The 72,089-nt window shown below is 36.2% G+C and overlaps 3 protein-coding genes across 7 annotated transcripts; 2 read left to right on the top strand and 1 right to left on the bottom strand.

Moving 5' to 3' along the window:
• Positions 1-10,186: 10,186 nt before the first annotated feature.
• On the bottom strand, positions 10,187-14,388 carry LOC138330957 (uncharacterized). Its single transcript, XM_069278427.1, has 2 exons — positions 14,307-14,388; positions 10,187-13,979 (listed from the first exon to the last, which is right to left on the bottom strand). The coding sequence occupies exon 2, from the start codon at positions 12,860-12,862 to the stop codon at positions 11,387-11,389; it is 1,476 nt and encodes a 491-aa protein (XP_069134528.1). The 5' UTR covers positions 12,863-13,979; positions 14,307-14,388; the 3' UTR covers positions 10,187-11,386.
• Positions 14,389-17,091: 2,703 nt separating this feature from the next.
• Positions 17,092-30,884, top strand: LOC138332146 (uncharacterized). Of its 3 annotated transcripts, none has more exons than XM_069280131.1 (3): positions 17,092-17,229; positions 29,050-29,535; positions 30,730-30,884. In XM_069280131.1, the coding sequence occupies exons 2-3, from the start codon at positions 29,058-29,060 to the stop codon at positions 30,867-30,869; spliced, it is 618 nt and encodes a 205-aa protein (XP_069136232.1). In that variant the 5' UTR covers positions 17,092-17,229; positions 29,050-29,057; the 3' UTR covers positions 30,870-30,884. The 3 variants fall into 3 exon arrangements, with proteins under 3 accessions (XP_069136232.1, XP_069136230.1, XP_069136231.1); XM_069280129.1 differs by having other exon boundaries at positions 29,045-29,535; XM_069280130.1 differs by lacking the exon at positions 17,092-17,229 and adding an exon at positions 25,859-25,988 and having other exon boundaries at positions 29,045-29,535.
• A 14,037-nt stretch (positions 30,885-44,921) lies between these two features.
• LOC138332145 (uncharacterized) lies at positions 44,922-69,708 on the top strand. 3 transcript variants are annotated; one of them, XM_069280127.1, is made up of 4 exons: positions 44,922-45,100; positions 62,804-63,289; positions 64,489-64,614; positions 67,425-69,708. In XM_069280127.1, the coding sequence occupies exons 2-4, from the start codon at positions 62,812-62,814 to the stop codon at positions 68,093-68,095; spliced, it is 1,275 nt and encodes a 424-aa protein (XP_069136228.1). In that variant the 5' UTR covers positions 44,922-45,100; positions 62,804-62,811; the 3' UTR covers positions 68,096-69,708. The 3 variants fall into 3 exon arrangements, with proteins under 3 accessions (XP_069136228.1, XP_069136227.1, XP_069136229.1); XM_069280126.1 differs by having other exon boundaries at positions 44,923-45,100; positions 62,799-63,289; XM_069280128.1 differs by lacking the exon at positions 44,922-45,100 and adding an exon at positions 59,666-59,767 and having other exon boundaries at positions 62,799-63,289.
• Positions 69,709-72,089: the final 2,381 nt, after the last annotated feature.

Below are 72,089 nucleotides of genomic sequence, written 5' to 3'. Positions count from 1 at the left end.
TGAAACGGGATGTGGCTGATTTTTGTAGGTCTTGTCATACTTGTCAGATGGTAGGGAAACTAATCAGAAAATCCCTGTTGCACCTTTGCATCCCATTCCAGCATTTGAGGAACCATTTAGTAGAGTCATTATAGACTGTGTAGGTCCTCTACCCAAAACTAAGTCTGGGAATGAGTATCTTTTAACTATTATGTGTGCTTCCACACGCTTTCCTGAAGCCATTCCACTCAGAAATATTAAGGCCCCTAACATAGTCAAGGCTTTGGTTAAATTATTTACATTAGTTGGTCTTCCAAAAGCTGTCCAATCGGACCAAGGTTCGAATTTCATGTTCGGTATTTTTCAACAAGTCATGTACCAGCTCCAGATCAAGCAGTATAAGTCTAGTGCTTATCACCCAGAGTCTCAGGGTGCGTTAGAACATTTTCATCAGACATTGAAGAATATGATGAGATCTTATTGTTTTGAAAACAAAAGAGATTGGGACGAAGGCATACACATGTTGTTGTTTGGCGTTAGAGAATCTGTACAAGAATCTCTTGGTTTCAGTCCCTTTGAACTTGTGTTAGGACACACTGTACGTGGTCCTGTGAAAATTTTGAAAGACAAAACGAAGATTCTAAAGTGAATCTCTTAGAGTATGTGTCTAATTTTAAGCAAAGGTTGACAAGGGCATGTGAATTGGCAAAAGAAAATTTGGCCGTTGCTCAAACCAAAATGAAAACATGGTATGATAAAGATGCCCGTACAAGAAGTTTTGATCCAGGTGACAAAATTTTGGCTCTATTACCAATACCGGGTCAGCCTTTGCAAGCTAGATATTTTGGACCTTATATTGTTGAGAAAAAGGTCGATAATGTTAACTACATTGTACAAACTCCAGGGAGGCGCAAGAAAACTCAATTATGTCATGTTAATATGCTTAAGAAATATGTAGATAGAGAAGAGAGCAAGATCTCTCAACCTATTGCTTCTTTGGCCTCTGTACCATCACAAAGTGAAAGTACAGCTGATATTTGTAAATTAGACTTAGATGGTGGTGTACAAGATGTAGGTTTAGACTGTGGTGTTAAGTTACGGAACTCAGATGTGCTCGCGAACTTTGACAAGAAACTGTGTCATCTATCAGAAAAGGAACTCAATGAACTGAAAGATTTGATACTTGAGTTTAAACATTTGTTTCCGGATACACCAGGCAAAACAAATGCTATCTATCATGACGTGGATGTAGGCGATGCGCCACCTGTCAAGCAACATCCTTACCGTGTCAATCCTTTGAAAGAAGAACATTTAAAGAAAGAAATTCAATATATGTTGGACAATGATATTATTGAACCAAGCAAAAGTGAATGGAGCTATCCATGTGTTCTGGTGCCAAAACCAGACAAGACATACCGATTCTGTACTGACTTCAGAAAAGTAAACTCTGTCAGTAAAACAGACTCTTATCCAATTCCAAGGATTGACTCATGTATTGACAAAGTTGGCAAAGCCAAGTACGTAAGCAAGTTTGACCTGTTGAAAGGATATTGGCAGGTGCCATTAACAGAAAGAGCTAAAGAAGTGTCGGCATTTGTAACCTCACAAGTTTTGTACCAGTACACAGTTATGCCGTTTGGTATGAAGAATGCCCCGGCAACATTTCAACGTCTTCTTAACAGCGTGAAATCAGACCTGGAAGGCTGTGATGGATACATTGATGACGTCGTCAACTACCACGACACGTGGGAAGACCATCTACGCGGGATTCGCGAATTCTTCGAGAGACTCACTACCATGAAATTGACTGTAAACTTATTGAAATGTGAATTTTGTTATGCAACTGTTGAATTTTTAGGCCATATTGTAGGACAGGGGCAGATTAAACCTGTTCAGGCCAAAGTAGAATCAATTATAGATTTTTCAACTCCTGGAAGCAAGAGAGAGCTGATGAGATTTCTTGGTATGGCTGGATACTACAGAAAATTTTGTCAAAATTTCTCTGTTATAGCAGCTCCACTTACTGCTTTGTTAAAGAAAAATGTCAAATTTGTCTGGTCAGACGAATGTAAGTCTGCCTTTGAGAAATTGAAAGCCATACTATCAAACTCACCAGTTCTGACTGCTCCAGATTTTAATAAACAGTTTAAACTGTTTGTTGACTCCAGCGATGTAGGTGTTGGTGCTGTTTTGATGCAAGAAAGTTCTGAACAAATTGACCATCCAATTTGTTATTTCTCGAAAAAGTTTGACAAACACCAGAGAAATTATTCCACCATTGAGAAAGAATGTTTAGTGTTGATTTTGGCCTTGAACCAATTTGATGTATATCTCTGCACTACAGTTGTGCCTGTGTTGGTCTTCACCGACCATAACCCTTTGACTTTCATTGGGAAAATGAAAAACAAAAACCAAAGAATTCTCAGTTGGAGTTTGACTTTGCAAGAGTACAATCTTGACATCAAACATATCAAAGGGAAAGACAATATTCTGGCTGATGCTTTATCAAGGATTTAACGTTACTTGATATTTCAAGAAAGCTTCCTTTTCAAGAAAACTTTCTTTTCTTTGATCATTGATTTAGGCTATAGAACTTTCTAGAATATTATCATGTATAAACAAATATGTTTGTAAACATGTTGATTATAAGTAGAGATCTAGAATGATCTATTTCCAGAAAGTTCTGTGTGTTTATTTGTTTACTGTTTTTAGTTAGATATTTCTAGAAGTAGAAGGTTCTCCAATATTCTTGAATTAGGGTTTAGCTATATATACTCCAGCTGTCCAAGGCTAATCAGAACTGTAATGAGACCTGTAATTAGACGTATCAAGAATTGTACAGCGCCATATTAGATTCTATTTGGAGAGCTATTGTGACTTTATCTGTGGATTATTACAACACTTTGTGTGGATTTATTCATATTGCCTGGAACTTTAAAAATCATCTGTGGACATTCATTTTCCTCCTGGATTTGTGATTATTGTTAATTTGAACATTGGAAGGATCAAGGATTATACCAGGACATTCGCATACAGATAAGTAACACTTTAAATCATTGTATTACTCTTGTACCACCACCATTACTTTAGATATTGTAAACTATCTCTGTATAATATTGTGTATATAATTAAATTGTGTTTTGAATTTAGCTGCTGGTTTCTCATTTCTGTTATTCGTTCATGTAACAACCTGTAAACAAACATACATATGGAGGATGTTTATTGAAGACCAACTACCTTTCCAAAACAAAAAAATACAAGTTTCGTCAAAACAATACTTACACAACGTATCATTCACCTAGGATGAGGTTGCAACATCAAACAAATACAAGATTATCTGTGTAATATAAGTTTCATAAAAAAATACTTACATAATTAAATATATATCGATGACCTAAGATGAGGTTACAACATCAAACAAGATTCACTGTGAAATCTATGACATAAATAAACATCCATTTCGCTGTTTTGCCATCTGGCAAACATACTCAATACTCCAGTGGTTCCGATCACATACGATCTCTACACCCTTGGATTATCTCATGAGGCAACATAACAGGCATTTTAATCCGTTGATGTACATCAAAAGAGTATTAAAAGTATTACGGTACTTTGTGGTTGACTGTGCTGCTTTGAAGATGGGCGTCGCTCTCTCAATCTGTAGTTTTCAAATTTTTTGTTTACCTGTAATTGGTTCAGATATGTCCCCTTGGCTGCCTTCAGTTTTACTATGACATAGTTCAGGGATGTAGCGATCGTAAGTGATCGGAACCCCTGGAGTATCGAGGATGTCCGGCACAGTGATAGCCAGCTAACGCGCGGTCATTAGTTCAGAAGGTGAAGATAAGCGTTGTATTAACGGTATGATGATAACTTTTAATAAAATTGTCCATTTTTAAAAAAAAGAAAAACCGTTTCGGAAAAGTAGTGGTCCTTAACAATGGGAAATAGTTCACATGCCACATGATATCTGGTGACGTTTGTGAGGGACTATTGTTTCTATATCTCCCGCTAATGTCATCAGCGGTAAAATTACAGAGATGTTCCATTACCACTGAAGATACTAGTCCCACACAAACGTTATCGTAACGACGTGGTACCTGAAGTAGCCTCTTTAAAACGTATCATAAAGAGCGAATATGCATAAATACAGTTAAACTTGTCTATAAATACCACCAAATAGAGAGAGGAAATGGTCTTTATTCTTAGGTGGTTTTTATACACAGGTTCAAGGTTGTTGATATTGATAATTTGGAACCTTACAAAGTACCATATTATAGATGCTACACTGCTGATGGCATTTCACATATATTTCTATAAAATACAAGAAAAAACATGAACCAGGCGAATAAGTATCTTCCTTCATTTACAAAAGTTACTTACAATACACCTGTCCATTACCAACATTGAAAGGCTTAATTTACTTAAAGATAAAAAAAAATTAATTGCGTCCTTTATGGAATAGAGTACGGAGTGTGGAATTCACCAAAAAGTAATGAATTACAGTGTATTTTTATATTTATAACGTTAATTTAACAAATATAAACACGATTAAACATAAGTTATTATTCAAATGATAAGTATCGTTTACGCTCTGTCGGCGGTGGATACAGATGCTGTTTATGAAATAATCGTATTTAGTAGTTAGGACGCCCATCGATTTAAATAACGAAACACTATGTAATTCAACATTCAGAAAGAAATAAGAAATGAAAAATGTTTTAGAGAAATTAATGACAATGGTTTAGAGAAAATAGAAAGTGTTTAAGAGAAAAAATCGAATGTTTCAAAAATATTTGTAACCTATTTAGATGTACATTTCGATGATACCCTAAGGAGAAAAAGAAACTTACCCCTCCGCTGTATGTGAAGTGTGGCAGCTACAATTATAATACGTAAATATTCTCTGTCGTCTTGACTCAGGTTACAAAAACATTTTAGATATTAAAGTCACGTTCTCACTTGACTTTGACATATAATAGTTGGTTTTATCGGTAAACACGGTATTTATATAAGTTCCATTAACCTCGACAGACTTCACAGTCTAGTTACTAGTGTACAATCGGCGTGTCATGCAGGCAAATAGGTCATTTCATTATATATAAAGCATAAAAATCCGATATCAACCTAATTCTAATTCATAAAAATCTCATAAAACACTATACCATAAGAAAATAAACGCAAACATTTCGTTATTTCAAATAGAAACACAAAACTTCGCCCCTCATTTAGTAATATCAGCCAACTTTATATAAATTGTTGATGTATACACTATGTATATACAAATAGATATGGATTACAACAGTTACAATCCTAACTAAATACTAACTTGATATGAGAATATAACTGAACTTATATGCACAACCTTCTGAAACTCGATATTGTATTAAATAATTATATACACGCAATATATAAGTATGAATAATTACAATTTTGTTTGTTTGATTTATTAACGTCCTATTAACAGCTATGGTCATGTAAGGACGGCCTCCCATGTATGCGGTGTGTTGCGTGTATGTTGTGCGAGGTGAGTGTACTGGGAGACTGCGGTATGTTTGTGTTGTGACTTCTTGTATAGTGGAACTGTTGCCCTTTTTATAGTGCTATATCACTGAAGCATGCCGCCGAAGACACCAAGCAACACACCCCACCCGGTCACATTATACTGACAACGGGCGAACCAGTCGTCCCACTCCCTGTATGCTGAACGCTAAGCAGGAGCAGAAACTACCACTTTTATAGACTTTGGTGTGTCTCGGCCAGGGGACAGAACCCAGAGCCTTCCTCACAGGTGCGAACGCTCAACTCAAGGCCAAAAGTGAGGCGGTGCCAAGGGAGGCATTAGGAAAGATAAAGTCAGTTAGGAAGAAGAGAAAAGATAAGATCCTAAATTTAGTCGCCTTTTACGATCATGCAATAGGGGCAGCAGGTACAATTCTAACGCCCTACCTGCAGGGCCAGTGTAATGAAATGCCAAATAGTCAGTATACGTGTTTCAAATTAGTCCTAGTTGTGTTCATTTTTACAGTGCAATAACACTCAATCAGGGTGTCAGATTGATTCTTGATACGATACCCTACAACTAAGATGGGTAGTCGAAATGTTAGACAAACTAAAATATGTCTATTAGGCGTGAATTACTCGCGAACTACATATGCACTTTCTAAAACCCCAATTTTTTACACTGAGCTTCTATTATGACCTATGTTGCACATAACAAATAAATAGATAGTTAGACATCTTTCTCGATAATCCAGGGGTTACTATAACTGATATATATATATATATCCCTGGAATATCTCATAGTAATACTGAAGGCACCATAAGACACAGGTAATTTAGTCCTTTTATATACATCTAAACAGCGCTAACACAGTAAACTATGGTTGCCTTCGGGACTTTGACGTTACACGTCGCTCTCTCTTTAGTCTTCAATATTTTTTTTTGCAGGAGTGAGATTGGTTCTGATTTTTTTCTCCTGATCTGCTTCCAGTTTTACTATGAGGGGTGGATATAACGTCAGTGATAGTAAACCCTATGGAGTATGGTTACACATGAACAGGAACGTACGTAACTGCTGGTAAAAATCCTAATACGTAATATGATTCATAGCGATAAGAACTTTCTAGTGGGCTACGTAGAAACGTTCGTGGCTGATAAATATCACACACATTTGCGTACGTTATGTCTTATTGGGGAAAAAGTACTATTTGTCAGCAGTGGATGGAGCATATTTAAATTGTAATATTATTTTAATTATTTTGCTGTGGTATTACAAATTTATAGGTTCATAAAGCTAAAACCTTAAACGTTAAACAAAAAGCGCTATACTGCATAACAGTAATTACATCGAATATGGCATAAATTCGTACATCTGTTGAAAAACGGAATAAAAAAAACCACACTATTGTTTGTCTAAGTGCAAGTGTCTGAATTTTATAAAGAAAAAAAGATGAGGTTTGATTCGTACATGTAACAGAACACCGACCAAACGTCTGATTCAAGCGTTCTTCCTACATGACTATCTTGCGCGAACTACAGGATGGAGAGATTTTTTGCCTGCGGTGTACGTCCAACTGTCGCTAGCTAGTCTACTCGTTATGGTAGTCTTAAAAAGCAAATCTATTTCGGGTATTTTTCTTTCTATTCTTCACAAATAGACTAACTTTCTCCATTTCATTTGGCACCAACTAACTAATTCAGCGTTTACAGGATGTTCTCGGTTTTATCCACTGGAGGTGCTACAATCTACACGATGTACTTAACTTTGTCCACTGGTGGTGCTACAATCTACAAGATGTACTTAGTTTTGTCCACTAGGGATGCTTACAATCTACAAGATGTACTTGGTTTTGTCCACTGGAGGTGCTACAATTTAAGAGATGATTTAATAACCATAATATTATAAGAATTGGACCACCATCACCAACGTATATTATGACATCCTTGTGGTTTTGTCCTTTCGGAGAGACACGCCATACTGCTTTTTACCGTTTCTTAGTAAATTGCATATTGCATTAACGAATGGATGGATGATTAAGTACTTTTTTCATCTTTCATGACGGCATCATGACTTGTTATATTGATGACACATGCTTGAAAGCTTTAGTACATATGCTCTTTCGGGGAAATGTAATATGAATAGTATGATAGACGCACACAAAACTGCATCTGTATCTAAATCTAAATTATACGGGATTATCTTTTTCGTAAATTAGTTATATTTTCTACTACATGTAACCCCTGTAATAGGTCTGGTTGGGTAACAAACATAGGTATGTATCTTGGCAGATCTAGCAGATAACGGATTAGTGACGTACAGCGTCAAAAACATATTACCCACGGATTAGTGACGCACAGCGTCAAAAACATATTACCCACAGACAGTACGCATGCTACATTCGAACGAGAAAAATATCTTCTATTTGAGTATGTTGTTGTTTACTAGACTTATGTGTAAGGTTGCTGCCTAAACTTCAGATCAGACAGGCTCGCAGGTTTTTAAGTTCATGTAATTTCAAATATGATAAAGTTGTGAGCGTAAACCCATCCTATGATAAATTTCATATCCAACGGAAACTTATATGAAATAAGTGTTTTTATATCAACGGTAGTATTTTTTCAGCTGTTAACCGAGTTGACCAAACCTTTACTACTAATCCCGCATTCCTCGCTATTCTTTAAAGGGATGTGAATAATGCCCACGAATCCCAGGGCATTCCATTCGACTATATCGTCACAATTGTAGGAGGAGACTTCAACAACCATGGAACCGGGGTATTCCGCTATTCAGTCGCAGGAACATATGTTTTCCATTTGACAATATGCGTCAAATAACACCAAATGGCATTTTGTGCACATGCAAAGAATGGTCAATTAATAAGATTACTACAAGTGGAAGAGAATATGAATTGGAATACTCTACAGGTTCGGGATCAGCCGTTTTCGAGCTCAACATCGGGATTATATTCTTTGACGAGTCAGATATCCCAGGAATTCAGCCGATATTTGTTATGATTTCACAACATTTTCTGGTTTTCTGTTGAACTAATTAAAACACAATGATATCTGTCTTTCTTTTATCAAACTTTTACCGAAAATAATAGAATTAAAAGAATATGCATTATTGAAATGTTCTTTTTTGTTGGTATTTAAGACATCTTAAGGGTCATAAAGTCAGTTATGGTTTTAATAAATCGACTACTAAGCAAGCAAGAGAGACGTGAATACAACATATTTATTTTCAATTTTTATAATCACATGAGCAATATATTTCCGCTGAATATGGAATCGCCTGGATCATTCGGACAGTGATTTGCCAAACGACGATATACAGGAGATTAATTTCGACTAGTTAACGCATGGAAAACATAATATGCGTACGACCCGCGTTATGAAAACTTCATTTTATTTAAGGAATTATTTTCAATTTTTGTTATTTACTAGTGTGTATCGCGCGTCATTTAAGTATCTGTCGGCATGCTTCAGTGATATAGCACTATAAAAAGGGCAATAGTTCCACTATACAAGAAGACACAACATAAAAATATCGCAGTCTCCAAACACGCAGTATCTGTCCAAAAATGCAGTTTACACATCAGTAAACAAAAAAATTAAAATTAAAATAATTCCTAATATTTACATTTCGATCGACTCCCAAAAACACGCACCTCGCACAACATACACACAACACACCGCATACATGGGAGGCCGTCCTTACATGACCATAGCTGTTAATAGGACGTTGATTAATCAAACAAACAGTATCTGTCCAAAAATGCAGTTTACACATCAGTAAACAAAAAAATTAAAATTAAAATAATTCCTAATATTTACATTTCGATCGACCGTTTCTTTTAAATCGAATGTTCCGATAAAATAAAACTTCGTTTTCTTAACGTTACACGATTGTTCATACAGCCGGTCATCCTAGAATTTAGGATTACCATTGCATTCAAACATTCATTATATTGAATATTTGTCAATACAGATACAATAGGCTTAATCGGATGTTGATTCACACTACTTGCGGAAGTAAGTGTTTCGGTGTGTTTATTCTTGCGCGACAATCTCTGCGTTTACTCAAGTGTAAACAGTTTCCCGTCTTGTAAGGTTATATAGAAAATAGAAAACAAAAATGTAAATATTTTATTTTAATCATTTGTTCACAAGGTGATGATAAGTGTATTAGTCTTTCAGACTTGTTTAACATTCTCTTTTCGAAATTATAAAGCCGTTTCGGAAAGGTAGCGGGTCCTCAATGTCCAGTCCCGTCTCTTTATGTTTGAATTAAATATGATAAAATTACAAACGGCAGAAAATGTTCATTGCCAGAACGACATTTTTTTCAATTTCGTCAAAGTTCTTCTCTGATATTTTAGGCAGGTTTATTAAATGTTGAAAAATTTAAAATACAGTCGAGACTGTCTTATGTGACTTTCCAAGGGACCATTACAAAAAAGTCACATAAGACAGGGAGTAACTTAAGACAGTCCAAGTTCATCCGCATCATCACTGTACAGAATGCGTCTTTAATTGTATTTAATTTATTCTTCATCATTAATAAATCAATAAACCGTATTTTTGTAAAAAGGCAGGTTTATTAAATGTTGATGAAATCAAAATACATGTATTCAGTATTTTTTGTTTATAAAAATTGTTACCAACGTTTGTGCTGATGAATACGATGTGAAGTAAACATGCAGAACTTATATCAACCGAGGCCGAGAGATTTAAATACATTTTACATATATTATTGTTACCTATTTAATCAGTATTCATATCTAGAGTAGCTAGCTACACTGCCTTGTAGCATACCTGTGTTTCATTGTATGATATAACATATCTATCCTATAGTATTTTATACAACTTTTTAAGTATTTATGTGCTTCTTGATATATCATTTTAACTACAAACGCATGCTATTTATGGCCCTACCTGGCCTAAATAGCATTATATCCCACATGAATACCAACTACTATCAAACCATTTTACATTCGTATTCTGATCAACGTTTGCATTGACCATCTTGTTATAGATAGATCCGTGGCATTTTCCCGGTTACTCCGATATTCATATATCATTAATTCTGGCACGACCCTTGCTATTGATAGGACGTAAAACTAAATAAACCAAAGTATGTTCTGTGCCGGAGAGGCTTAGATGTCTACCAAAAGTCATCCAAGGTATTCTTTTCACTTTTTTTATAATTAAAATGTGTAACCAATAAAGCACTTCCGTTTGTGTGACATATTTGTTTGACTGTAACAGTGTAAATTATGTTAGTGTGTTCGTTCTAAGAGAATTATTTTTGAGTTTATAATGAATAACAAAGGATCCGGAAATTAAATTCATAAAACAAGTACTTCGTTATAAAGAAAGCGCCAGTTGTAATACTTTTATTACATTCCAAAATGTCCTCGACAGAAGAGCAACGGTTTATTATCTTGTTAGAAACCTGTCCGTATTAGGATAATATTGTGTTTAATTTTGTTTTCATTTTATGTGTCTTTCATTTGCGAACGATTGCAAGACAGAGTTCATTATGAACGATTGCAAGACAGAGTTCATTATGAACACCATTTTTTTCAAATAACATTTTTCTTGCATAATGAATGCATCGCTTTTATCCGGAATCGTTGTAATCGAGTTTAAAAATAATCTCGTAACGTTCTTGCATAAATATGTAGTCCAGTCAGAATACCCAAAATATTTATTGCATTTTTGTTTTCTTTTCAAAAGTTTTCGCTATTTAAAAGTTACATCAGACATCAGCACACACATCATTCATCATCTTCATTCACTCATTCATCATCATCATCTTCATTCACTCATTCATCATCATCATCATCATTCACTCATTCATCATCATCATCATCATACATATACCTACTCAATATATCATATTTCAAATTGATCCGAATGAGTTATTTTTGTAATATTTTACTTGAGTTGTGCACAAACCACATAACAAACATACGGAATACAAAGTAGAGAGGGGGGCGGGGTTTAGGAAAGTTTTAGATGCCTTATGGTTTTCTTCATCACCATTCTTTATGGCCTTTGCTAACTTAATGTTGCCGACCCTCTTGAGGTCGTATGCAAGCTTTATTGCATTTGATGGGGCTTCAAGATTTTCTTCGTCGTCATCGTCCTGTCTTGCAACTTTCAGGGCTGCTTGCGCCACATGAGTAAAGAAATTTGGATCCAAATAATGTTCCAGGGTATTTCCTGTGCTTGGAGTTGCTAGGATCCGAAGTTGAACCAAAAGCCTACTCGCTAGACGCATCACTGCGGAAACATAGTGTTTTCTCATTAGTTTATTTCCTACGTTTCTGGTGAGCCACTGATTTCCAAGGGCAATTATCAAACTGTCAGATTTCGCAATCCTCCCAACCTTATCATCGTTCATTATAGCAAATACTTCCTTTATCAATGCTCGACTCGCTTCCTTTGTCACCCTTCCTGCTAGAACAGCACTTTGCATAAGCAGGCTCCCTTTTGAAACGTGTACAGATGATTTCACAGGACAGTGTGCTTGATGCCTGTCCAACACACTCAGTCTAAGCCATCCAAAACAGTTGGGACATGGCCCGTATTTTGTTACATCAAATTGTTCTTTTCCACTTCGTCGTGCTAAAAGAATCTCTCCTTTCTTCTGTTTGATGACATTTTCGTTGTGAATGTTACTTCCTTTACTACGCAATATTGCTAACATGGTTTTACGTTGTTTGCCTTTTAGGGACAGGACCTTTTTCACCTCTGGCTCGTCACAATGTCTTTTGGAGAAGATATGCTGGGCAAAACTGGAACACTTCTTTTTACAAAATGGGCAGCAACATTTTGAATTATACACACGATCAGACCGTTTAGCCTTTCCTCTCTTTGTGGTTGCTGAATGCATGATTCTTCTGACAAATATGGATTTGTTTGAAACATCACGATTTATTTCCTCATCATCATAATCACTGTCATCACTTTCATCATCCGAACTTAAACTCATTGATGAAATTGGTCCAGAGGAAGGGATTTGGATTGGAATTACTTCAGACATGTCCGAGTCACTATCTTGAACCATTTCCTTATCAGTATCTTCCTTTGTCATAACCTTTTTTCTTGGTTTTATTTCTTCTTCACTTTCTCTTTCAGAAAATAACCTCGGCCTTTTTTGTTGGCACACTCCACTTTCCATCTGCATTTCAGAGTTGCTTTCAGACTCTTCAAAACTACTTGGATGGTAATCATGATCTTCATTTTCTGAAGATTGTTGATAATCTGATGTTCCATAATCGGATTCATCGGAATGTTGCAAAGCAAATGGTTCAATAATTGCAGTTGGTACAAATGTCATTTTCCCATCGGATTCTCCATATTCACCTTCCATAAATATTCTATTATCAGAGTTTTGAACACATACAACAGGCTTGCTTTTTCTGTTCCTCTCCTTAGGAATATTTGTGAAAGGCTCATGATTTGTTCTGGGTAAAGAGTGCACTGGTTCTGCTGTGAAAGAAAGGTTTGGAATCTCTTTCTTGGAGGAAGAGTTAAGTACCTGTACCTCTGTAATGAAGGATGAGCCCTGTGACTCCTAACATCGAAGGTTCTAGCGGCTCTGTTACAGATGGAGGACCCTGTGGCTCCGTCATGGAAAGATCTGGCAGCTCTGTTACAGAGGGAGGACCCTGTGGCTCCGTCATGGAAAGATCTGGCGGCTCTGTTACAGAGGGAGGACCCTGTGGCTCTGTCATGGAAGGATCTGGCGGCTCTGTTATGGAGGGAGGACCCTGTGGCTGTGTCGTGGAAAAATCTGGCGGCTCTGTTACAGAGGGAGGACCCTGTGGCTCTGTCATCGAAGGATCTGGCGGCTCTGTTACAGAGGGAGGACCCTGTGGCTCTGTCATCGAAGGATCTGGCGGCGCTCTGTTATGGAGGGAGGACCCTGTGTCTGTGTCGTGGAAGGATCTGGCGGCTCTGTTACAGAGGGAGGACCCTGTGGCTGTGTTGTGAAAGGATCTGGCGGCTCTGTTACAGAGGGAGGACCCTGTGGCTGTGTTGTGGAATTATCTCGCGGCTCTCTGTTACAGAGGGAGGACCCTGTGGCTCTGTCATCGAAGGATCTGGCGGCTATGTTACAGAGGGAGGACCCTGTGGCTGTCTTGTGGAATTATCTTGCGGCTCTGTTACAGAGGGAGGACCCTGTGGCTGTGTTGTGGAAGGATCTGGCGGCTCTATGTTATGGAGGGAGGACCCTGTGGCTCTGTCATCGAAGGATCTGGCGGCTCTGTTACAGAGGGAGGACCCTGTGGCTGTGTTGTGGAAGGATCTGGCGGCTCTATTATGGAGGGAGGACCCTGTGGCTCTGTCATCGAAGGATCTGGCGGCTCTGTTACAGAGGGAGGACCCTGTGGCTCTTTCATCGAAGGATCTGGCGGCTCTGTTACAGAGGGAGGAGCTTGTGGTTCCGTCGTGGAGTATGAAGTGTGTGTAGCAGAGTTGTGGTCCTGAAAGTAAATTTGAGTTTCGATTTTGTGACTGTTTCTTGAGTACTCAGATCACAAATTATTGGGATCTTCAGGCATTGTTTAGGTTAACTTTGATGCTGATAAGACTTAGAAATGCTAAAAATAAGCATTGATTCTGAAAAAAAATACTCTAAAAGTGGTCTTGATAGCAAAATGTTGAACCTTGGATAATTAAAGACCTCTTCTTGAAATTCATAGATGATACTAGCTAAATGATATGGTAGAATATCAAGAGCCAGCTCAAATTTCTGTAGTATTTAATTTTCAACTTGGTATTTTCTAGACAATAAGACTTTAAATTCTTACCTGTGTTGATTTCTCAAAGTGGATAGACAAATCTGATTTGTATTTACTTAGTAGATCTTTGTGTTTTTTTCAACTTTTCTGAAAAAAAATGAATAAAAGTGCAATTATTGTCTTTGTCCTAAAGTTAAGAGGTTCATTATAATGATGTTATGTTGTAGGATTTGTACATGAGTTTCAGTGATCGAGTTGAACATCTTGACTTCATTTAATGTGAATGTTATGTTGTAGGATTTGTACATGAGTTTCAGTGATCGAGTTGAACATCTTGACTTCATTTAATGTGAATGTTATGTTGTAGGATTTGTACATGAGTTTCAGTGATCGAGTTGAACATCTTGACTTCATTTAATGTGAATGTTATGTTGTAGGATTTGTACATGAGTTTCAGTGATCGAGTTGAACATCTTGACTTCATTTAATGTGAATGTTATGTTGTAGGATTTGTACATGAGTTTCAGTGATCGAGTTGAACATCTTGACTTCATTTAATGTGAATGTTATGTTGTAGGATTTGTACATGAGTTTCAGTGATCGAGTTGAACATCTTGACTTCATTTAATGTGAATGTTATGTTGTAGGATTTGTACATGAGTTTCAGTGATCGAGTTGAACATCTTGACTTCATTTAATGTGAATGTTATGTTGTAGGATTTGTACATGAGTTTCAGTGATCGAGTTGAACATCTTGACTTCATTTAATGTGAATGTTATGTTGTAGGATTTGTACATGAGTTTCAGTGATCGAGTTGAACATCTTGACTTCATTTAATGTGAATGTTATGTTGTAGGATTTGTACATGAGTTTCAGTGATCGAGTTGAACATCTTGACTTCATTTAATGTGAATGTTATGTTGTAGGATTTGTACATGAGTTTCAGTGATCGAGTTGAACATCTTGACTTCATTTAATGTGAATGTTATGTTGTAAGGAATTACATAATAGGCCCGTACAAAGTAGAACAACCATTTTGACGATGATCAGTTATCGTTTCCATGTCGGCGTTGGTGACGTCATAGTTGACACGTTTTGGTTGTCGAATGTATCCAGATATATTTCAATTTTGTTTGATTAATTTATATAGTAGAAGTTACAACCGAAGATTAATATTACGACTGTGACAGTATCAAATGAGATCGAAAATTCTTTGTCCCTAATGACGTTTAACTATATCATATTTTTACTTTTGGTAAACTAATACAGAACAGTTGTATGTTTAATGTTATTGATAAAGCAAAAACAAAACTACGTTTAACCTTCTAAAGTTTTTGGAGTTGTCTTTCCATTACCTTTATATAATCAATCGATAGATATAATCTGTTGATATGCGAACAGTGGGATTAAATGAAAACTAATATTGTTTCCCGTTTGTAAGTGCCTATAGAATCAGCGAAGAAAATATACCACAATTTAAGTTTAGTAGACTAAAGGAATGTAGAATTGATGATTCGATTGTCGTTTTACACAATGATTTTTTTATACTTTTATTGGTTATTTTTAACATTGTTACATCATAAATGTAAGACAACTAAAGCTTAGAAAATGTGTCGCGATTAACCAGTAAAATAAAAATTATTCAGAAATAAAATTACATTACAATGTATCAAATCATTGACTTTATGAGATGTATTATAAAGTATCTTAGATACCGTATAGCCGGCTATTTTCGCAATAAATATCGCGATTCATACAAATAAATGGCAAAATCAAATTTTAAGATAATCATATTTTGCGATATGGCAATGACATTACCTATTGTTATATATTTAAACATCAAACTTATAAAATGTATACTGTATGCAGTAGCCAGAGCTTTTCTGACAGTCTTGATATTGCGCGCTATGATATAATTGTCTACAAAGCTCTGGCATCTACATAGACGATATATTCCATACGAAGATAGCTTAATGCTTATTATTACATTACCACGCCAATAACCCTTGAAAACGCGTATATTTCATCCACGCGGAAAGTATTTGGTATACGGTAACATGATAATCGGTTTATGTATTTGTGCACTTCATTCTCAGTTGTAGTTTTCGTCCTTTGAATTTGAGGCGGACGGCGATATGTCTAAACTGTAAATAAAATATTGTCGGTGATTACTGAAGTTTAACAGAATTGACAGTAAAAGGAATAATTTGAATGCTAGTTTAAATCCCCTTACACTTATTATTGAAATTCGGTCGAGTCCCGTGCACTTTTATTATCACTTAATGCATGTTTGTACGTCTCTATTTGCAATGTTTTTGATATCTAGGATATTTTGGTGACGACGTGTTGTCTTGCAATGTTTATTTTGTGTTAGTTAAATACTAAAGTGGTATTCATAGTATTGCTGACGACGACATTTTCGACAGTCTGTGGGATAAATAGAAGACAAATCATGTCTGATATTCCTATTAAATGCTGCATTACGTTTTGTGCCTTTACTCTCAAATATACCATACCTCAACTCTGAGAGGACACGGATGCACAACTGTAGATTTTCATTTGTACGAACCGAGACCCTCATACGTGTAAACAAACATGAGTTTAGCCAGGTATCCGTGATAATCAGGTGAACTTTGTAAGTTTACATGATGTACATAAAAATGACACTGCGTCAGAGTACACCATGTTACAGTATCCTGTAACCCGGTTGTGGAGTAAAGCACTTAAAACTTTTAGTTGTTATGGAAATAGCAGTAGATCACGTACGTAAACAAGGTCAAAGTTCAAATTCATATAAAGCAGTATTGGCTCTTTCCTCATCAACATTGACCAATTATTTTCATTTAGGTAATTATTTGTGCATGTCAGCAATATTTTACGTAGTTCCTCCAACATGTATACAAATTCACATATTATATAAAAGATTGGACAGACAGAGTGGTTTTATTTAGATCCTCATTTCGTCACAAGAAGCACAAACAGCGTCGAACTGTGAGTATATTTTTTTCATATCTAGATCTTTCTGCGATACTCTAGAAGACACTACGGTAACCAGCTTATGTTTCCTTGCGATATCATTTTGCATAATTCCCGAGAGATAAGATAATGTAAAGATGTTCCGATCATAGGTACAGTCAGACCTTCGACCATCTGCAACTCATTTCAATACTCTCCCAAGTTAAAGTTATACTAAGAAAGTTTTATATCCCACAAAGAATGTGCGTCTCAGATATCAACAAATAACGCCGACAATTCAAGTTCATCGTTGAACAGACCCAATTGACTGTAATTAAGACATAAAACACAAAGTTACACATATGAATCTAACAAGCGCGGCATCACAATGTAAACAAACTAATGCGCACACATATGACTCAATATATCACGATAAAAATAGTAATTACATTCAACTATACATCAGAATCAATCATTAACTCTTCTATGATATAATTAAAGTCTTGACAAATTATAATTGTATGTACAGTGATCTCCTACCGTATCGTTTCCGCTCTTGATTTTAATCGCACCATGCTTAGCTAGCGTTCCTGATATCCCATAATAGGTGGCGTGACTAGTATTCTAACCAAATCCAGAATTACTAAAGTTGGTACCGGAACATACCTGGATCAGGAATTACTTAAATAGGCCCGTACAAAGTAGAACAACCATTTTGACGTTGATCAGTTATCGTTTCCATGTCGGCGTTGGTACGTTATAGTTGACACATTTTGGTTGTCGAATGTATCCAGATATATTTCGGTTTTGTTTGATTAATTTATATAGTAGAAGTTACAACCAAAGGTTAATATTACGACTGTGATAGTATCAAGTGAGATCGAGCATTCTTTGTCCCTAATGACGTTTAACTATATCATATTTTTACTTTTGGTAAACTAATACAGAACAGTTGTATGTTAAATGTCATTGATAAAGCAAAAACAAAACTACGTTTAACCTTCTAAAGTTTTAGGGGTTGTTTTTCCATCACCTTTTTATAATCAATCGACAGATATAATCTGTTGATATGTGAACAGTTGGATTAAATGTAAACTAGCATTGTTTCCCGTTTTTCAGTGCCTATAAAATCAGCGAAAAAATATAACACAATACAATTAAAGTTTAAACATATTTTGACACCCGTGCAGTTTTTTGGTTAATATATTTTATTATTGTTTGGGTTTAGTGGACTTAAGGAATGTAGAATTGGTGATTCGATTGTCATTTTACACAATGATTTTTTTTATACTTTTGTTGGTTATTTTCAATATTGTTACATCATAGATGTAAGACAACTAAAGCTTAGAAAGTGTGTCGCGATTTGCCAGTAAAATAAATAATATTCATCAATGAAATTACATTAAAATGTATCAAATCAATGATATTATGAGATGTATTATATTGTATGGAGTAGTCAGAGCTTTGCAGATAATCTTCATAACGCGCGCTATAATATAATTGTCTATAAAGCTCTGGCATCTACATAGACGATATATTCAATACGAAGATAGCTTAATATTACATTACCACGCCAATAACCCCTGAAAACGCGTATATTTCATCCACGCGAAAAATATTTGGTATACGATAACTTGATAATCGGTTTATGTATTTGTGCGGTTCATCCTCACTTGTAATTTTCGTCCTTTGATCTTGAGGCGGACGGCGGTATGTCTAGACTGTAAATAAAATATTGTCGGTGATTACTGAAGTATAACAGAATTGACAGTAAAAAGGAATAATTTGAATGCTAGTTTAAATCAACTTAAACTTATTGTAGAAATTCGGTCGAGTCTACCGACAATGCACCGTGCACTTTTATTATCACATAATGCATGTTTGTACATCTGTATTTGCAATGTTTTTGATATCTTAGATATTTTGGTGACGACGTGTTGTCTTGCAATGTTTATTTTGTGTTAGTTAAATACTAAAATGGTATTCATAGTATTGCTGACGACGACATTTTCGACAATCTGTGGGATAAATAGAAGACAAATCATCTCTGATATTCCTATAAAATGCTGCATTACGTTTTGAGCCTTTACTCTCAAATATACCATACCTCAACCATGAGAGGACACGGATGCACAACTGTAGATTTTCATTTGTAACAAACCGAGACCCTAATACGTGAGAGATGTAACATAGAAATATGAAATTCCCTTTTAAGGAAATAGAAAATCTGTTTCAAATTGATTTCAAATTTCTTATTAAGTCTTTGCATATAACTGAGATGTCTACTCGTGTGGGTAGATATCGATGGTGACGTCATTATTTTGTCAGTGAAACGTGTATTTCATTTTCTGTATGTTAGATCTGGGTTGTTTGTAAGGGCAGATAATTACGTGTTACATAATGATAGCAAATCAAACAAAATAAATGACTCTGATGTTGTCACTTAGAACTTCTCTTCGCTGTTAAAGGGACATGAACCTAAATAAACCATGTAAATTTGAGTAAAATACATATTTAAGGCGTGTCAGATACCTTACTAAGTAATATATATCAATTATTGTGCAAACGTGTCAAATAAAATAATTAAAATGGAATTTTCATCTTTCTGTATTTTGAACCGGCCCGGTCGAATTTTGTAACGATAGTATATAGTAGTGTTGAATTTTAGTGACCTCCCACAATGCACTGCATATGTAAACAAAATGGCGGGTCAAAAACTAATTCCGATAGAAAACAGTACGTCAAGAGTCAGTAACTTGTGCGATTGGGAAAGTAGGTAAATATAAATGGATCACTGAAATGCATGAGAGCGAGCAACTCCCCACTTTATACTTGCGTGATGAACATATGTGCAATAAGTCAGGAACCTCCCTTCGTGGTGCACTGTCATGATCGAATAAAAAGTCTCGTTTGACTTATCATTCCTACGCTAAATACAAATTGTTTTATAACCAATATGGCTTAAAATTCATTTGTCAACCATCGTAAATTCCTTGCCATGTCAGCAAATTTTGTTTTTCATTATAACCTCGCTTTCGGCCAGCTTTCGTTTTGTGTTCCAAAAATAGAAAATGAGTGTCTATTTTTAATCATTTTTGAGGTAGGTATTCCCCACGTTTTCCTGTCGTTTTAGATAACCAATCACTGTAATAAAATATTCAATAAACATCTGAAAACCATATCTAAGCATACAGAACAAACTATTTAAGGTTCATGTCCCTTTAACGGCCCAATATACGTAACTTTTTAGTTTTCAGATTCTTTTTCACAAACAGTAACAGTTAAGAAAATTACCACGTTCTCACTGAATAAAAAGTTGACTAAAGTTAATACTGTGACCAACTGTGAAGTCTAAAATAAATATGTAGAAAAATAAAATAATTAATATGGCCCACAGTTAATACAAACCAATACGTTACGAAGAAAAGTTCACGAAAAGTCTCCATTTCCATATTAATTTTATTGGTTCACATACAGAAGAAAATACGAGGCATCCCGTGTATGGTAATATTAACTGGTCATTGCGGACAAGCTATAGATGCATAACATAGCCTGAAAGGAGACGTCCTAGGCCTACCTTACCTCTAACGTTACTCGTGATGCACTCGGTCGTTGTCATATATCACCTAACATTGCATCTGATACTATATCTAGATAAATATTTTTATTTTCGGTGGTTATGTTTCTGTTATGTATATGATGTATATGATGAGATATATATCTATGACATGTACGGTCTAGGGGGAAGTAACCCATTCCGGATATTTTATTTGTTTTATATTTGGTTTTATTAGTTTGTACCTGATTCCGGATAAATCTATCCAATTGTTGTTTTTATGATTGGTTACGAAGTGAGAGGAGGAGAAACAAGAGGCCCATGGGCCTTAACGGTCATCTGACTATTAGTACAATACAACATAGTCGTTTAAAGATTTTAGCCTATTTGACCCCTATGACCTTGAATGAAAATCAAGGTCATTCATTTGAACAAACTTGGTAGTCCTTCATCCCAGCAAGCGACAGGCTTAATATCAGGTCTCTAGGCCTCTTAGTTATTCACAAGAAGTTGTTTAAAGGATTTTAGCCTATTTGATCCCTGTGACCTTGAATGAAGGTCAAGGTCATTTATTTTAACAAACTTGGTAGCCCTTCATCCCAGCATCCTAGAGGCCCAATATCAGTACCCTAGGCCTTCTGGTTCTTGAGAAGAAGTCGTTCAGAGATTTTAGCCTTTTTGACCCCTTTGACCTTGAATGAAGGTCAAGGTCATTCATTTGAACAAACTTGGTAGCCCTTCATCCCAGCATGTCACAGGCCCAATATCAGTACCCTGGGCCTTCTGGTTCTTGAGAAGAAGTCGTTTAAAGATGTTAGCCTTTTTGACCCCTTTGACCTTGAATGAAGATCAAGGTCATTCATTTGAACAAACTTGGTAGCCCTTCATCCCAGCATCCTACAGGCCCAATATCAGGTCTCTAGACCTCTTAGTTATTCACAAGAAGTTGTTTAAAGGATTTTAGCCTATTTGACTCCTTTGACCTTGAATGAAGGTCAAGGTCATTCATTTGAACAAACTTGCTAGCCCTTCATCCCAGCATCCTACAAGCCCAATATCAGTACCCTGGGCCTTCTGGTTCTTGAGAAGAAATTGTTTAAAGATTTTAGCCTTTTTGACCCCTTTGACCTTGAATGAAGATCAAGGTCATTCATTTGAACAAACTTATTCATTTGAACAAACTTGGTAGCCCTTCATCCCAGCATCCTACAGGCCCAATATCAGTACCCTAGGTCTTCTGGTTCTTGAGAAGAAGTTGTTTAAAGGATTTTAGCCTATTTGACCCCTGTGACCTTGAAGGAAAGTCAAGGTCATTTATTTGAACAAACTTGGTAGCCCTTCATCCCAGCATGTCACAGGCCCAATATCAGTACCCTGGGCCTTCTGGTTCTTGAGAAGAAGTCGCTTAAAGATTTTAGCCTTTTTGAACCCTTTGACCTTGAATGAAAGTCAAGGTCATTCATTTGAACAAACTTGGTAGCCCTTCATCCCAGCATGCCACATGCCTAATATCAGGTCTCTAGGCCTCTTAGTTATTCACAAGAAGTTGTTTAAAGGATTTTAGCCTATTTGACCCCTGTGACCTTGAATGAAGGTCAAGGTCATTTATTTGAACAAATTTGGTAGCCCTTCATCCCAGCATCCTACAGGCCCAATATCAGTACGCTGGGCCTTCTGGTTTTTGAGAAGAAGTCGTTTAAATGATTTTAGCCTATTTGACCCCTGTGACCTTGAATGAAGGTCAAGGTCATTTAACTTGGTAGCCCTTCATCCCAGCATGTCACAGGCCCAATATCAGTACCCTGGGCCTTCTGGTTTTTGAGAAGAAGCTGTTTAAAGGATTTTAGCCTATTTGACCCCTATGACCTTGAATGAAGATCAAGGTCATTTATTTGAACAAACTTGGTAGCCCTTTATCCCAGCTACCTACAGACCTAATATCAGGTCTCTAGGCCTCTTAATTATTCACAAGAAGTTGTTTAAAGGATTTTAGCCTTTTTGACCCCTTTGACCTTGAATAAAGGTCAAGGTCATTCATTTGAAGAAATTTGGTAGCCCTTCATCCCAGCATCCTACAAGCCTAATATCAGGTCTCTAGGCCTCTTAGTTATTCACATGAAGTTGTTTAAAGGATTTTAGCCTATTTGACCCCTGTGACCTTGAATGAAGGTCAAGGTCATTCATTTGAACAAACTTGGTAGCCCTTCATCCCAGCATCCTACAGGCCCAATATCAGTACCCTGGGCCTTCTAGTTCTTGAGAAGAAGTCGTTTAAAGATTTTAGCCTTTTTGAACCCTTTGAGCTTGAATCAAGGTCAAGGTCATTCATTTGAACAAACTTCGTAGCCCTTTATCCCAGCATGCCACAGGCCTAATATCAGGTCTCTAGGCCTCTAAGTTATTCACAAGAAGTTGTTTAAAGGATTTTAGCCTATTTGACCCCTGTGACCTTGAATGAAGATCAAGGTCATTCATTTGAACAAACTTGGTAGCCCTTCATCCCAGCATCCTACAGGCCCAATATCAGTACCCTGGGCCTTCTGGTTTTTGAGAAGAAGTCGTTTAAAGATTTTAGCCTATTTGACCCCTGTGACCTTGAATGAAGGTCAAGGTCATTCATTTGAACAAACTTGGTAGCCCTTCATCCCAGCAACCTACAGGCCAAATATGAGTACCCTGGGCCTTCCGGTTATTGAGAAGAAGTCGCTTGAATGAAAAGTTTACGGACGGCGGACGGCGCACGACGACGGACGGTGCATGATGACAATAGGTCATCCTGACCCTTTGGGTCAGATGACCTAAAAAAAAGACATCTTGAAGCGTTTTTGTTGAATCTTTCACAGACAAGAAAATGTATAGTAACATTTCTATGAAAATCATAAGCATTATTCTGAATATATTTTTGGTTTATGAGGTCATAGACAAAAAACGGACGGACATTCTTTATCATAGACGCTAATACGATGAATTTCCTTCCAGTTTTTTTCCATGACTTCACCAACCCAAAATATATTGGGAATACTGCTTAAGTGAATTGATACGCATGCTATTTATAGACATTTAATCTAATTAGAATCATACTTGTAATTCCGCTGCAATATGAAGTATAATCTTAATTAGTTTGTCATCAGTGGAGACCTTATTGTAATCAGGTGTACGTTATGATGTTTTACATATCATTTGGATGGCTGCTCGTTTTATATTCTAACGGATTATGAATAATAAATTATGTAATCGGTTATCTTGTTCTAACAATAATAATAGTCATTTCCCGAGGATATACAACCTATTGAGTACCGCAAATATTCCAAGGGGTTAATAAGTATATTCTGTAGAGTTACGAATATTTGCGGAACTTTTAACTCCATCCACATTCGCGACCTTTAATGCCTCGCGGAAAGTATCAAATCCATGGTGTACACATTCGGCTGTCGTATGAGTAACGCTTTCACAGTTAAGGTAATTCGCGAATATAAACCCTGCGAATAGGTTCCAAACGGTAATGTGCGAAATTTTATCTCCACTTATATTTTTAACAACGTTACGGTAATCACATCCGTTGCCTAGTATTTCTGCCCGATTGTATATTCTATGGACAATCGGAGTCCCGAGTATCGCGCGCCAACTGTAGAAAAAAACTATTCAGTAAAATTCATGAATTAAATAGCTGATAATAGTAAGAACATTTAACCGGATCTAGATAACTAAGACAATGCATGTGCCATTTGTCACTTTATAACGATTCTTATACCCGGATAAGCGCCTACGTACAGGTCAAGGTATCGATCTGCCTTTCCCACATACAATGCATCGTATTTAGGTCACATAAATCTTTAGGAAACACACCTGTCAGTTCACCGTGTTTTCTCTTTTAAAAGTTTTAAAACATCTTTCATCTAATTAAAATTTAGTACAAATGCTGCAATAAAATTTAACATACATATTCACTACAGTGAACGACAAACTAATTGGATAATAAACATTCTATATAGCAGGCAATTATCCCATGTTAACAATGAGATGAAGGTAGAAATCCGAATGGATAGGTAGGTTAAAATATCAACTTTGATGAATGGATATAAACATCTCGGGGGTTGTCGGTGCAAAATGCACCATATGTTAAGACGTCTACCTTGGTTGGAATTTGAGCAGAAGGACCATAACTTATTTTCTTTATTGTATTATTTAATAATATATAAGTTTGTTACATGTATATAATACAATAATCAAATATTATTTAGATGATTGACAAATTCATTACAGAACTTCAACACAGTGATCTATGGAAGAACATGTAGTTGGCTGATCACAATAATGACACTCTTTGCTTGCCAGTATCACTGAAAGAAAATGTTCTAAGAACGTATAAGAATATGGCGGATTGTTAAATGACACTTTATATACTCTCAACACTTCAAGTAATAAACATAACCCAACATTTTCGAAGAAGCTCATTTTCTGAAGGTCAACCTCGTAGATCGAACTAACTTTATAAATTACGAATTTACAGAAACGAAACAGCCGCTTTTGTATACAGCTGTGATTATAAGGAGATTATAAAGCCAATGGAGCATTCGGTAAAGTTTACGTAAACGCTTCGCCTTCACGCAATTTACCTCGAGCTCCATTGGGTTTATCATCTCATAAACTAAACAAAGTAAGAGGTTAATCCTTAAATATAATTGGTCACTATAAAGTCTTAAATTGTGACACACTGAGTTCAAATATACAACATGACCACGATATACACATGTTCTGGATATTTTATAGTGTGTGGTAAATGTTCTATACATAATAAAGAACTGATTTGCTAACAAAAAACATTGGATGAATCAGGTTTCCATCCATATGGATTATAATACTGATTATCGTAAAGTTTACAAAAATGAACAGAATTGTATACGCATGGCGAGTTTTAAAACAAACTGAAACTTTTAGATAAGATATACATCGGAGGAACAATTATGTGTATTATGTAGTTGTCTAAACATTTTACAATGAACAGGGTAATTTCATTTTTCTAAATCAGTCGTAACTGATACAAACATGCTTATCAAATAGACACCCGGATACAACACGACCAATCACAACACAGGTATGAGGTCATTAATAAAAAGATGACCAATCAGAATTCATGTTTTACATCATAAATCAATAAGACGAGGTATATAAGAACGAACGATTTAGGTTGATGCATAGCATTCACAATCCGCAAATCTGCAAGGTAATCTGAAAAAAGGTAAGTGTTTATTTATAAATCGTTTGCTAGTTTACTTAACTTTATTAATATTTGTAGCGCAACCAGGAGCGGATTAAGATTGAATAATAATAGTAATTTTTATGTCCTTTACATCGTTTGCAAAACAAATTATGCATTTTTTCAAATCACCTCGATGGCCCAAATGCAACCGCAAGAGAGATCTGTAGGTGGGATACTCGGTCAAAGTATACTAGTCTACCAATCTGATTGAAATACAGATCCTTATAACCACTCCGTTCAATACGATTAGCTTTATTGTGCTCTTTGGGTGAGATGACTACCTACACGGAAATAATTCTGACAGATTTTCAAACTATTTCGTCTCCTGAAATTCACTGTCAAAATTTTGCCAGCAGCAATTTGATTGGCCATTTGCAAAGGTTACCTGGACATGACCCCTAATGGGATTTTCTCAGATCCTCTTATCTAACGTAGTGATAAAAAGGATCTGGATGTTAATCAGATTGCTCTACTTACTTTCTCGGCTATTAAATTTTGCGATTTTCATTTAAAAAAAAAGAGTTTGTAAAGATTAAAATTCGCGGATTTAGAAACTGAATAGAACATTTTATCAATATAAATAATGTAGATATTAATTCGGAATTTACTTGGATCACAAAGTTTTCGTATGTAAATCACAGGTGATTTACAGAAAAATTGAAATATTTCGTTTGAAAATTTGGAGTAGAAACATTCGTGAAAAATATCAACTATATAAAAAAAAATGTAATTAAGTTTTATTATTTAAGGAAAAGCACGAGGCCACCGTTAAAGTTTAAAGTAACTGTATTATATTGGTATAGCGACGTGAGGCCATACTATATGTTACAATATTCGTTGTAAACATTTCTTGATAACAAATTCTTTAAATGTTTGTTTAGTCTCAGTGGTAGTAAATACACATTTCAGAAGTGTATTTTAACAATTATATAAATGTACGAGTAACGGACTTGAAATATTTTCTATAAACATTCGTAATTTACCGTGAAGTTTGACTTAAAGTTTCAAGCGTAAATCACTTACACCAAAATGTATTTTGACATAAATAAAAATCAAACATCTACAGAATATTATATACTCCATAGACTACACTATGTACATGTTTATTCGTCTGGGTACTGGCTGGAGCTGCCTTGCCTAAAACAATGCATCTAACTACAATACATCATTATATTTACAATGTACAGGGTACAGGGCCTGGACAATTAATTGGTGTGTTATCAGGTACCGGACAATCAGACGGACTCTGTCTGGAATTAGATGCTGTCGGTTACGGTCATGTCAGTTCAATTAGGATGTACACCTCTGAGAAGTCAAAATTTTCTTGTATTAAACTTTTTTTTCTCATATAGATTTTTGGAAATAGGAGTTCATACCATACAAGAAAATGGAAGAAAAAGGATATGTCGGTGTGCTTGTTTTTGAGCTATTGTCACTCAAAGATACCAAGTTGACAAAATCTTGGATTTTTTGGGATTTATGCCGTTTTGACCGTATACACAAGAGTTTAAAAGCCATAATTTCCTAATGAGATGTTTGATATGTATGGAAGTTTGAAGAATTTATTTTCCTGTAGTCTTCTTTAAAAACATACAAGTTTTGATTAAGAAGACTCATATTTTTTCTCAGAATAACAACATATGCTACCCCTACCCCTTAATTTTGAGCTGCAAAATACACCATCTTCAGCCATTTATGCCAAATTAAACCCTTTATAGAAACAGTTGTGGTATTAAACTTTTGTTAATATTTTGCATTTCAATAGGGAATGGGTTGTTCTTTCTAAATTAGGCAGAAAAATGGGGGGGTCAGTGTGCTTACTTTTTTGCCCCATTTGAATATGTGTTATTTTTCAGCATTTAAGAGTAAAAAATAAAAGTGTCCAAATTACTATTAAATGCAAAAATAAAGTGACAAAAGCGTAGCACTTCACGCAATAATGCTCAATATTTTTATAACCACGAACCTAGTAAAGGTTAACAGCAAAATTAGCTCGATACAGCTAAAAATGCTGGTGCAGTGATGATTTAAGTAAAAACAATTTCAGTAAAAAATGGTTAAACTATGGCTCTACTCAAAGAGGAAAAAGACACAATTTCAAAATGGCCGTCAAATGGGCCATTTCTTAAAATCCCTGTATAAAAAATCTACTGAAAATAGAAATGTAATTTTTTGACAAAATTTGCATCTGGCAACTTACTACAGATATTGATAAAATATATTTGAAAATCTCATAAATTCTTTGATCTTTGTCGAAACGAGACTTCAACGGGACTGAACCCTCAGAAGAATACATCCTTAACTGTTAGTCTGATAACACTGATATACTCGTGACACTACATTGTTGTGGAAGTTTTACAGTACCAACCGCTTTCCCTTCGTCACACTAGGAGATAATGCTGGTGATTTTTTTCTCTGGTTACTCCGTGCCGATTCTCTACTGACTATTGATCATGGCATTTCATTCCATTGGGTCATTGGGTCCGACATACTGTAACCCATCTGTCTTTCGCGAGTGATTTATTTTCGCAACGAAGGTATATCGCCGAGAATTAGTATATTAGGTTATTATTACACCATTAACTTCAAAGATATTTTCCTTCAATTTTAAATCAGCGAAGCTTAATCTCCCGAAAATGCTTTAAACGAAATTTGCGAAATGTATCAGCCGGGATAGAAAATCGATTTACAGTATTACAGCTACCACTTGACAGTGTCGGAGATATCATGTAAGCCTTGATCGTTTTCAGTCGTTTTTATCTATTACGAGTAAAAAAAATCATTATCGTCTGAGACGGAACTGCCATGTAAACAGTCATCGTCGCTGACCTGTCACAATGATAATAACGTCATAATAAGCGAATAGCAGTTCATAGACTGATGAATGCCAACTGCGCTTAGTTACAGGGGCTGGGGGTGGGGGCTACAGTGAAAATATAAATATATAGTATGCAAAGTACACTGACCAACCTCATCATTCCTCCCTATTATTCAATAAACTTTTATCTGATGCTCTTTTCTTTTCTTTGTAATAGAACAGTTACCGCCATGGCTGGGAAGTTTAATGATAAACCAACATGGAGTAAGCCTATGCCTGTTCACGGACAGGGAATTTTCACCTTCAACATCACCAGGAACAATGCTTTTATGATAAAGATCACGAAGGCTTCAACTACTGACGATATCAGACTCACTGTTGGTCTAAACTCGGCTGAGTTCGGTATAACACAAAACGGCCAGTATTCCAAGCTTGACGGAACTACAGAAACTGGCAGCGGATATGACGCAGACAAGAAAATTTCTTATTGGTTCAGCTACAATAGGGATAGCCTCGTTTTGAAATATGGTAAAGGTTACACCATGGAGGAAACTACTGAGCTGGTTTACGACTTTCTCGCCGGAGCCAAGACATCCAAAGAACAAGAGGCAATCAGAGAGAAGTATCATGGTCTTTTTAATGCGGAAGATGTCGGTCTCGTGCAATTGTTCGATACCGCCAAACCGACTGCGAATGCCGGTTCCGATCGTAAGTAGTAATATTTTTAGTTTTGCTGATTGTTAACAATATAGTTATCTCTTTTATTCAAACCATAATTAATCAAGATGCCTTTTATAATTTCCTATGCATTCTGCCAATTTGAGAATTGCTATGATATTCCTGAACACATTAAATGAATTTCTGAATGTTTACCTTTGTTCACATTTCACGATATCAGTTAAACCCGAATATAGCGAAAAAAAACTATCCACGAAATGTAAACCTTATACAGTATCGGGGACTATGGTAACTTATTTACTCATTTACCCGTGATCAATATTCTGCATTTGCATATTACAAAGTTACCTGCCCTTACGGATAGGTATTGACTGGGACGTCGTGTGTTTGCTGGCGGAATGTCATACTTTTTAGAAGACGAATGACATAAATTTCGCACAAAAAAATAATGACGTCGTAATGGATAGCTGCATGCAAGGGAGACAACTCTTTAATATGCAAAGACGGAATAAAATTTTCGGGTGATGGCGGCTCTCACAACTACTAAAACAAAAACAACCAAACAAACCGAAATCATCCAATTCATGTACTGTATAGCCGATTAATTTCGCGGGTCAACATTTTCGCGATTTCTACTAATCACGAGAAAATCAAATTTTCACGACTATGATTTGGCTCTCAGAGACGAAATGATTTCACTATTTCTCGACATTTCGCGATACATGAGAATCATTTTCTAATATACGTCAGCTGTTGGTATCCAGTACGTTAGATAAAACTAAAGAAATCGAATCTTGTGTTGCACTTTTATTATTATTTTTCTTTGTTTCTGGCTTTCTGATTCGCCTATTTATTTCTTGCATTCCACGATGAAAAGAAAATCGGGAATGGCGCGGAAATCCGGCGTTAACGTAATAGAAACATTTACGTTGCGTATTGATTTAGCAAAAATAATCCCTTGGAAAAATCAATGGAATCATACGTGTAAACGTATTTCATTTTATAAAGTAGCCTGGAACATTAATTAAAAGCATTGAAGTCACTATTTTTTAATTTCATCTGGATATGAAATAAATTTTGTTTACAAACTTTTATGAGAATATGATAGTCCGGTTCACACAGTTTGCAAACAAAAGTTCTTTCATACCCGGATGAAATTAAAAAATAGTTGCAATTCTTAAATAAAGCATGTCCCATTAATCAAATTTATTCTTTCTGTAACAGTGATAGATATTGAAAAGAGTGTCTCCTTCCGAAAGAATCCATTTATCTGCAATCTATCACCGTTCGTTCTGGACAGCAAACAAGCTACACTATTTACCTTGGACAACGGCAATTACATGTTGACTGGTAAGTTTAGATAGGCATTATTTACAAACATTTCATTAGATATGCATTCATTTTTACGAAAATCAACATAGTTTTTGTTATATATCAATGAGTTAACACTAATACCAAAGGCTAGCCGGATATATACGAACTTGTATGAACTTAGTTATGTTAAGTATATTTAAAGGTGATAAAAACAGGTTTTACATATGCTATTTTTATGTTGATATTTGGTTATTGTGGTGCATTTTATGATTCCAACAAAAAATACAGGTTGTATTTGACGTAATTTCAATAAAACTTGCTTGAAACGAAGTCCATAGCGACACTTGTCTAGAACGATCGCATCGCTTATCGCCCCTGATATCACCAGGTGGCCGTTGATTTGTGACGTCATCTGAGACAAACAGCTGTGACTAGAGTCGGGAAATTCAATGGGGCAGTGTTGCGGTATTGGCGATTATAGATATTTAAAACAGTCGCACTACATGTAATTGCTATATTGATAAGTGGAAATGTATTCGTATATATAAATATACAATCTAACATGCCCTGATATAATAAAAACGATCGTATACTCATTCTAATCGTTATATTTTATGGGTTATAAAATTGTTATATTCTTTAGGTCAAAAGTCATTTGATATAGAGTACGTGTGTGTCAACTCAGGTTCGAGGAGGTTGCGGTTGACTTTTGTCTGTAAATTAAAACTATCACATAGACTTTAAAGTTTATATCAACAAGGAAGAAATATAAGTTTACAAGAAAACGGGCCAAAACAATAATGACACTAACATGCTACACGTACATACATATAATGCATATTTATAAAAGTAGACCCCGCCACCCTTCATACCCTTTCTAAAACCCTATCATACAGCGACAAACGTGCCCCCATCACGCCTTATGTATATACTACACACCTCTATTTCGTATTTGGAACTTAATCTTTCAGAACACCGCACAGATAGGGTTAGGCTTATTTATTTTTAAAGCTCTTTTAAAGCCTTTCGTGTACGAAAATAGAATAACACGTAGAGTAGTGATAATGCACGCACGACCGATAAAAAAGACGGGACAAAACACAGATACTAGATACAATGACCAAATATGCATGACATGTACTCGTGGACAAGATATGCTTAATACGTTTAATAGTTCAACTAACACAGGGCCATGAAATAACCTATTTCTTATCACTCACTAATCACTTACAAGACCGCTTCATTATATTATCTAACCGTGCGCAGTTTTGGAAATAACAAATCTGTTGACCTTAAGAAAGTTTCAAAAGTATACAGTGTACGAACAGTTCACAGGGATTTGAGAATTAGTTAGTTTATATCAATATGGACACACTAGATAGCATATTGACCATTGTGAGGACGATTTAGGGGTCTAGATAAAAAAATCGGTAAAATTCGTATTCTACATATACGCATAGTGTACTGTGAAGAATATAATAGGAAATTTAATGAGTACGCAAATTGGCAAAATTGGCGAGCATTGTGGTGTTTTTGAGGGTTCGGGGGAGACCCCCGGGGATAAAATATTACGATTTAGAATGGCTGAGATATGAGTTATACGATGTACATTGTATTTTGAAGATTTTGCGAGCGGCGAAAGCGCGATATTTTGGTGTTTGGGGTCCGAAGGTTTCCCCCGAGAAGGAAAAAATATTACTATTTACAATGGCTGTGATGAGTTTTACGATGTATTTTGATGACTTTAAAAGCGTTCTTAACATTGTAATTTTTCGATTTTAAATAACCTGCATTTACATAATGATAATATTGTGAATGTCGTCATATCATTATGCAACCCTGCTCGATCTGAACATACCGGCTTCACACCATCGGCACACTGTTGTGTAACTCAAAGTACAAAGAAAATGTAGTAGAATCCCTAAAAGGAAGTATAAGAACTGTGCAGGAGGACCGTTTTTCTGTCAGATAACTGTTAAAAATCCGACTGATCAAAATCCCATTAGAACTGGTTTTTTCCGATATATGTTCAAATTTCAATGTTCTCCTAGACTGGATTGTGCCCTTTAATTTGCGTGTATTTTTTATATCTCCGCATGTTTGTAACGGATGATTTTTTTCATCAAAACGTAGGTCGCTGCAATAATTCTCCATTTTCACTACGATCTTATTTTGCACATAAAATTACCAGAATGTATATCAAAACTCCCCGTTTAATCTTATGTGTAAACTATAAATTACATACATGCACAGTCGTATTACTCCCAGGGTGGACTGAATAGAAAAGTAATACTTATTCGTTTATGAAAAAATGACCTTATGTTTAACCCCACACATGATACTCCACATGTAAAATATGTTACTCCACATTTATGACATCATCATTTACATATAGTGACGTCATTTTTAGAGGTTATGACGTCAATCAATGTGCCATTATGTAGGGGATAAACACGCTACCCCATAAGTCGAAAAAATACTATAACATATTTTTCTCTTCCCGTGTGTATTTCCGTAAGTACTAGAGCCCTGTGGTAAAAATCCACATGCATGTAGACAGCTCCGCGATCGGGCACACCGGAAACCGTTCTTCCGAGTAGTTGATTGTCTCAGATAACGTCACAACTCATCGGAACTCAAGGGAGATAAGTCCATAGACAAAAATCTGTCGTCAAAAAGATATGAAAGATTGGTTTTCATCGTAATCTTACTATTTAGATGGACAAAATATAAGCAAATATCAAACAGGTATATGTTTAGATAGGACAATACAAATGTTTCTAGCGTAATTATCATATTTTATCTCATTTTCCATAACCTCTTCTTTTTATTCACCTTAAATAAGTGAAAATCCGAATTTGCAGATTTACTGAAATTATCGTGCACTTGCTGGTAGGTGTATTGAGAATGTGACGTAAAGTGTTTGCGAGCGTAACGTCATAAATACGTTTTCGGAGAAAACGAACGTGAATTGCGCTCACAAAATAATGACTACCGTTAACAATCGATACCTACCCGTAAAAGGGAACTGAACTCTGTGAAATGCAAAGACTGAATAGCCGCTCACATCCTAGTTTTAATTGTCGGTATTAAAAAAACAAGGTTCACCATTTGTATTTTTTTTTTTGGTTTGTTTTTATTTATTTTTTTTTTATAGAGGAAGATCCTGCCGCCTGCCTGTAAAGAACTTTACGACAACATCTGTAACACTGATTTGAACTGGCCCACCGGAAGTAGATGACGTTCTTCTTTCTGGGACGCTATCCGGTTCAGTATCGAGACAAAGGGATGCCTGTTATATAAACAAGCTACAGGAGAAAACTGGGGAATTCGGTCCCGATAGTGGTGCAGAAGAGACCTACCTACGGGTTACCCTTGGACACAGTCTTGGTAACTCTCCTGGAATCCCTTACGTCCTCGAGATTTGGCCAGCAAAGCACTACAGTCCAAATCCACAACCATGGAAACGCAAACGCGGTCATCAAAGTCTTGTTTGGACAAATCAATGTGTCCCTCTACAACAAGCAGACGATGGACCCCAAAAGCGAAACCCGAGAAGTCATTTAACGCTACCAAAGGAGAATGTTACTTGTGGATCAGCAGAGATTGGTTTCAGACACCACAAGCTCTGGAATCAACACGGATGACTACTGCGCCACCACCATCTCAGTGTTATAATCGTTTGATGCAGGAGGACACAACTCACTGGCCATCACTTTGAATTACGTTAGTGAGGAAACAGCACACATTGAAGAGTTCCTTCCCGACTCCCGACTTCACCTTTCAAGATATGCGACGGAAAGGTACTTGAGGAATATCGTGTAAACAATGTCCGGCAGGTTTCGAATCAATCGCAAAAATAGGAGCTTCACGGTACACATGCGTTAGGACTCATTGTTGACAAATGCAATGTAACCTAAAGAATACAAAGATCCATTGGCCCCTCTACCAGCCGTGAGTGGGTACCTTTTAAACAAGGACTTTTTTGTTATATTCCATATACCACTGATTTTAGCTTTATTATGTAATTTTTAATTGCGCATTGCTTGGATATACGTAATTTTATATACGTTTTTGGGATAACTGTATCTATCATATATAACACTTAATGTAATATACGTTTATACTCATATATTGGTTATAACACGTAAAGCCTTGTCGTATGCTACACATAGGGGGGGCATACGTAATTTTTTTTTTTATTTTTTAATAACTAATTGCCCGTTCAGCCATGAAAAACTAAAGATATACATCGCGACCATAGACCGCCATAGTGGTAAATGGAGATTTCTTATACGTCAAACGAACGTGTGTTGACGGACGTCGTAATCTAAACATGATGACGAACATGATTGGCCCATTAGACGGAAACTTACATCTCGATATGCGTATTACTAATTGGTTTTATTTAGACGAAATTAAAAAGTGTTGCACTTTTTATTTTTTTTTTATATATTTCTTTTTAATAGAATGGTTTGTATGTGATAAATAGAACTCTTACATACATTCCGTGACTATGTGATAAAGAATTTTATCAAACTCGTCAAATAATTTGAGATATGCCACTCCAACACCTACACAAAGGCGCGTTGGCATATGAAACAAATTATATGACCACGTTTGATAAATTTCATAACCACAATAGCCGACATTGCTCATTGGGTAATATCCTCCGAATTTTTACATAACCTAGTTATCAACGAGTTAAACATGTATTTATATGCGATTTATCGAAGTTTCTTTTCTCTTCGTACTAGATCATCTAAAATGCGTTTTTATAACGATAACGTAGCTCTTTTGGTATACATTGTACATTTTTGTAATTGACGTAGCGATGGTACGAACGAATGTTATAATTAATGTATTATATTCTTTTACTTGATTGAACGTAATTTTATAAGACCTAGAAATGTGCTTTAATTTAATCAAAATCGTATGACTTTGTAATAAAAACGGCACTTGAAGGTATTATTATAATCAGCTGGCCGAAAACGGGAGTGTAAACATAAATCCGTAATTCAATCCTATCCCAAGAACCCGAACCATGACATCGGCTAACCCATGATCAGCTTCACGCTTGGGTTACGGCCCTGAGAAACAGGATTTAAGTATATAGTTATGGACAAGTGTGTTTTACCCAGGGCAACCACGTAATAAAACACTCCATCCTAGGGGCTATATTGCCAAAGGATTGAATCAATATAAATATATATATGCATCGAATTAACAGTAAGCGGCTGATGGTTGACTGTGTTGCTTTGGAAGTTTGGTATTGTTTAAACAAGTATCCAGTCACATGAAATAGCGTCAGTCAACTTCAGGAAGTGCCATATGATTTTATTCACCTGCGCCGCCTGAAATTACTAGTAAGATAGTCCAGAGATGGGATATAAACATCATCGTGATAGTAACGAGGCTGAGGTAATCGAGGATGGTTTCCAGCGGAAGGTGAACCTGTAATAACTAGTATGAATATGTCGCTGCATTCGACATTCAATTTTCCGTTTCTGTATATAGAATAACAATAAACCGTTATTTGTAGAGTAAAACAGAAATAGTTTTGTTTTAATGTTATTATATAACTGACTGTGCGCTATTTTATAACAATAAAGTTATATCCTATGTACCAGACACATTTTGAAACTGAATCTTATATAAGACTCGGGAAGCTTGTTTTACTTCTGTAAGTTCCGAAATATGCTATTATGTATGTATATGTATCAATAAATGAAATAAAACTACTGTAAAAAACCACCACATATCCCGTAACGAGTATATAAGAGATCTGGTTCCAGTTGTTTGAAGAATACCAACACATTTCCGTATTAGTATATCCGAATCCTGGGTCCAGTTGTTTGACACAACAGAACACATTTCCGTATTTGTATAAGAGATCCTGTGGTCCCATTTTTTTAAACCAACACATTTCCCTGTATGAGTAGATCAAGTATCTGGGTCCCAGTTTGTTTGAAACCAACACATTTCCGTATATAGTCTAATAAGAGATCTGGGGTCCAGTTGTTAAAAAGCCAACACATTTCCGTATTAGAATAAAAAGGGTACCCTGTGTGTCCCTATGTTTTGAGAAACCAACACATTTCCGTATTAGTATAAGCATATCTGGGTCCATTTGTTTTAAACCATACGACATGTTGCGTATTAGATAAGTATAGAGGTCTGGTTCACAGTTGTTTGAGACCCAACAACATTTCCGAATTTAGTATACAGATGAGACTGGGTCCAGTTGTTTAAACCATACAAAATTACCTGTATATAGTATAAGAGCAACATAACACAGCAGCTAGCTATGGGTCTCAGAGGTCCAGCCCTTAGGGTTTTGTCAGAGTTGTCTCTTCCCCAACGTAGCAACTTTAAGGAACTTAGGGACTGGTTAGTGCAAAGATTTTCTCCCCCAGATAGGGAATATGCTCACAAATGTGAGTTCCGAGGTAGAAGAAGACACGGGAATGAGACCCTTATAGAGTTTGGGGAAGCTTTAAGATCAATGGCTAGTTTGGCTTTTCCAGATTTGTCAGTGAGGGAGAGGGATCAAAATTCTATTGAACAGTTCATTGAAGGGCTAGGTAGTTTTGAGACCCGTAAACATGTACAATTTCAGTCGTCCAGCTAGCCTGGATGAAGCCATCACTAGGGGAATAGAGTTCGAGTCCTTTACCGCAAAACAAGCTGGATTATACCATAGAAAAACCCCAAGCCTGGGAGGTTGAAAATATTTCCTCTTATGATAGACAACCGAGACCCTGGGAGGGTGAACCTATATCTGAAGTTCATGCTGTAACTAATAAGCCATCACAGGTTCAGAACACAGCAAACGGGATTGATGACGATTTCAAGACATTAGTGCTTGAACAGTTAGAAAAATTAGGAAAACAGGTCTCTAAACAATCATCTAGAAGGTCATCTGGGTTTAGAAGTGTACCACTGTCGGAGAGAATCTGTTATGTTTGTGGGGAGCTTGGTCATTTGTCCTATGATTGCAAACGAAGGGCGGATAACTCACCAAAGCCTTTAAACTAGAAGGGGCTGGGTTCGGGCCCAGAAGTTCAGCCCAAGTGGAAAGTGAGAAGGGAAATGAAGGGCCAGTAGTAATGCTTAATTTAGTACAGCCAAGTCTATACATCGAGGCTAGCATTAGGAGTAGGAGTGTGAACTTTTTGTTAGACTCGGGGTCGTCTGTCACCATTATTACAGAAAGGGTGTATAAGGAGTTGGTAGGGGTACCTCCGTTGCGAAGTTGTAATCTGCAACTGACAACGGCCTCTGGGAATAATCTTAAGGTTCTTGGTAAGGTAGATTTGATCTTTAAAATAGGTCAACGTAACTTTCAGCAGGAGACTGTTGTAGCTGGAATAGACGGGCATGAGGGTATTATTGGGATTGATTTTCTCACAAGGCATGAAGGGGAACTGAACTTTGGGTCAAGGACACTGAAGTTGAAAGGTCACAGAGTTAATGTATCATCCAAGATCCATACCCAGTGTGCACGAATAAGGTGTAGCGAAACTGTTACAATACCACAGAACTCTGGAATGTATTTCCCCGGGTATATATGGGGAAACATGGAGTCTAGTGTAGGAATGGTGGAGCCGGATAAGTTCCTTAGTAACCAAAATCTGTTGTTAGCTAAGACTGTGATTACCCCTAAGGAAGATGGGTCCGTAACTCTTTCGGTTCTTAATTTAACATCCCGGCCCATTAAGATCTTACAAAACACATTTGTGGGTAGTGTAGAGAAAATACAGGAGGTGATAGGGTTGGAGCAGAAACAGACTGAAGTTAGTACAGAGTTTCCTCCACATTTACAGCAAGTGCTTGATAGGGTATCTGATAAGTTGACTCCTGAGGAAAAGGGGGAGGTGAAAACATTGCTAACAGAGTACCAAGGTATTTTCGCAGGGCCAGGTGATAGACTAGGTCAAACCAAGGTCACAGAACATTATATTGATACTGGGGACTCTAAACCCATAAAACTTCCACCTAGACGACTCTCACCCACCCAGAAACAGGTAGTAGAGCAAGAGTTAGGAAAAATGTTGGAAAATGACATCATAGAGCCTAGCACTAGTCCCTGGGCAGCCCCTGTAGTACTAGTTAAGAAAAAAGACGGCACAGTACGATTTTGTATAGATTATCGCCGTTTAAACACCGTTACCAGAAAAGATGCCTATCCCTTACCATTAATAGAGGATGCCCTGGATACCCTTTATGGGGCGAAATGGTTCAGTACACTAGATTTAGCCAGTGGGTATTGGCAGTGCAGTATGAACGAGGGGGACAAACCAAAAACCGCGTTCGCAACCCACAAGGGTCTTTATCAATTCAAGGTCATGCCATTTGGCCTCTGTAACGCCCCTGCAACATTTTCACGAATGATGCAGTTAGTTTTAGGGGGGTTTCAGTGGACCAAATGTCTTTGCTACCTAGATGATGTTATAGTATTTGGAACCACCTTTCAGACTGCACTGTCAAACCTCAGGGAAATTTTTGATTGTTTGAGGCAGGCTAACTTATCCTTGAAAGGGAAAAAATGTACCCTGTTTCAGACGGAAGTAGAATATTTGGGCCACTTAGTGTCAGAAGCCGGCATAAGCTGCAACCCTGAAAAAATAAAGGCCGTCGCTGAGTGGCATCAGCTATGAACGTTACAGAGGTTCGAAGCCTTTTGGGTCTGGCTGGATACTACCGTCGCTTTATTCCCCATTTTTTCAACAGTTGTCTCCCCCTTGACAGCCTTAACCAGTAAATCAAACAAATTTGAATGGGATAGTCAATGTCAGCTTGCTTTCGAGAATTTAAAGGAGCTACTGACCAGCGCCCCTATCTTTAGCATACCCCAACACCCAGGGTGACTTTATTCTGGATACAGATGCCAGTAATACCGGTTTGGGGGCAGTTTTGTCTCAGGTTCAGAACGGGGAGGAAGTGGTGATAGCATACGCTAGTAAAACACTAAACAGGGCTCAGAGAAACTATTGTACCACTCACAAAGAGTTATTGTCTGTAGTCACTTTCCTGCGACATTTTAAACACTTTTTGTTAGGGAAAAGGTTTCTGATACGTACAGATCATGCAGCATTGGTTTGGTTGAAAAAGTTTAAAGAACCAGAGGGTATGTTGGCTCGGTGGATCAGCGTGATAGATATGTACGATTGTGAAATTAGACATAGACAAGGGAGTCTACATCATCTTTCGCGTAGACCCAATAGGCCTTGTAAAAGGGATGGGTGTCCTGACTGTTCAGCTAGAGGTCAAGATAGCAAGGAAATAGGTCTGGGGTCGGACAGTGGTCAAAGTGATGGGGATGAAGATGTTGGGGTCAGTGATCTCCACGAAGATGGCTTGCCACCTGTCGGAGTGAACGTAGTAGGTGATTCTCAGGGTATAACCAGTAATTGGATAGATACATGGGGCTGGGATAAAATTAGAGAATGGCAAGATCAGGACGAGTATATACATCAAGTTAGGAACCTTAAAGCTCACCTTTCACAGGCACCGAGTAGGAAGGGTATGAGTGCATATCCATATGAGGTCAGAGTTTATTGCCAACTCTGGGACAGACTGTTAATTCGGGAAGGGGTGTTGTGTGTAAAGGATAGCAATGAAACCGATCGGGTGATATACAGGATTGTGGCCCCTGATAAGATCAGAAGAGAAATCCTATTACAACTACATGATTCCAAAACTTCCGGTCATCTGGGAAGGGACAGAACCACAGAACTAGTTAGAAAACGGTTTTATTGGCCGGGACTTTCTGAAGATGTCCGTAGGTGGTGTCGAACCTGTAATCAGTGTGCTAAACGTAAGCCAGGTCCAGGTTTAGGTCGATCTCCATTGAGGCCTTCTATAGCCCAAGTCGGTCAACCCTTAGATCGGATAGCAGTAGACATTTTAGGAGGTTTACAGGAAACGGAAAATGGAAATGTTTGCATTATCGTAGTCAGTGACTATTTCACCAAATGGGCTGAGGCATATGCAGCAAAAGATCATACTGCGCTCACAGTAGCCGATAAAACTATGCACTGAGTTTTTTTGGTAGGTTTAGTGTTCCAAAACAGTTACATTAGGATAGGGGTCGATAATTCGAGAGCGAACTGTTTAGGTTAGTTTGTGAAAGATTAGGGGTAGAAAAGACTAGAACAACGCCATACCGACCCCAGTCAGATGGATTAGTAGAAAGGCTGAATAGAACCCTGCTACAAATGTTGTCCATGTATGTTAACGACCATCTTAACGATTGGGATGAACAGCTCCCGTATGTACTTACTGCCTATAGAGCCAGTCCCCATGTAAGCACTGCGGCCCTGCAGATAGGGCGTTAGAATTGTACCTGCTGCCCCTATTGCATGATCGTAAAAGGCGACTAAATTTAGGATCTTATCTTTTCTCTTCTTCCTAACTGACTTTATCTTTCCTAATGCCTCCCTTGGCACCGCCTCACTTTTGGCCTTGAGTTGAGCGTTCGCCCCTGTGAGGAAGGCTCTGGGTTCTGTCCCCTAGCCGAGTCACACCAAAGTATATTAAAGTGGTAGTTTCTGCTCCTGCTTAGCGTTCAGCATACAGGGAGTGGGACGACTGGTTCGCCCCGTTGTTAGTATAATGTGACCGGATGGGGTGTGTTGCTTGGTGTCTTCGGCGGCATGCATCAGTGATGTAGCACTATAAAAAGGGCAACAGTTCCACTATACAAGAAGACACAACACGAACATACCGCAGTCTCCCAGTACACTCACCTTGCACAACATACACGCAACACACCGCATACATGGGAGGCCGTCCTTACATGACCATAGCTGTTAATAGGACGTTAATAAATCAAACAAACAAACAATGTAAGCACTGGTTGTAGCCCCAATCTTCTTATGCTAGGCAGGGAAATCAATTTGCCATTAGATATTATGGTAGGGGGGTCCGGAGAATGAAGCGGAAGTCTGTTGCTACAATATGTACGTGGACTGGCTACAACACGCCTTGAGAGAAGCATTTGGTTTAGCTAGGGAAAAATTAGGAGTGTCCGCATCTCGGCAAAAGAATTACTATGATAGGGGACTGAAAGCTAGGAAATATCAGATAGGGACCTTTGTCTGGAGATGGTACCCGCCAGCACTAAATAACAAACTTGGTATGGGGTGGTCAGGACCTTTTAAAGTAATAGGGAAGTTATCAAGTGTTACCTATGAAATTCAGAAGACCCCCCAGCATAGGTCAGTAACAGTTCATGTGGACCATATAAAACCCTATTTGGGAAGGGAGATACCAGGGGATTGGGTGGAAGCTGATATAACAGCTGGCCCATGAGGCGAGGACACCGGGATTTCCGATGAGGGAGGGGAGGGGGATGTGAGAAAAGAGATAAGTAGGGAAGCTTTACAGGAGGAAGAAGAGATAAATGACACCCGTGAGAACGAGGGCAGGGAGGGTGATAAAACCAAAGAAGATATTTTCTCCACAGTGAACTTTTCACAATGAATTGCATAATGTTGTTCCGACCCTATTTTATATTTGCAGGTTATGATGGATATTTATGGACATCACCATTGGAAGGGAGGAGCGAGAGGATATCGATTGTGATATACGAGTGAAATGGAAGGAGGGCGGCATGGCGTGTCCTGTCCGGGAGTGTGGGGCCAGAGTATATACTAGACGTATAAGCAGATGAAGTCCCACTGGTTTGAACTACATACACCGGAACTGGTGAAAAACCCAGTGTGGTAGTTGCAGTGCTATACACAATATTTATCGCCATCAACTGACGAGACATTATATGTTGAGGCATAGACTTAGGCCAGAGGAGGCGAAGGAGGTGTTTCAGAGGATTGAGGGGAAGTGGCTACCGAACACCAGGTTCATTTCCCCGGGGGATGTGTTGATACCTGTAAGGCCAGTTACTGGGAGATTGGCAGCGTATAGGGAGGGAGTTGCTCGCAGGAGGCGAGAAGCTGCTGTGGCTGGCCTTGCAGAGGTCAATCCTTCCCCGTACACCAGTGCAGGGATGAGTTGGTGAGGTTTCGAGTGAGGGAGGGACGGTATATTGCCACGACAACAGCCAGGGGACGGGGAGCCACCGGAGGGGAGGAAATAATCTATACAGGAGATGAGGATTACCTTGACCTTATGGAAGACTGACGCGAGATGCGGGACGTGAACGATAGTGTATAATTGTGGCGAGAGCAACCAATACGGACAATACTGTGGTATGAACTATGAACTCTGTTAAGTTTGGGCGTGTTGAACTGTTTTTGTACTCTTGTGAAATATATATATATCCATAAGTATATCCATATATATATATGTGTTAGCATTGGCTATTGCCTAATGATGTTACATTGTACTATATTTTTGATAAGATTTATAAACATTTCATTGTTTTCCGATTTTTGAAGTAGAATCTATTTTTGTACTTCGCATTTTTGCAATTTGTTTTTCTTAACCTGTACATTCATAGTTTTTGATTATATCATTATGCAGCCAACGGTTTTTTAAAGAAGGGAAGTGTGTAGCAGGGCTTGTAAATAATTTGTGTTTTATGGGAATATATATGGTGTCGTGGTCCTGTGCTAGTTGTAAGAGTGCGTGTGTATCTTGTACACGTGTAGCTGTCGTGCATAATATGTCATTGTATCGAGCGCCTGTGTTGTGTTTCCGTCTTCGTATTGTTCGATCGTGCATGTATTGTTATAGTCGGCTATATATAGGGGTGTTCTATCCATTTCATTGCGGTGTACTGAAGGATTGAGTTCCTGAACCTAATAGGTTTTAGATAGAGGTGGGTAATAGGAAGCAGGAAGGGGGCATGTTTATAGGTATAGGGTGGTAGGGTTGTAGGTGGGGTATGGAGGGGTTGACGGGGGATATATTGTAAATATATGTGTTAGTCTCATCGTTGTTGGGCCCTACGTCTTGTGTAAAACATCGTTTAATATGTAAAAATGGCATTATAAATAAATATTGTTACGTGTTAAAAGTATTTGTCTCGTTTTCTTTCACCGGCAAAAATCAAGCAAAACCCTACGAACCTGGGTTGAAACACACAGGTAGGGAGCCGGGTGTAGTTTGTTGTTATTAACAAACTGGGCCCGTCTCGCTCCTGTTACATATATTTAAATATCAAACGTATGAAATGTATACTGTATGCAGTAGCCAGAGCTTTCCAGACAGTCTTGATATTGCGCGCTATGATATAATTGTCTACAAAGCTCTGGCATCTACATAGACGATATATTCCATACGAAGATAGCTTAATGCTTATTGTTACATTACCACGCCAATAACCCTTGAAAACGCGTATATTTCATCCACACGGAAAGTATTTGGTATACGGTAACATGATAATCGGTTTATGTATTTGTGCACTTCATCCTCAGTTGTAGTTTTTGTCCTTTGAATTTGAGGCGGACGGCGATATGTCTAAACTGTAAATAAAATATTGTCGGTGATTACTGAAGTATAACAGAATTGACAGTAAAAGGAATAATTTGAATGCTAGTTTTAAATCCCCTTACACTTATTATTGAAATTCGGTCGAGTCCCGTGCACTTTTATTATCACTTAATGCATGTTTGTACGTCTGTATTTGCAATGTTTTTGATATCTAGGATATTTTGGTGACGACGTGTTGTCTTGAAATTTTTTATTTTGTGTTAGTTAAATACTAAAGTGGTATTCATAGTATTGCTGACGACGACATTTTCGACAGTCTTTGGGATAAATAGAAGACAAATCATCTCTGATATTCCTATTAAATGCTGCATTACGTTTTGTGCCTTTACTCTCTCAAATACACCATACCTCAACTCTGAGAGGACACGGATGCACAACTGTAGATTTTCATTTGTACGAACCGAGACCCTCATACGTGTAAACAAACATGAGTTTAGCCAGGTATCCGTGATAAACAGGTGACCTTTGTAAGTTTACATGATGTACATAAAAATGACACTGCGTCAGAGTACACCATGTTACAGTATCCTGTAACCCGGTTGTGGAGTAAAGCACTTAAAACTTTTAGTTGTTATGGAAATAGCAGTAGATCACGTACGTAAACAAGGTCAAAGTTCAAATTCATATAAAGCAGTATTGGCTCTTTCCTCATCAACATTGACAAATTATTTTCATTTAGGTAATTATTTGTGCATGTCAGCAATATTTTACGTAGTTCCTCCAACATGTATACAAATTCACATATTATATAAAAGATTGGACAGACAGAGTGGTTTTATTTAGATCCTCATTTCGTCACAAGAAGCACAAACAGCGTCGAACTGTGAGTATATTTTTTCATATCTAGATCTTTCTGCGATACTCTAGAAGACACTACGGTAACCAGCTTATGTTTCCTTGCGATATCATTTTGCGTAATTCCCGAGAGATAAGATAATGTAAAAATGTTCCGATCATAGGTACAGTCAGACCCACGACCATCTGCAACTCATTTCAATACTCTCCCAAGTTAAAATTATACTAAGAAAGTTTTATATCCCACAAAGAATGTGCGTCTCAGATATCAACAAATAACGCCGACAATTCAAGTTCATCGTTGAACAGACCCAATTGACTGTAATTAAGACATAAAACACAAAGTTACACATATGAATCTAACAAGCGCGGCATCACAATGTAAACAAACTAATGCGCACACATATGACTCAATATATCACGATAAAAATAGTAATTACATTCAACTATACATCAGAATCAATCATTAACTCTTCTATGATATAATTAAAGTCTTGACAAAGTATAATTGTATGTACAGTGATCTCCTACCGTATCGTTTCCGCTGTTGATTTTAATCGCACCATGCTTAGCTAGCGTTCCTGATTTCCCATAATAGGTGGCGTGACTAGTATTCTAACCAAATCCAGAATTACTAAAGTTGGTACCGGAACATACCTGGATCAGGAATTACTTAAATAGGCCCGTACAAAGTAGAACAACCATTTTGACGTTGATCAGTTATCGTTTCCATGTCGGCGTTGGTACGTTATAGTTGACACATTTTGGTTGTCGAATGTATCCAGATATATTTCGGTTTTGTTTGATTAATTTATATAGTAGAAGTTACAACCAAAGGTTAATATTACGACTGTGATAGTATCAAATGAGATCAAGCATTCTTTGTCCCTAATGACGTTTAACTATATCATATTTTTACGTTTGGTAAACTAATACAGAACAGTTGTATGTTAAATGTCATTGATAAAGCAAAAACAAAACTACGTAAACCTTCTAAAGTTTTAGGGGTTGTTTTTCCATCACCTTTTTATAATCAATCGACAGATATAATCTGTTGATATGTGAACAGTTGGATTAAATGTAAACTAGCATTGTTTCCCGTTTTTCAGTGCCTATAAAATCAGCGAAAAAATATAACACAATACAATTAAAGTTTAAACATATATTTTGACACCCGTGCAGTTTTTTGGTTAATATATTTTATGATTGTTTGGGTTTAGTGGACTTAAGGAATGTAGAATTGGTGATTCGATTGTCATTTTACACAATGATTTTTTTATACTTTTGTTGGTTATTTTCAATATTGTTACATCATAGATGTAAGACAACTAAAGCTTAGAAAGTGTGTCGCGATTTGCCAGTAAAATAAATAATATTCATAAATGAAATTACATTAAAATGTATCAAATCAATGACATTATGAGATGTATTATATTGTATGTAGTAGTCAGAGCTTTGCAGATAATCTTCATAACGCGCGCTATAATATAATTGTCTATAAAGCTCTGGCATCTACATAGACGATATATTCAATACGAAGATAGCTTAATATTACATTACCACGCCAATAACCCCTGAAAACGCGTATATTTCATCCACGCGGAAAATACTTGGTATACGGTAACCTGATAATCGGTTTATGTATTTGTGCGGTTCATCCTCACTTGTAATTTTCGTCCTTTGATCTTGAGGCGGACGGCGATATGTCTAGACTGTAAATAAAATATTGTCGGTGATTACTGAAGTATAACAGAATTGACAGTAAAAAGGAATAATTTGAATGCTAGTTTAAATCAACTTAAACTTATTGTAGAAATTCGGTCGAGTCTACCGACAATGCACCGTGCACTTTTATTATCACATAATGCATGTTTGTACATCTGCATTTGCAATGTTTTTGATATCTTAGATATTTTGGTGACGACGTGTTGTCTTGCAATGTTTATTTTGTGTTAAATACTAAAATGGTATTCATAGTATTGCTGACGACGACATTTTCGACAATCTGTGGGATAAATAGAAGACAAATCATCTCTGATATTCCTATAAAATGCTGCATTACGTTTTGTGCCTTTACTCTCAAATATACCATACCTCAACCATGAGAGGACACGGATGCACAACTGTAGATTTTCATTTGTAACAAACTGAGACCCTAATACGTGAAAGATGTAACATAGAAATATGAAATTCCCTTTTAAAGAAATAGAAAATCTGTTTCAAATTGATTTCAAATTTCTTATTAAGTCTTTGCATATAACTGAGATGTCTACTCGTGTGGGTAGATATCGATGGTGACGTCATTATTTTGTCAGTGAAACGTGTATTTCATTTTCTGTATGTTAGATCTGGGTTGTTTGTAAGGGCAGATAATTACGTGTTACATAATGATAGCAAATCAAACAATATAAATGACTCTGATGTTGTCACTTAGAACTTCTCTTCGCTGTTAAAGGGACATGAACCTAAATAAACCATGTAAATTTGAGTAAAATACATATTTAAGGCGTGTCAGATACCTTACTAAGTAATATATATCAATTATTGTGCAAACGTGTCAAATAAAATAATTAAAATGGAATTTTCATCTTTCTGTATTTTGAACCGGCCCGGTCGAATTTTGTAACGATAGTATATAGTAGTGTTGAATTTTAGTGACCTCCCACAATGCACTGCATATGTAAACAAAATGGCGGGTCAAAAACTAATTCCGATAGAAAACAGTACGTCAAGAGTCAGTAACGTGTGCGATTGGAAAGTAGGTAAATATAAATGGATCACTGAAATTCATGAGAGCGAGCAACTCCCCACTTTATACTTGCGTGATGAACATATGTGCAATAAGTCAGGAACCTCCCTTCGCGGTGCACTGTCACGATCGAATAAAAAGTCTCGTTTGACTTATCATTCCTACGCTAAATACAAATTGTTTTATAACCAATATGGCTTAAAATTCATTTGTCAACCATCGTAAATTCCTTGCCATGTCAGCAAATTTTGTTTTTCATTATAACCTCGCTTTCGGCCAGCTTTCGTTTTGTGTTCCAAAGATAGAATATGACTGTCTATTTTTAATCATTTTTGAGGTAGGTATTCCCCACGTTTTCCTGTCGTTTTAGATAACCAATCACTGTAATAAAATATTCAATAAACATCTGAAAACCATATCTAAGCATACAGAACAAACTATTTAAGGTTCATGTCCCTTTAACGGCCCAATATAATAAAAAAATAAAATAATTAATATGGCCCACAGTTAATACAAACCAATACGTTGCGAAGAAAAGTTCACGAAAAGTCTCCATTTCTATATTAATTTTATTGGTTCACATACAGAAGAAAATACGAGGCATCCCGTGTATGGTAATATTAACTGGTCATTGCGGACAAGCTATAGATGCATAACATAGCCTGAAAGGAGACGTCCTAGGCCTACCTTACCTCTAACGTTACTCGTTATGCACTCGGTCGTTGTCATATATCACCTAACATTGCATCTGATACTATATCTAGATAAATATTTTTATTTTCGGTGGTTATGTTTCTGTTATATATATGATGTATATGATGAGATATCTATCTATGACATGTACGGTCTAGGGGGAAGTAACCCATTCCGGATATTTTATTTGTTTTATATTTGGTTTTATTAGTTTGTACCTGATTCCGGATAAATCTATCCAATTGTTGTTTTTATGATTAGTTACGAAGTGAGAGGAGGAGAAACAAGAGGCCCATGGGCCTTAACGGTCATCTGACTATTAGTACAATACAACATAGTCGTTTAAAGATTTTAGCCTATTTGACCCCTATGACCTTGAATGAAAATCAAGGTCATTCATTTGAACAAACTTGGTAGCCCTTCATCCCAGCAAGCGATAGGCTTAATATCAGGTCTCTAGGCCTCTTAGTTATTCACAAGAAGTTGTTTAAAGGATTTTAGCCTATTTGACCCCTGTGACCTTGAATGAAGGTCAAGGTCATTTATTTGAACAAACTTGGTAGCCCTTCATCCCAGCATCCTACAGGCCCAATATCAGTACCCTAGGCCTTCTGGTTCTTGAGAAGAAGTCGTTTAGAGATTTTAGCCTTTTTGACCTCTTTGACCTTGAATGAAGGTCAAGGTCATTCATTTGAACAATGGTAGCCCTTCATCCCAGCATCCTACAGGCCCAATATCAGTACCCTAGGTCTTCTAGTTCTTGAGAAGAAGTTGTTTTAAGGATTTTAGCCTATTTGACCCCTGTGGCCTTGAAGGAAAGTCAAGGTCATTTATTTGAACAAACTTGGTAGCCCTTCATCCCAGCATCCTACAGGCCCAATATCAGTATCCTGGGCCTTCTGGTTCTTGAGAAGAAGTCGCTTAAAGATTTTAGCCTTTTTGAACCCTTTGACCTTGAATGAAAGTCAAGGTCATTCATTTGAACAAACTTCGTAGCCCTTCATCCCAGCATGCCACATGCCTAATATCAGGTCTCTAGGCCTCTTAGTTATTCACAAGAAGTTGTTTAAAGGATTTTAGCCTATTTGACCCCTGTGACCTTGAATGAAGGTCAAGGTCATTTATTTGAACAAATTTGGTAGCCCTTCATCCCAGCATCCTACAGGCCCAATATCAGTACGCTGGGCCTTCTGCTTTTTGAGAAGAAGTCGTTTAAATGATTTTAGCCTATTTGACCCCTGTGACCTTGAATGAAGGTCAAGGTAATTTAACTTGGTAGCCCTTCATCCCAGCATGTCACAGGCCCAATATCAGTACCCTGGGCCTTCTGGTTTTTGAAAAGAAGCTGTTTAAAGGATTTTAGCCTATTTGACCCCTATGACCTTGAATGAAGATCAAGGTCATTTATTTGAACAAACTTGGTAGCCCTTCATCCCAGCTACCTACAGGCCTAATATCAGTTCTCTAGGCCTCTTAGTTATTCACATGAAGTGTTTTAAAGAATTTTAGCCTATTTGACCCCTGTGACCTTGAATGAAGGTCAAGGTAATTCATTTGAACAAACTTGGTAGCCCTTCATCCCAGCATCCTACAGGCCCAATATCAGTACCCTGGGCCTTCTAGTTCTTGAGAAGAAGTCGTTTAAAGATTTTAGCCTTTTTGAACCCTTTGACCTTGAATCAAGGTCAAGGTCATTCATTTGAACAAACTTGGTAGCCCTTCATCCCAGCATGCCACAGGCCTAATATCAGTACCATAGGCCTTCTGGTTCTTGAGAAGAAGTTGTTTAAAGGATTTTAACCTATTTGACCCTTGTGACCTTGAATGAAGATCAAGGTCATTCATTTGAACAAACTTGCTAGCCCTTCATCCCAGCATCATACAGGCTCAATATCAGTACCCTGGGCCTTCTGGTTTTTGAGAAGAAGTCGTTTAAAGATTTTATCCTATTTGACCCTTGTGACCTTGAATGAAGGTCAAGGTCATTCATTTGAACAAACTTGGTAGCCCTTCATCCCAGCAACCTACAGGCCAAATATGAGTACCCTGGGCCTTCCGGTTATTGAGAAGAAGTCGTTTGAATGAAAAGTTTACGGACGGCGGACGGCGCACGACGACGGACGGTGCATGATGACAATAGGTCATCCTGACGTCTTGAAGCGGTTTTGTTGAATCTTTCACAGACAAGAAAATGTATAGTAACATTTCTATGAAAATCATAAGCATTATTCTGAATATATTTTTGGTTTATGAGATCATAGACAAAAAACGGACGGACATTCTTTATCATAGACGCTAATACGATGAATTTCCTTCCAGTTTTTTTCCATGACTTCACCAACCCAAAATATATTGGGAATACTGCTTAAGTGAATTGATACGCATGCTATTTATAGAGATTTAATCTAATTAGAATCATACTTGTAATTCCGCTGCAATATGAAGTATAATCTTAATTAGTTTGTCATCAGTGGAGACCTTATTGTAATCAGGTGTACGTTATGATGTTTTACATATCATTTGGATGGCTGCTCGCTTTATATTCTAACGGATTATGAATAATAAATTATGTAATCGGTTATCTTGTACTAACAATAATAATAGTCATTTCCCGAGGATATTCCAAGGGGTTAATAAGTATATTCTGTAGAGTTACGAATATTTGCGGAACTTTTAACTCCATCCACATTCGCGACCTTTAATACCTCGCGGAAAGTATCAAATCAATGGTGTACACATTCGGCTGTCGTATGAGTAACGCTTTCACAGTTAAGGTAATTCGCGAATATAAAACCCTGCGAATAGGTTCCAAACGGTAATGTGCGAAATTTTATCTCCACTTATATTTTTAACAACGTTACGGTAATCACATCCGTTGCCTAGTATTTCTGCCCGATTGTATATTCTACGGACAATCGGAGTCCCGAGTATCGCGCGCCCAACTGTAGAAAAAAACTATTCAGTCAAATTCATGAATTAAATAGCTGATAATAGTAAGAACATTTAACCGGATCTAGATAACTAAGACAATGCATGTGCCATTTGTCACTTTATAACGATTCTTATACCCGGATAAGCGCCTACGTACAGGTCAAGGTATTGATCTGCCTTTCCCACATACAATGCATCGTATTTAGGTCACATAAATCTTTAGGAAACACACCTGTCAGTTCACCGTGTTTTCTCTTTTGAAAGTTTTAAAACATCTTTCTTCTAATTAAAATTTAGTACAAATGCTGCAATAAAATTTAACATACATATTCACTACAGTGAACGACAAACTAATTGGATAATAAACATTCTATATAGCAGGCAATTATCCCATGTTAACAATGAGATGAAGGTAGAAATCCGAATGGATAGGTAGGTTAAAATATCAACTTTGATGAATGGATATAAACATCTCAGGGGTTGTCGGTGCAAAATGCACCATATGTTAAGACGTCTACCTTGGTTGGAATTTGCGCAGAAGGACCATAACTTATTTTCTTTATTGTATTATTTAATAATATATAAGTTTGTTACATGTATATAATACAATAATCAAATATTATTTAGATGATTGACAAATTCATTACAGAACTTCAACACAGTGATCTATGGAAAAACATGTAGTTGGCTGGTCACAATAATGACACTCTTTGCTTGCCAGTATCACTGAAAGAAAATGTTCTAAGAACGTATAAGAATATAGCGGATTGTTAAATGACACTTTATATACTCTCAACACTTCAAGTAATAAACATAACCCAACATTTTCGAAGATGCTCATTTTCTGAAGGTCAACCTCGTAGATCGAACTAACTTTATAAATTACGAATTTACAGAAACGAAACAGCCGCTTTTGTATACAGCTGTGATTATAAGGAGACTATAAAGCCAATGGAGCATTCGGTAAAGTTTACGTAAACGCTTCGCCTTCACGCAATTTACCTCGAGCTCCATTGGGTTTTATCATCTCATAAACTAAACAAAGTAAGAGGTTAATCCTTAAATATAATTGGTCACTATAAAGTCTTAAATTGTGACACACTGAGTTCAAATATACAACATGGCCACGATATACACATGTTCTGGATATTTTATAGTGTGTGGTGAATGTTCTATACATAATAAAGAACTGATTTGCTAACAAAACACATTGGATGAATCAGGTTTCCATCCATATGGATTATAATACTGATTATCGTAAAGTTTACAGAAAATAACAGAATTGTATACGCATGGCGAGTTTTAAAACAAACTGAAACTTTTAGATAAGATATACATCGGAGGAACAATGTATATTATGTGTATTATGTAGTTGTCTAAACATTTTACAATGAACAGGGTAATTTCATCTTTCTAAATCAGTCGTAACTAATACAAACATGCTTATCAAATAGACACCCGGATACAACACGACCAATCACAACACAGGTATGAGGTCATTAATAAAAAGATGACCAATCAGAATTCATGTTTTACATCATAAATCAATAAGACGAGGTATATAAGAAGGTTTAGGTTGATGCATAACATTCACAATCCGCAAATCTGCAAGGTAATCTGAAAAAAGGTAAGTGTTTATTTATAAATCGTTTGCTAGTTTACTTAACTTTATTAATATTTGTAGCGCAACCAGGAGCGGATTAAGATTGAATAATAATAGTAAACTTTATGTCCTTTACATCGTTTGCAAAACAAATTATGCATTTTTTCAAATCACCTCGATGGCCCAAATGCAACCGCAAGAGAGATCTGTAGGTGGGATACTGGGTCAAAGTATACTAGTCTACCAATCTGATTGAAATACAGATCCTTATAACCACTCCGTTCAATACGATTAGCTTTATTGTGCTCTTTGGGCGAGATGACTACCTACACGGTAACAATTCTGACAGATTTTCAAACTATTTCGTCCCCTGAAATTCCCTGTCAAAATTTTGCCAGCAGCAATTTGATTGGCCATTTACAAAGGTTACCTGGACATGACCCCTAATGGGATTTTCTCAGATCCTCTTATCTAATTAATCAGATTGCTCTACTTACTTTCTCGGCTATTAAATTTTGCGATTTTCATTTAAAAAAAAAGAGTTTGTAAAGATTAAAATTCGCGGATTTAGAAACTGAATAGAACATTTGATCAATATAGATAATGTAGATGTTAATTCGGAATTTACTTGGATCACAAAGTTTTCGTATGTAAATCACAGGTGATTTACAGAAAAATTGAAATATTTCGTTTGAAAATTTGGAGTAGAAACATTCGTGAAAAACAACAACTATATAAAAAATGTAATTAAGTTTTATTATTTAAGGAAAAGCACGAGGCCACCGTTAAAGTTTAAAGTAACTGTATTATATTGGTTTAGCGACGTGAGGCCATACTATATGTTACAATATGCGTTGTAAACATTTCTTGATAACAAATTCTTTAAATGTTTGTTTAGTCTCAGTGGTAGTAAATACACATTTCAGAAGTGTATTTTAACAATTATATAAATGTACGAGTAACGGACTTGAAATATTTTCTATAAACATTCGTAATTTACCGTGAAGTTTGACTTAAAGTTTCAAGCGTAAATCACTTACACCAAAATGTATTTTGACATAAATAAAAATCAAACATCTACAGAATATAATATACTCCACAGACTACACTATGTACATGTTTATTCGTCTGGGTACTGGCTGGAGCTGCCTTGCCTAAAACAATGCATCTAACTACAATACATCATTATATTTACAATGTACAGGGTACAGGGCCTGGACAATTAATTGGTGTGTTATCAGGTACGGGACAATCAGACGGACTCTGTCTGGAATTAGATGCTGTCGGTTACGGTCATGTCAGTTCAATTAGGATGTACACCTCTGAGAAGTCAAAATTTTCTTGTATTAAACTTTTTTTCTCATATAGATTTTTGGAAATAGGAGTTCATACCATACAAGAAAATGGAAGAAAAAGGATATGTCGGTGTGCTTGTTTTTGAGCTATTGTCACTCAAAGATACCAAGTTGACAAAATCTTGGATTTTTTTGGGATTTATGCCGTTTTGACCGTATACACAAGAGTTTAAAGCCATAATTTCCTAATGAGATGTTTGATATGTATGGAAGTTTGAAGAATTTATTTTCCTGTAGTCTTCTTTAAAAATATATAAGTTTTGATTAATAAGACTCATATTTTTTTCTCAGAATAACAACATATGCTACCCCTACCCCTTAATTTTGAGCTGCAAAATACACCATCTTCAGCCATTTATGCCAAATTAAACCCTTTATAGAAACAGTTGTGGTATTAAACTTTTGTTAATATTTTGCATTTCAATAGGGAATGGGTTGTTCTTTCTAAATTAGGCAGAAAAATGGGGGGTCAGTGTGCTTACTTTTTTGCCCCATTTGAATATGTGTTATTTTTCAGCATTTAAGAGTAAAAAATAAAAAGTGTCCAAATTACCATTAAATGCAAAAATAAAGTGACAAAAAGCGTAGCACTTCACGCAATAAGATATACATCGGAGGAACAATTATGTGTATTATGTAGTTGTCTAAACATTTTACAATGAACAGGGTAATTTCATTTTTCTAAATCAGTCGTAACTGATACAAACATGCTTATCAAATAGACACCCGGATACAACACGACCAATCACAACACAGGTATGAGGTCATTAATAAAAAGATGACCAATCAGAATTCATGTTTTACATCATAAATCAATAAGACGAGGTATATAAGAACGAACGATTTAGGTTGATGCATAGCATTCACAATCCGCAAATCTGCAAGGTAATCTGAAAAAAGGTAAGTGTTTATTTATAAATCGTTTGCTAGTTTACTTAACTTTATTAATATTTGTAGCGCAACCAGGAGCGGATTAAGATTGAATAATAATAGTAAACTTTATGTCCTTTACATCGTTTGCAAAACAAATTATGCATTTTTTCAAATCACCTCGATGGCCCAAATGCAACCGCAAGAGAGATCTGTAGGTGGGATACTCGGTCAAAGTATACTAGTCTACCAATCTGATTGAAATACAGATCCTTATAACCACTCCGTTCAATACGATTAGCTTTATTGTGCTCTTTGGGCGAGATGACTACCTACACGGAAATAATTCTGACAGATTTTCAAACTATTTCGTCCCCTGAAATTCACTGTCAAAATTTTGCCAGCAGCAATTTGATTGGCCATTTGCAAAGGTTACCTGGACATGACCCCTAATGGGATTTTCTCAGATCCTCTTATCTAATTAATCAGATTGCTCTACTTACTTTCTCGGCTATTAAATTTTGCGATTTTCATTTAAAAAAAAAGAGTTTGTAAAGATTAAAATTCGCGGATTTAGAAACTGAATAGAACATTTGATCAATATAGATAATGTAGATGTTAATTCGGAATTTACTTGGATCACAAAGTTTTCGTATGTAAAATCACAGGTGATTTACAGAAAAATTGAAATATTTCGTTTGAAAATTTGGAGTAGAAACATTCGTGAAAAACAACAACAACTATATAAAAAATGTAATTAAGTTTTATTATTTAAGGAAAAGCACGAGGCCACTGTTAAAGTTTAAAGTAACTGTATTATATTGGTTTAGCGACGTGAGGCCATACTATATGTTACAATATGCGTTGTAAACATTTCTTGATAACAAATTCTTTAAATGTTTGTTTAGTCTCAGTGGTAGTAAATACACATTTCAGAAGTGTATTTTAACAATTATATAAATGTACGAGTAACGGACTTGAAATATTTTCTATAAACATTCGTAATTTACCGTGAAGTTTGACTTAAAGTTTCAAGCGTAAATCACTTACACCAAAATGTATTTTGACATAAATAAAAATCAAACATCTACAGAATATAATATACTCCACAGACTACACTATGTACATGTTTATTCGTCTGGGTACTGGCTGGAGCTGCCTTGCCTAAAACAATGCATCTAACTACAATACATCATTATATTTACAATGTACAGGGTACAGGGCCTGGACAATTAATTGGTGTGTTATCAGGTACCGGACAATCAGACGGACTCTGTCTGGAATTAGATGCTGTCGGTTACGGTCATGTCAGTTCAATTAACTGTTGTACACCTCTGAGAAGTCAAAATTTTCTTGTATTAAACTTTTTTTCTCATATAGATTTTTGGAAATAGGAGTTCATACCATACAAGAAAATGGAAGAAAAAGGATATGTCGGTGTGCTTGTTTTTGAGCTATTGTCACTCAAAGATACCAAGTTGACAAAATCTTGGATTTTTTGGGATTTATGCCGTTTTGACCGTATACACAAGAGTTTTAAAGCCATAATTTCCTAATGAGATGTTTGATATGTATGGAAGTTTGAAGAATTTATTTTCCTGTAGTCTTCTTTAAAAACATACAAGTTTTGATTAATAAGACTCATATTTTTTTCTCAGAATAACAACATATGCTACCCCTACCCCTTAATTTTGAGCTGCAAAATACACCATCTTCAGCCATTTATGCCAAATTAAACCCTTTATAGAAACAGTTGTGGTATTAAACTTTTGTTAATATTTTGCATTTCAATAGGGAATGGGTTGTTCTTTCTAAATTAGGCAGAAAAATGGGGGGTCAGTGTGCTTACTTTTTTGCCCCATTTGAATATGTGTTATTTTTCAGCATTTAAGAGTAAAAAATAAAAGTGTCCAAATTACCATTAAATGCAAAAATAAAGTGACAAAAAGCGTAGCACTTCACGCAATAAGATATACATCGGAGGAACAATTATGTGTATTATGTAGTTGTCTAAACATTTTACAATGAACAGGGTAATTTCATCTTTCTAAATCAGTCGTAACTAATACAAACATGCTTATCAAATAGACACCCGGATACAACACGACCAATCACAACACAGGTATGAGGTCATTAATAAAAAGATGACCAATCAGAATTCATGTTTTACATCATAAATCAATAAGACGAGGTATATAAGAACGAACGATTTAGGTTGATGCATAGCATTCACAATCCGCAAATCTGCAAGGTAATCTGAAAAAAGGTAAGTGTTTATTTATAAATCGTTTGCTAGTTTACTTAACTTTATTAATATTTGTAGCGCAACCAGGAGCGGATTAAGATTGAATAATAATAGTAATTTTTATGTCCTTTACATCGTTTGCAAAACAAATTATGCATTTTTTCAAATCACCTCGATGGCCCAAATGCAACCGCAAGAGAGATCTGTAGGTGGGATACTCGGTCAAAGTATACTAGTCTACCAATCTGATTGAAATACAGATCCTTATAACCACTCCGTTCAATACGATTAGCTTTATTGTGCTCTTTGGGTGAGATGACTACCTACACGGAAATAATTCTGACAGATTTTCAAACTATTTCGTCTCCTGAAATTCACTGTCAAAATTTTGCCAGCAGCAATTTGATTGGCCATTTGCAAAGGTTACCTGGACATGACCCCTAATGGGATTTTCTCAGATCCTCTTATCTAACGTTAATCAGATTGCTCTACTTACTTTCTCGGCTATTAAATTTTGCGATTTTCATTTAAAAAAAAAGAGTTTGTAAAGATTAAAATTCGCGGATTTAGAAACTGAATAGAACATTTTATCAATATAAATAATGTAGATATTAATTCGGAATTTACTTGGATCACAAAGTTTTCGTATGTAAATCACAGGTGATTTACAGAAAAATTGAAATATTTCGTTTGAAAATTTGGAGTAGAAACATTCGTGAAAAACAACAACTATATAAAAAATGTAATTAAGTTTTATTATTTAAGGAAAAGCACGAGGCCACCGTTAAAGTTTAAAGTAACTGTATTATATTGGTATAGCGACGTGAGGCCATACTATATGTTACAATATTCGTTGTAAACATTTCTTGATAACAAATTCTTTAAATGTTTGTTTAGTCTCAGTGGTAGTAAATACACATTTCAGAAGTGTATTTTAACAATTATATAAATGTACGAGTAACGGACTTGAAATATTTTCTATAAACATTCGTAATTTACCGTGAAGTTTGACTTAAAGTTTCAAGCGTAAATCACTTACACCAAAATGTATTTTGACATAAATAAAAATCAAACATCTACAGAATATAATATACTCCACAGACTACACTATGTACATGTTTATTCGTCTGGGTACTGGCTGGAGCTGCCTTGCCTAAAACAATGCATCTAACTACAATACATCATTATATTTACAATGTACAGGGTACAGGGCCTGGACAATTAATTGGTGTGTTATCAGGTACGGGACAATCAGACGGACTCTGTCTGGAATTAGATGCTGTCGGTTACGGTCATGTCAGTTCAATTAGGATGTACACCTCTGAGAAGTCAAAATTTTCTTGTATTAAACTTTTTTTCTCATATAGATTTTTGGAAATAGGAGTTCATACCATACAAGAAAATGGAAGAAAAAACATATGTCGGTGTGCTTGTTTTTGAGCTATTGTCACTCAAAGATACCAAGTTGACAAAATCTTGGATTTTTTGGGATTTTTGCCGTTTTGACCATATACACAAGAGTTTAAAGCCATAATTTCCTAATGAGATGTTTGATATGTATGGAAGTTTGAAGAATTTATTTTCCTGTAGTCTTCTTTAAAAACATACAAGTTTTGATTAATAAGACTAATATTTTTTTTCTCAGAATAACAACATATGCTACCCCTACCCCTTAATTTTGAGCTGCAAAATACACCATCTTCAGCCATTTATGCCAAATTAAACCCTTTATAGAAACAGTTGTGGTATTAAACTTTTGTTAATATTTTGCATTTCAATAGGGAATGGGTTGTTCTTTCTAAATTAGGCAGAAAAATGGGGGGTCAGTGTGCTTACTTTTTTGCCCCATTTGAATATGTGTTATTTTTCAGCATTTAAGAGTAAAAAATAAAAGTGTCCAAATTACCATTAAATGCAAAAATAAAGTGACAAAAAGCGTAGCACTTCACGCAATAAGATATACATCGGAGGAACAATTATGTGTATTATGTAGTTGTCTAAACATTTTACAATGAACAGGGTAATTTCATCTTTCTAAATCAGTCGTAACTAATACAAACATGCTTATCAAATAGACACCCGGATACAACACGACCAATCACAACACAGGTATGAGGTCATTAATAGATGACCAATCAGAATTCATGTTTTACATCATAAATCAATAAGACGAGGTATATAAGAACGAACGATTTAGGTTGATGCATAGCATTCACAATCCGCAAATCTGCAAGGTAATCTGAAAAAAGGTAAGTGTTTATTTATAAATCGTTTGCTAGTTTACTTAACTTTATTAATATTTGTAGCGCAACCAGGAGCGGATTAAGATTGAATAATAATAGTAAACTTTATGTCCTTTACATCGTTTGCAAAACAAATTATGCATTTTTTCAAATCACCTCGATGGCCCAAATGCAACCGCAAGAGAGATCTGTAGGTGGGATACTCGGTCAAAGTATACTAGTCTACCAATCTGATTGAAATACAGATCCTTATAACCACTCCGTTCAATACGATTAGCTTTATTGTGCTCTTTGGGTGAGATGACTACCTACACGGAAATAATTCTGACAGATTTTCAAACTATTTCGTCTCCTGAAATTCACTGTCAAAATTTTGCCAGCAGCAATTTGATTGGCCATTTGCAAAGGTTACCTGGACATGACCCCTAATGGGATTTTCTCAGATCCTCTTATCTAACGTAGTGATCAGATTGCTCTACTTACTTTCTCGGCTATTAAATTTTGCGATTTTCATTTAAAAAAAAAGAGTTTGTAAAGATTAAAATTCGCGGATTTAGAAACTGAATAGAACATTTTATCAATATAAATAATGTAGATATTAATTCGGAATTTACTTGGATCACAAAGTTTTCGTATGTAAATCACAGGTGATTTACAGAAAAATTGAAATATTTCGTTTGAAAATTTGGAGTAGAAACATTCGTGAAAAATATCAACTATATAAAAAAAAATGTAATTAAGTTTTATTATTTAAGGAAAAGCACGAGGCCACCGTTAAAGTTTAAAGTAACTGTATTATATTGGTATAGCGACGTGAGGCCATACTATATGTTACAATATTCGTTGTAAACATTTCTTGATAACAAATTCTTTAAATGTTTGTTTAGTCTCAGTGGTAGTAAATACACATTTCAGAAGTGTATTTTAACAATTATATAAATGTACGAGTAACGGACTTGAAATATTTTCTATAAACATTCGTAATTTACCGTGAAGTTTGACTTAAAGTTTCAAGCGTAAATCACTTACACCAAAATGTATTTTGACATAAATAAAAATCAAACATCTACAGAATATTATATACTCCATAGACTACACTATGTACATGTTTATTCGTCTGGGTACTGGCTGGAGCTGCCTTGCCTAAAACAATGCATCTAACTACAATACATCATTATATTTACAATGTACAGGGTACAGGGCCTGGACAATTAATTGGTGTGTTATCAGGTACGGGACAATCAGACGGACTCTGTCTGGAATTAGATGCTGTCGGTTACGGTCATGTCAGTTCAATTAGGATGTACACCTCTGAGAAGTCAAAATTTTCTTGTATTAAACTTTTTTTCTCATATAGATTTTTGGAAATAGGAGTTCATACCATACAAGAAAATGGAAGAAAAAACATATGTCGGTGTGCTTGTTTTTGAGCTATTGTCACTCAAAGATACCAAGTTGACAAAATCTTAGATTTTTTGGGATTTTTGCCGTTTTGACCATATACACAAGAGTTTAAAGCCATAATTTCCTAATGAGATGTTTGATATGTATGGAAGTTTGAAGAATTTATTTTCCTGTAGTCTTCTTTAAAAACATACAAGTTTTGATTAAGAAGACTCATATTTTTTCTCAGAATAACAACATATGCTACCCCTACCCCTTAATTTTGAGCTGCAAAATACACCATCTTCAGCCATTTATGCCAAATTAAACCCTTTATAGAAACAGTTGTGGTATTAAACTTTTGTTAATATTTTGCATTTCAATAGGGAATGGGTTGTTCTTTCTAAATTAGGCAGAAAAATGGGGGGTCAGTGTGCTTACTTTTTTGCCCCATTTGAATATGTGTTATTTTTCAGCATTTAAGAGTAAAAAATAAAAGTGTCCAAATTACTATTAAATGCAAAAATAAAGTGACAAAAGCGTAGCACTTCACGCAATAATGCTCAATATTTTTATAACCACGAACCTAGTAAAGGTTAACAGCAAAAATTAGCTCGATACAGCTAAAAATGCTGGTGCAGTGATGATTTAAGTAAAAACAATTTCAGTAAAAAATGGTTAAACTATGGCTCTACTCAAAGAGGAAAAAGACACAATTTCAAAATGGCCGCCAAATGGGCCATTTCTTAAAATCCCTGTATAAAAAAATCTACTGAAAATAGAAATGTAATTTTTTGACAAAATTTGCATCTGGCAACTTGCTACAGATATTGATAAAATATATTTGAAAATCTCATAACTTCTTTGATCTTTGTCGAAACGAGACTTCAACGGGACTGAAACCTCAGAAGTTCAATTAACTGTTAGTCTGATAACACTGATATACTCGTGACACTACATTGTTGTGGAAGTTTTACAGTACCAACCGCTTTTCCTTCGTCACACTAGGAGATAATGCTGGTGATTTTTTCTCTGATTACTCCGTGCCGATTCTCTACTGACTATTGATCATGGCATTTCATTCCATTGGGTCATTGGGTCCGACATACTGTAACCCATCTGTCTTTCGCGAGTGATTTATTTTCGCAACCATGCAAGGTATATCGCCGAGAATTAGTATATTAGGTAATTATTATACCATTAACTTCAAAGATATTTTCATTCAATTTTAAATCAGCGAAGCTTTATCTCCCGAAAATGCTTTAAACGAAATGTATCAGCCGGGATAGAAAATCGATTTACAGTATTACAGCTACCACTTGACAGTGTCGGAGATATCATGTAAGCCTTGATCGTATTCAGTCGTTTTCAAAGTTTGTATCTATTACGAGTAAAAAATCATTATCGTCTGAGACGGAACTGCCATGTAAACAGTCATCGTCGCTGACCTGTCACAATGATAATAACGTCATAATAAGCGAATAGCAGTTCATAGACTGATGAATGCTAACTGCGCTTAGTTACAGGGGCTGGGGGTGGGGGCTACAGTGAAAATATAAATATATAGTATGCAAAGTACACTGACCAATCTCATCATTCCTCCCTAGTATTCAATAAACTTTATCTGATGCTTTTTTTCTTTTCTTTGTAATAGAACAGTTACCGCCATGGCTGGTAAGTTTAATGATAAACCAACATGGAGTAAGCCTATGCCTGTTCACGGACAGGGAATTTTCACCTTCAACATCACCAGGAACAATGCTTTTATGATAAAGATCACGAAGGCTTCAGCTACTGACGATATCAGACTCACTGTTGGTCTAGACTCGGCTGAGTTCGGTATAACACAAAACGGCCAGTATTCCAAGCTTGACGGAACTACAGAAACTGGCAGCGGATATGACGCAGACAAGAAAATTTCTTATTGGTTCAGCTACAATAGGGATAGCCTCGTTTTGAAATATGGTAAAGGTTACACCATGGAGGAAACTACTGAGCTGGTTTACGACTTTCTCGCCGGAGCCAAGACATCCAAAGAACAAGAGGCAATCAGAGAGAAGTATCATGGTCTTTTTAATGCGGAAGATGTCGGTCTCGTGCAATTGTTCGATACCGCCAAACCGACTGCGAATGCCGGTTCCGATCGTAAGTAGTAATATTTTAGTTTTGCTGATTGTTAACAATATAGTTATCTCTTTTATTCAAACCATAATTAATCAAGATGCCTTTTATCGATTTCCTATGCATTCTGCCAATTTGAGAATTGCTATGATATTCCTGAACACATTAAATGAATTTCTGAATGTTTACCTTTGTTTACATTTCACGATATCAGTTAAACCCGAATATAGCGAAAATAAACTATCCACGAAATGTAAACCTTATACAGTATCGGGGACTATGGTAACTTATTTACTCATTTACCCGTGATCAATATTCTGCATTTGCATATTACAAAGTTACCTGCCCTTACGGATAGGTATTGACTGGGACGTCGTGTGTTTGCTGGCGGAATGTCATACTTTTTAGAAGACGTAGGACGTAAATTTCGCACAAAAAATAATGACGTCGTAATGGATAGCTGCATGCAAGGGAGACAACTCTTTAATATGCAAAGACGGAATAAAATTTTCGGTGATAGCGGCTCTCACAACTACTAAAACAAAAACAACCAAACAAACCGAAATCATCCAATTCATGTACTGTATAGCCGGTTAATTTCGCGGGTCAACATTTTCGCGATTTCTACTAATCACGAGAAAATCAAATTTTCACGACTATGATTTGGCTCTCAGAGACGAAATGATTTCACTATTTCTCGACATTTCGCGATACATGAGAATCATTTTCTAATATACGTCAGCTGTTGGTATCCAGTACGATAGATAAAACTAAAGAAATCGAATCTTGTGTTGCACTTTTATTATTATTTTTCTTTGTTTCTGGCTTTCTGATTCGCCTATTTATTTCTTGCATTCCACGATGAAAAGAAAATCGGGAATGGCGCGGAAATCCGGCGTTAACGTGACTCACAATAGAAACATTTACGTTGCGTATTGATTTAGCAAAAATAATCCCTTGGAAAAATCAATGGAATCATACGTGTAAACGTATTTCATTTTATAAAGTAGCCTGGAACATTAATTAAAAGCATTGAAGTCACTATTTTTTAATTTCATCTGGGTATGAAATAAATTTTGTTTACATACTTTTGTGAGAATATGATAGTCCTATTCACACAGTTTGCAAACAAAAGTTCTTTCATACCCGGATGAAATTATAAAATAGTTGCAATTCTTAAATAAAGCATGTCCCATTAATCAAATTTATTCTTTCGGTAACAGTGATAGATATTGAAAAGAGTGTCTCCTTCCGAAAGAATCCATTTATCTGCAATCTATCACCGTTCGTTCTGGACAGCAAACAAGCTACACTATTTACCTTGGACAACGGCAATTACATGTTGACTGGTAAGTTTAGATAGGCATTATTTACAAACATTTCATTAGATATGCATTCATTTATAATTTTGTTTACGAAAATCAACATAGTTTTTGTTATATATCAATGAGTTAACACTAATACCAAAGGCTAGCCGGATATATACGAACTTGTATTAACTTAGTCATGTTAAGTATATTTAAAGGTGATAAAAACAGATTTTACATATGCTATTTTTATGTTGATATTTGGTTATTGTGGTGCATTTTATGATTTCCAACAAAAAATACAGGTTGTATTTGACGTAATTTGACGTAATTTCAATAAAATTTGCTAGAAACGAAGTCCATAGCGACACTTGTCTAGAACGATCGCATCGCTTATCGCCCCTGATATCACCAGGTGGCCGTTGATTCGTGACGTCATCTGAGACAAACAGCTATGACTAGAGTCGGGAAATTCAATGGGGCAGTATTGCGGTATTGGCGATTATAGATATTTAAAACAGTCGCACTACATGTAATTGCTATATTGATAAGTGGAAATGTATTCGTATATATAATATACAATCTAACATGCCCTGATATAATAAAAACGATCGTATACTCATTCTAATCGTTATATTCTGGGTTATAAAATTGTTATGTTCTTTAGGTCAAAAGTCATTTGATATAGAGTACATGTGTGTCAACTCAGGTTCGAGGAGGTTGCGGTTGACTTTTGTCTGTAAATTAAAACTATCAACATAGACTTTAAAGTTTATATCAACAAGAAGAAATATAATTTTACAAGAAAACGGGCCAAAACAATAATGACACTACATGCTACATGTACATACATATAATGCATATTTAAAAAAGTAGACCCCGCCACCCTTCATACCCTTTCTAAAACCCTATCATACAGCGACAAACGTGCCCCTATCCCGCCTTATGTATATACTACACACCTCTATTTCGTATTTGGAACTTAATCTTTCATAACACCGCACAGAAAGGGTTAGGCTTATTTATTTTTTAAAGCTCTTCGGGGCCTTCCGTGTAAGAAAATAGAATAACATGTACAGTAGTGATAATGCACGCACGACCGATAAAAAGACGGGACAAAACACAGATACTAGATACAATGACCAAATATGCATGACATGTACTCGTGGACAAGATATGCTTGTTTATAGTTCAACTAACACAGGGCCATGAAATAACCTATTTCTTATCACTCACAAATCACTTACAAGACCGTTTCATTATATTATCTAACCGTGCGCAGTTTTGGAAATAACAAACCTGTTGACCTTAAGAAAGTTTCAAAAGTAAACAGTGTACGAACAGTTCACAGGGATTTGAGAATTAGTTAGTTTATATCAATATGGACACACTAGATAGCATATTGACCATTGTGAGACGATTTAGGGGTCTAGATAAAAAAAATCGGTAAAATTCGTATTCTACATATACGCAAGTGTACTGTGAAGAATATAATAGGAAATTAATGAGTACGCAAATTGGCGAGCATTATGGTGTTTTGAGGGTTCGGGGGAGACCCCCCGGGATAAAATATTACGATTTAGAATGGCTGAGATATGAGTTATACGATGTACATTGTATTTTGAAGATTTTGCGAGCGGCGAAAGAGCGATATTTTGGTGTTTGGGGGTCCGAAGGTCTCCCCCGAAAAGGAAAAAATATTACTATTTACAATGGCTGTGATGAGTTTTACGATGTATTTTGATGACTTTAAAGCGTTCTTAACATTGTAATTTTTCGATTTTAAATAACCTGCATTTACATAATGATAATATTGTGAATGTCGTCATATCATAATGCAACCCTGCTCGATCTGAACATACCGGCTTCACACAATCGGCACACTGTTGTGTAACTCAAAGTACAAAGAAATGTAGTAGAATCCCTAAATGGAAGTATGTGCAGGAGGACCGTTTTTCTGTCAGATAACAGTGAAACCGACTGATCAAATCCCATTAGAACTGGTTTTTTCCGATATATGTACAAATTTCAATGTTCTCCTAGACTGAATTGTCCCTTTAATTTGCGTGTATTTTTTTTTATATCTCCGCATGTTTGTAACGGATGATTTTTTTCATAAAAACGTAGGTCGCTGCAATAATTCTCCATTTTCACTACGATCTTATTTTGCACATAAAATTACCAGAATGTATATCAAAACTCCCCGGTTAATCTTATGTGTAAACTATAAATTACATACATGCACAGTCGTATTACTCCAGGGTGGACTGAATAGGAAAGTAATACTTATTCATTTATGAAAAATGACCTTATGTTTAACCCCACACATGATACTCCACATGCTATATGTACTCCACATTTATGACATCATCATTTACATATAGTGACGTCATTTTATAGGTTATGGCGTCAATAATGTGCCATTATGTAGGGATAAACAAGTCGAAATATAACATATTTTTTCTCCGTGTGTATTTCCGTAAGTACTAAGACCTGTGGTAAAAATCCACATGCATGTAGACAGTTCCGCGATCGGCACACCGACTTCCGGTAGTTGATTGTCTCAGATGACGTCACAACTCATCGGAACTCAAGGGAGATAAGTCATAGAAAAAAATCTGTCGTCAAAAAGATATGAAGATTGGTTTCATCAATCTTACTATTTAGAGACAAAATATAAGCACATATCAAACTGATGTATGTTTCTAATAGGACATACAAATGTTTCTAGCGTACTATCTCATTTTCCATGTCCCTTCTGTTTTATCACCTTTAAGAAGTGATATAGCCGCTCTCCCTGTTTAGGTGTCGGTAGGAAAAACAAGTTCACCATTGTTTTTTTTTTTAAATAGGAAGTCTGCCGCCTGCCTGTAAAGAACTTTACGACAACATCTGTAACACTGATTTGAACTGGCCACCGGAAGTAGATGACGTTCTTCTTTCTGACGCTATCCGGTTCAGTATCGAGACAAAGGGATGCCTGTTATATAACAAGCTACAGGAGAAAACTGGGGAATTCGGTCCCGATAGTGGTGCAGAAGAGACCTACCTACGGGTTACCCTTGGACACAGTCTTGGTAACTCTCCTGGAATCCCTTACGTCCTCGAGATTTGGCCAGCAAAGCACTACAGTCCAATCCACAACCATGGAAACGCAAACGCGGTCATCAAAGTCTTGTTTGGACAAATCAATGTGTCCCTCTACAACAAGCAGACGATGGACCCGAAAGCGAAACCCGAGAAGTCATTTAACGCTACCAAAGGAGATGTTACTTGGATCAGCAGAGATTGGTTCCAGACACACAAGCTCTGGAACAACACGGATGACTACTGCGCCACCATCCAGTGTTACAACTTTGATGCAGGGGACACAACTCACTGGCCATACTTTGACTACGTTAGTGAGAACAGCACCATTGAAGAGTTCCTACCCGACTCCGACTTCACCTTTCAAGATATGCGACGGAAGGTACTTGAGGAATATCGAAACAATGCCGGCAGATTGAATCAATCGCAAAAATAGGAGCTTCCGGTACATATGCGTTGGACTCATTGTTGACAATGCAATGTAACTAAGAATAAGATCCATTTGGCCTCTACCAGCGTGAGTGGTACCTTTAAAAGGACTTTTTTTATTTATATACACTATTTAGCTTTATTTGTATAATGCGCATGCTTGGATATACGTATTTTATATACGTTTTGGGATAACGTAGCTATCATAGATATACTTATTGTAATATACGTTTATACTCATTTTGTATACGTAAAGCCTTGGCGTAGCTCTCATGGGCATAAGTATTTTTTTTACCTTTTATAACATAACTGGCCCGTTCAGCCATGTCATACTGCCATGTAATGAATTTCTTAAGACACATGTGTAAAACACTATTATGACGTCACATGTAGTGTGTTGACGTCGTAATCTATACATGATGTCGAATGATTGTCCCAGTAGACGGAAACTTACATCCGAACCGGATTTCTACTGGTTTTATTTAGACGAATTAAAAATTTGCACTTATATTTCTTTTAATAAAGGTTTATGTGATAAATAGAATCTTACATTCGTGAATATGTGATATAAAGTTTATCAAACTCGTCAAATAATTTGATATGCCACTCGTCTAATGTCTCGTGCCATATCAAATTATTGAACTCGTTTGATAAATTTCATACCACATAGCCACTCATGTAAGATCCTCTATTTTACATAACCTAGTTATCTTGAGTAGACTTATTTTATATGCGTTTATCGATATCCTTTTCTCTTGTATTAATCATCTATATGCGTTTTATGATAGCGTAGCTCTTTTGGTATACATTGTACATTTTGTGATGACGTAGCGATGGACGATCGATGTTATATTTATGTTCATATTCTTTTACTGATGAAATTATTTTATATACCTAGATTGGGCTTAATTTAATCATTCCATGACTTGTAATAATAACGGCAATTGAAGGGAATTTATAATCTGCCGAAAACGGAGTGTACCATAAATCCGTAATTCAATCTAGCCCTAATCCCGAACCATCATCGGCTATCCATGATCAGCTTACGCTGGGATACGGCCCTGAGAAACAGGATTGTAGTGTAGTTTTGACACTGTGGTTTCCAGGGCACCACGTTACATCCATCCCTGGGCTATTTCATAATTTGAATCAATTCAATAGAATCAAATAACAGTACACTGTGGTTGACTGTGTTGCTTTGAAGTTGGGGATTGTTTATCAAGTATCCATCACAGGAAATAGCTTCAGGCCTATGATTTGACGATGTTTTTTCTCCTGCGCCGCCTTACATTACTATAAGATAGTCCAGGGATGGATATAGCATCAGTGATAGTAACCCCTGAGGTATCGCGGATGTTTCCGCGGAGGATCCTGAAGTAACAGTTTGAATATGTCCTGCATTCGACTTTATTTCCGTTTCTGTATAAGTATTATAATACTTTATTGTAGAGTAAACAGAATTTTTGTTTTATTTTATTATATCTCATGTATTTTATACAATAAAGTATATCAAGTAACACATTTTGAAAATAGCTTATATAAACTCAAAGCTTGTTTTCCTATTCCGAAATATGCTTATGTATGTATATGTATCAATGTATGAATAAACTACTGTTTAAATAAACACATTTTCGTATTAGTGTAAGAGATTTGGGTCATGTTGTTTAAACCAACACATTTCCGTATTAGTATAAGAGGTCTGGGTCCAGTTGTTTAAACCAACACATTTCCGTATTAGTATAAGAGGTCTGGGTCCAGTTGTTTAAACCAACACATTTCCGTATGAGTATAAGAGGTCTGGGTCCAGTTGTTTAAACCAACACATTTCCGTATTAGTATAAGAGGTCTGGGTCCAGTTGTTTAAACCAACACATTTCCGTATTAGTATAAGAAATTTGTGTCCAGTTGTTTAAACCAACACATTTCCGTATTAGTATAAGAGATCTGGGTCCAGTTGTTTAAACCAACACATTTCCGTATTAGTATAAGAGGTCTGGGTCCAGTTGTTTAAACCAACACATTTCCGTATTAGTATAAGAGGTCTGGGTCCAGTTGTTTAAACCAACATATTTCCGTATTAGTATAAGAAATTTGTGTCCAGTTGTTTAAACCAACACATTTCCGTATTAGTATAAGAGGTCTGGGTCCAGTTGTTTAAACCAACGCATTTCCGTATTAGTATAAGAGGTCTGGGTCCAGTTGTTTAAACCAACATATTTCCGTATTAGTATAAGAAATTTGTGTCCAGTTGTTTAAACCAACACATTTCCGTATTAGTATAAGAGGTCTGGGTCCAGTTGTTTAAACCAACACATTTCCGTATTAGTATAAGAAATTTGTGTCCAGTTGTTTAAACCAACACATTTTCGTATTAGTATAAGAGGTCTGGGTCCAGTTGTTTAAACCAACACATTTCCGTATTAGTATAAGAGGTCTTGGTCCAGTTGTTTAAACCAACACATTTCCGTATGAGTATAAGAGGTCTGGGTCCAGTTGTTTAAACCAACACATTTCCGTATTAGTATAAGAAATTTGGGTCCAGTTGTTTAAACCAACACATTTCCGTATTAGTATAAGAAATTTGTGTCCAGTTGTTTAAACCAACACATTTCCGTATTAGTATAAGAGGTCTGGGTCCAGTTGTTTAACCAACACATTTCCGTATTAGTATAAGAGGTCTTGGTCCAGTTGTTTAAACCAACACATTTCCGTATGAGTATAAGAGCTTTGGGTCCAGTTGTTTAAATTAACTTATTTCCGTATCAGTAAAAAAGGTCTGGGCCCAGTTGTTTAAAGTATAGTGAGCTTAATCATATGATTAGTGAATTTTGTATTTCTCATTTGTTACAAAATTAGTGATTGTATCTTCACCAAAGTTCTTAATAATCTTATTAAGTTCTGGAAAAAATTGTGTCGTATCTCCAGAAATGATCTTATTTTGATTTGAAAATTGGCATTAAACTGTGATTAGCATAATTCACCATTTGTACAACTGGACCATGTTGTTAAAAGTTCACTTTAAAGTAGAGGATAAAATAGAAAACTCCTGCATTTTAAGATAAAAAAGTCGCCCGAAGGTAAATAATCATAGTGTAAAACATTTCAGATAAGTACCTATCGTCAAAATGTTTAACTTTCGGTGAAAGAATGATGACCATGGAGGAGATTAAAGGGACAATTCAGTGAAGCCAATTCTGTTACATAACCACTAAGTAAAATATGGCATAAATGTTTTGTTATACATTCCTTTTGGAACAAATGACAAATAACATTGACAAATAATATTGACAAATTCCACGACATTATTGAGTATTTTGATTGATACCGTAGAAATTCCAAATCATATAGCAATACAATTAAACAGGTGCAATATGTACGCTGTACCCACAGCCGAGCCAACGTCAGTGTAAGTTTAACAAATGCAATACATAACCACTCATCAAGAAGGGTTGATGAAATTGCTTTTAGAAAGGAGCATGCTTCTATCATATGGTAAGCACACTACTGTAAGAGCAAATTAATTAGTTCTAGACATAAGTTCCTTTACTCCGCTAGCAAGAGCCAGAGTTCATGACACAAGATGTCTGCGAATAATGTGTAAAAATTTCAAAATGTCATACTTTATTTGATAAATTAAGAAGTGGTTTTTATTCTTTGTTGTAACTGGTGTTTACACGCATATTTCGTACCAATATTTCAAGATAACGCGCGCTACTGCAATTTTGTACGCGTCATGCTGAAATATCTGTACCAAAATGAGGTGTGCACACCAGTAAACAGCACGAAATAAATATCATTGCATATATTTACATTTCGACTGGCAATTTCATTTAAATTATTAAGTGTTCCGATAAAATAAACCATATTTTTTTCAACATAATGCGATTGTTTTAAAAGCCGTTCAATTGATGGTATTCCGGAATAGCTGACTTCAATTTGATGGGCAATGTTGTCAAGCTCAGAGAGTACACAAAATATACATTTGTAGTTCTGCAATAACT

This window comes from Argopecten irradians, chromosome 9, assembly GCF_041381155.1.
Source record: "Argopecten irradians isolate NY chromosome 9, Ai_NY, whole genome shotgun sequence".
NCBI lineage: Eukaryota > Metazoa > Mollusca > Bivalvia > Pectinida > Pectinidae > Argopecten > Argopecten irradians.
Note: the sequence above shows the minus strand (reverse complement) of the source record. Positions and strands in the feature narration are given on the sequence as shown.

Bases quoted from the DNA above. Each gene is read 5' to 3' on its own strand.
- LOC138330957 (XM_069278427.1), bottom strand. From the start codon at position 12,862: ATGGAAGGTGAATATGGAGAATCCGATGGGAAAATGACATTTGTACCA.
- LOC138332146 (XM_069280131.1), top strand. From the start codon at position 29,058: ATGGCTGGGAAGTTTAATGATAAACCAACATGGAGTAAGCCTATGCCT. The intron at 29,536-30,729 runs GTAAGTAGTAAT...TTTCTGTAACAG, and splicing joins TGCGAATGCCGGTTCCGATC to TGATAGATATTGAAAAGAGT.
- LOC138332145 (XM_069280127.1), top strand. From the start codon at position 62,812: ATGGCTGGTAAGTTTAATGATAAACCAACATGGAGTAAGCCTATGCCT. The intron at 63,290-64,488 runs GTAAGTAGTAAT...TTTCGGTAACAG, and splicing joins TGCGAATGCCGGTTCCGATC to TGATAGATATTGAAAAGAGT. The intron at 64,615-67,424 runs GTAAGTTTAGAT...TTTTTTAAATAG, and splicing joins CGGCAATTACATGTTGACTG to GAAGTCTGCCGCCTGCCTGT.